Below are 69,552 nucleotides of genomic sequence, written 5' to 3'. Positions count from 1 at the left end.
TAATATTACTGTGGTACACTGCAGCAGGCTTGTGTACTCTGTGTGTGTGTGTTTGTTTTGTGTGTGTGTGTGACTAATTTAATTAAACTGAAGACAGTCAGACTGCAAAGTTTAAATCATCAAAGAGAGTTAAATATAAAAGCAGGCATTTTGTAATGCAAATGATTGAGCGCTAATGTTTGCATTTGTAGATAAGTTGAGAGGTTGTTTGAATTTCAAAGGGGGAATTAGAAGGTGCAAAGGAAAATGTTTACATCTTGCAGGAGTTCATAGGTCAACAAGCAGTGGGGATATCATGTTTTATTGACTCAAAAGCAAAGACAAGATAGAAACATGAAAAATCTTATATTTGGAAGAGTTTTAATTTCAAAGAAAGTTTAAAGCAATGGATTTGAAGATAAAAGAGGAAAAATATATTTAAGGAAAGATTGAAAACTGTATGAGGGAGTGGCCATGTAAGACCTTGAGATCTGTCCGAAGAAAGTAGCTTCTAGCCACCCCAGAGAAGTGCTTGCTTGTTCCAGAAAGCAAACTTTTCTTTTACAGTGTCACAGTATCTTTATAGTGCAGAAGGTGGCCATTCTGCCCAATAGAGTCTGCACTGGCTCTTGAAAGAGCATTCCACCTAGTCCCACTCACCTATCTTATCCCCATAACCTTACAATTCTTTCTTTTTAGGTAGCAATCCAATTCCCTTTTGAATACCTCGTTCGGACCTGCCTCCACCACCCTTTCAGGAAGTTTGTTCTAGACTCCACCAACCCGCTGGATGCAAAAAAGTCCTCACATCACATTTTTTCCTTTTGCCAGTTATTTTGAATCTGTGCCCTTTAGTTCTTGATGTTCTCTTGAGTGGGAACAGTTTCTCACTATTTACCCTGTCCATAACCCTCAGGATCTTGAATACATCTATCAAGTCTCCTCTCAGCCTTCTTTTCTCCAAGGAAAACAGTCCAAACCTCTCCAATCTATCCTCATAGTGACAGTTCTTCATCCCTGGAATCATTCTGTGAATCTCCTCTGTACTCTCTCCAATGCCTTCAAATCCTTCCTCAAGTACGGCACCCAGAACTGGATGCAGTTCTCCAGATGAGGCCTAAATTAGTGTCTTATGCAAGTTCAACATGACCTCCTTACTCTTGTACTCAATACCTCTATTAATAAAGCCTAAGATAATATATGCTTTATTAACTGCTCTCTCAACATGCCCTGTCAACTTCAATGACCAATGTACATATACGCCGAGGTACCTCTGTTCCTGCACATCCTTTAGAGGCTCCCCCTTTATTTTATACTGTCTCACCATATTTTTCCTTCCAAAATGAATTACCACACACTTCTTTGCATTGACCTTCATCTGCCACTTGTCTGCCCAATCCACCAACATATCTATGTCCTGCTGAAGTTCAAAACTATCCCCATCACAGTTGGCAACATTTCCAATCTTTGTAGCATCTGCAAATTTTGAAATTATGTCCTGCACACCAGGGTCTAGGTCATTAATGTGTATCAGGCAGAGCAAGGATCCAACAATGACCCTTGAGGAATTCCAATTCAAGCCTTCCTCCAATCTGAAAAACAACCATTTATCACAACTTTCTGTTTCTTGTCACTCAGCCAATTTCCTATCCAAGTCCCTAGTTTCCCTTTTATTCCATGACCTAGAATTTTGCTCAAAAGCCTGTTGTGTGGCACTGTATCAAATGCCTTTTGAAAATCCATATTCACCACATCAACAGCGTTTCCCTTTTTCATCTTCTCTGTTACCTCCTCAAAGAATTCCAGCAAGTTAGTTAAATATGATTTTCACTTAATGAATCCATGGTGGCTTTCGTTAATTACCCTGCAGTTCTCTAAGTGACTATTGATATATCCCTTACTATAGTTTCCAGAAGTTTTTTTTAGCCTTGGATTTCCATTGTTGAGTTGAGAGGGATAGGGAAACCATGTGAAATAACTCCCTTGTCTCATTCTTCTAAACTCCAATGAGTACAGGCCCAACCTACTCAACCTCTCCTCATAAGAAAATCCCCCCATACCGGGATCAACCTAGTGAACCTTCTCCAACTGCCTCCAATGCCGGTACATCTTTCCTTAGATATGGGGACCAAAAATGTTCACCGTATTCTAAGTGTGGTCTAACGAGTGCCTTGTATTGTTTTAGCAAGACTTCCCTATTTTTATACTCCATTCCCTTTGAAATAAAGGCCAACATTCCATTTGGCTTTCCTATTACCTGCTGAACTTGTATGCTAGCTTTTTGGGATTCATGCACGAGGACCCCCAAATCTCTCTGTGCTGCAGCTTTCCTCAGTCTTTCTCCATTTAAGCAATATTCAGTTCCTCTATACTTCCTGCCAAAACGCATAACCTCACATTTTCCCACATTATATTCCATCTGCCAAGTTTTTGCCCACTCACTTAACCTGTCTATATCCCTCTCTAGGCTCTTTGTGTCATCTTCATTACTTGCCCTCCCACCTATTTCTGTGTCATCCGCAAACTTGGCGATAGCGCATTCATTTCCCTCATCAAAGTCATTAATATATATTGTAAATAATTGTGGCCCTAGCACTGATCCCTGTGACACTCCACTAGTTACGTGTTGCCATCCTGAAAATGCCCCCTGTATCCCAACTCTCTGTTAGTTAATCAATCCTCTATCCATGTTAATATACTAATCCTAACAGCATGGGCTCTTATCTTAGTAAGTAGCCTTATGCGCAATACCTTATTGAACGCCTTTTGGAAATCCAAATATATTACATCTACCGGTTCCTCTTTATCTATCCTGCTTGTTACCTCCTCAAATAATTCTAATAAATTTTTCAGGCATGATTTCCCCTTCATGAAGCCATGCTGACATTGCTTGATTATATTATGCATTTCTAAATGTTCCATTATTACATCCTTTATAATAGACTCTAACATTTTCCCCATGGCAGATGTTAAGCTAACTGGCCTATAGTTAGCTGTTTTTTGCCTCCCTCCCTTTTTGAATAAGGGTGTTACATTGGCAGTTTTCCAATCCTTTGGGAATTTTCCAGAATCTAAGGATTCTTGAAAGATTACTACCAGTGCATCCATTATCTCTGCAGCTATTTCCTTTAATATCCTAGGATGCAACCCATCAGGTCCAGGTGACTTATCGGCCTTTAGCCCCATTAGTTTCCCTAGTATTTTTATCCCTAGCGATAGTTATTGTGTTTATTTCCTCCCCCAATTTTGCCCCTTGATTATTTCATATTTTTAGTATGCTATTAGTGTCTTCTACCATGAAGACTGATGCAAAACATTTATTCAACTCCTCTGCCATTTCCTGGTTCCCCATTATTATTTCCCCAGCCTCATTCTGTAAGGGGGCTATGTTCACTTTGGCCTCTCTCTTCCTTTTTATATATTTAAAGAAGCTCTTACTGTCCTTTTTTATATTACTTGCTAGTTTACCCTCAAAGTTTATTTTCTCCCTCTTTATTATTTTTGGTCATCTTCTGTTGGTTTTTAAAACTTTCCCAGTCCTCTGGCTTACCACTAATCTTTGCCACATTGTATGTTTCCTCTTTCAATTTGATACTATCCTTAACTTCTTTGGTTAATTATGGTTGGCTTATTCCCTTCCTACAATCCTTCTTCCTCATTGGGATATATGTTTGTGTGAGTCATGAACTATTTTCTTCAACGTCTACCATTGTTCATCAACGTCTTTTCTGCCAAACTCCTTTCCCAGTCCACTCCAGCCAACTCTGCCCTCATTCCTTTGTAATTATCCTTATTTAAGTTTAGCACAGTTGTTTCCGACCCAAGTTTCTCACTCTCAAACTGAATGCTAAATTCCACCATGTTAAGGTCACTGTTTCCTAGGGGATCTTTTACTCTGAGATTATTTATTAAACCTGCCTTATTACACATTACCAGATCCAAAATAGCATGATCCCTGGTTGGATCCACAACATATTGTTCTCAGAAACTGTCCTGAATACACTCTATGAATTCTTGCTCATGGCTACCTCTCCCAACTTGATTTTCCCAATCTACATGAAGATTAAAGTCACCCATGATTAATATATTGCCTTTTTTTACATGCCCTCATTATCTCCTGACTTACTTTCTTTCGTACAGCGTAGCTACTGTTAGGGGGCCTATAGACAGTGGATGTTGACAGATTTTAAAATGGTTAGACTGCAAAAATGGCTTTAGCAATTGCTAAGACTTTTCTGGGAGTAAAAGATGTAACCCTGATTGGTTTACAAAAAGTAACCAAGGCTCAATTAACAGAATTAGCAGGTAAGTTGCAGTTAGGGTTAACCGTCGGGGTGAAAAATGCAGACATACTTGAAGTGATAGTGCAGCATTTGAAATTGGAAAGGATACTCGAGGGACGACGTTCTCCAAAGGGTGAGTCATCTGAATTGGCTAAGATTCAGTTGCAAATGAAAAAACTTGAATTAGAGGCAAAAGAAAAAGAAAGAGAATGAGCATTTCAAAGGTAGAAAGCAGAAAGGCAGGAGAGAGAAAGAAGGCAGGAAAGGGAATTGGAAATGGAGAAGTTAGCAATGGAGGAAAGAGAAAAGGAGAGAGAAAGAGAATACTGGCTTAAAAAGCTGGGTATTAAAAAAGAGACCTCAGAGGAAGGTTCTGAAGTTGAAAAAACCACCTTCAACCCAAAACACTGTGGGGAGATGTTTAAATTTGAAGAGGCTCTTCCAAAGTTTGAGGAAAGGAATGTAGAGAATGTTTTGTTTGAGAAGATGGCTAAGTGAATGAAATGGCTACAAGATATCTGGACATTGCTTTTACAGTCTAGGTTGGTAGGTAGAGCTCATGAGTTGTATGCATCACTGTCAGAAGAAGTATCTGGGGAATATGTTGCAGTAAAAAAGGCTGTTCTGAGTGCCTTTGAGTTGGTACCTGAGGCGTACAGGCAGAAATTTCGGAATGTAAGGAAACAGCCTGGACAGACTTATACTGAATTTGAGAAAGTAAAACAAAGTAATTTTGACCATTGGATATGGGCATTAAAGGTACAGACAAGATATGCACCTCTTAGAGAAGTAATTATTTTGGAAGAATTTTAAGATTCACTTCCTTTGGTAGTTAGAACCAATTGGAAGAACAGAGGGTTAAAACGGTTAGGCAAGCAGCAGAAATAGCTGCTGTTTATGAGCTGGTCCATAGATCAAAACCTTTTTTCTGTCATCCTTTAAATTCGAGAAGGATAGGAAGTGGGAAGGTGAAAGGAAGACAGGTAGTCAGGGAAGAGAAGGCAAAGCTGGGAATTCTCAGGAAATTTCTCCTCAGACCAGAAAGGAAGGTGCCGAGGGTAGAAGTGACACTCAAAGGCTAAAATGTTTCCATTGTAATAAGTTTGGGCATACAAAGCCAACATATTGGAGGTTACATGAAAAACCTATTGCAGTGATTGGAGCTCAGAAAAGTTCTGGAAATAAGAGTACTGTGGGTTCTGGGATCCAGAGGCAAGAAAAACCAATGGTTTGTGTACAGGTGTAGCAGGAAGAACTAGTGGTAGCTAAAGAAGTGGGAATATATTCACAGTTTGCCCAAGGGAGTTCTGAAGGGCAGGTTACAGAAATGTTTAAAGATTTTATGTGTGAAGGGAAAGTATTTCCATGTGTACAGGGTGGAGCAGGCAAAGATATCAAAATTTTAAGGGACGTGAGGGGCTAGTTAGTCCTTAATGCTTTGGGATAGTGCTATTTGTTGTCCAGAGGAGCTTTGCAGGAAAGAGTATTAATAAGTGGAATTCATCAAGATACTAAACATATTCCATTGTGTGAGGTAAATTTAGAAAGCAAGTTGGAAACAAGTGAGCTCATTGTTGGGGTTATGGAAAAATTGCCCATTGCAGGGTTTCAATTTATCCTAGGAAATGATATGGCTGGGTCACAGATGTTGGTGATATCTACGGTAGACTCCGCAGCAGCTTGTGGAGATGCAATCAACAGAGGTGTTGCAGAAAGAGCATCCTGGATTGTTTTCAGATTGTGTGGTAACGAGATCACAAGCTCACAGGTTGGAACAGGAAGAAGAAGAATCTAAAAGACAGGGGAAGGATGCAGTTAGCTGGATCTGCCTTTGAAAAGATTGTTCAGGAAAAGAAGGTGGGGGAGAGTAAGGCTGAGGTGTTTAGCTCAGTGAAATTAGTAGAGCTACAGCAGAAAGATCCACAAATAAAGCAGTTATACCAGACAGCTTATTCATTAACAGAGGCAGAACGTATTTCAGAGTGTTATTACCTTAAAAATAATGTGTTAATGAGAAAATGGAGACCATCTCATATTCTGGCAGATGAATAGGGGCAGTAGTACATCAAATAATAATACCATCTGGATACAAAAATGAAATATTAAGAGTGGCTCATTAAATTCCAATAGCTGGACATTTAGGAATTAGGAAAACTCAGGCTAAAATACAAAAACATTTCTATTGGCCTGGATGCATAAAGATGTAGTCAAATTCTGTCAAACATGTCACACATGTCAGGTGACAGGAAAACCTCAAGCAGTGATTAAACCTGCACCTTTAATTCTGATTCCAGCATTTGAGGAACCTTTCACCAGAGTCCTGATTGATTATGCAGGGCTCTTCCCTAAGGCCAACAGTGGAAATCAGTACTGACAATCATGGATGTATCTACAAGATTTCCAGAAGTGATACCTTTACGAAATATTACAGCAAAGAGGGTCATAGAGGACTTGACCAAATTCTTTACAAGATATGAGTTACCAAAAAATACAGTTGGATCAGGGTTCAAATTTCATGTCATAGCTGCTTAAGGAAGTAATGAACAGCCTAGAAATAAAGCAGTTTAAGTCATCAGCTTATCTTCCTGAATCACAAGGTGCTTTAGAGACATGGCATTATAGAAAACTATGATGACGGCATATAGTCAAAACTACCTACCCACAGGACCGAGTTTGAGATATTCCATTCTTGTTATTTGCTATTAGAAATGACCCTAGCAAATCGATAGGGTTTAGTCCTTTTGAATTAGTCTATGGTCATGAAGTAAGGCAACCACTTAAGTTGATTCAAGAGAAACTAATGGGTCAAAGTTCAGAAACTTCTCTCCTGGATTATGTGACAAAATTCAGAGAAAGATTGAACAGAGCAGGTGAGTTAGCTAAGGAACATTTAAAGATATCACAGCAGGTAATTAAGACAAGTGCAGTTAAGAGGGCAAAAGCTCATAGTTTTGTTGCTGGAGAGAAGGCGATAGTTTGTTGCCAATTTCAGGCAAGCCATTAAAGGAAAGGTTTCGTGGGCCTTACCAGATTGAAAAGAGACTGAGTGATGTAAATTATTTAATAAATACCCCAGGTAGAAGAACCAGAGGATGTGTCATGTAAATATGCTTAAAAAGTACTTTGACAGGGAAGAGAACCAAAAGGAGGAATTAGTAATGGTAGATTAGGAAAAGGATGTAGAAATGAAGGATTCTGAAATTGATTTTGCTCCAATTAAATTGGACAATGAAGGAGTACTTAAAAATTTAAATGTAATATTGAGTTACCTTCCAGACAAGTGTCAAAGTGATTTGGAAAAGCTATTGCAGTCACACAAAACTATTTGTGGGGGATAAGTTGGGGAAAACAATTTGGCTATGCATGATGTAGATGTGGGAGATTCAGTTTCAATAAGGCAACACCTTTATAGATTAAATCCAGTAAATTCAGCTCAAGTGCAAACAGAAGTTGAATTCATGCTTCAGAATGACAGAAGAGTCTAGTTGCAGTAACTGAAGTTCACTCATTGTAGTGGTGCTGAAACCGGATGGAACACAAAGACTGTGTGAATTTTTGAAAAGTAAATGCAGTGACAAAAGTGGATTCATATCCTATACCATGGTTGTCAGAATATATTGAGAAAGTGGGACAATCAGAGTTTATCACAAAGATTGACTTGCTACGAGGATATTGGCAAGTACCCTTATCAGAAAGAGCGAAAGAGATATCAGCTTTTGTAACACCAGATGGACTGTATCAATTTAAAGTTATGCCATTTGGTATGAAGAATGCACTAACAACATTTCAAAGACAAAAACAAAGTCTGAGCAATTGTGCTGTTTATATTGCCGACTTGGTAGTTTTCATTCAAATGTGGAAGCAACATTTACAAAATCTGAAAGAATTGTTTGATCAGCTGCAAGAAGCTAATTTGGTGGTGAATTTGGCTCAGAGTGAATTTGTGAAAGCGCAAGTTACATATTCAGGCCATACCACTGGACATGGTCACATGGCCCCACAAGATGGGAAAGTAAAAGCCACAGTGAATTTCCCAGTCCCTACAACAAAATGGGAAGTTTTTAGATTTTCAGGCATGAGTGGATTTTATTGGAAGCTTATACCAAATTGTATCAGTGTGGTTGCTCCATTGACAGAACTACTAAAAAAGAACAAGAAGTTTCAATTGACACAAGAGTGTCAGAATGCATTTGACAGTTTAAAAACTGTGTTGACTACTACACCAGTTTTGGGAGTACCTAATTATACCAAGCAATTTAAGTTGCCGATTGAGGCAAGTGATCTGGGTATTGGTGCTGTGTTGTTACAAGGAGATGAAACAGGAATTGAAATGCCAGTAGGATATTTTTCATAGAAGTTGAATGTACATCAGAAAAGATACTCAACCATCGAAAAAGAGATTCTAGGTCTGGTGTTAGCATTGCTACATTTTGAGGTTTATGTTGAAAGCAATTCTTCAGAAACAATTGTTTATACAGACCTTTAACATTTTTGGAAAAATTTCAAAACTGGAGTGCCAGACTGTTCAGATGGAGTTTATTGCTGCAACCATTTAATTTACAGATTATACATGTGGCTGGATGAGAAAATTTAATTGCAGATGCATTGTCAAGAGTTTAAAGTTCAAAGTAAATTGGACATTTGAAATATGGACAATGGACCGAAATGACCCCTGTTGATACAAAGTCTTTGTGTGTGTTGTCATGTTAATGCATGTACCTGGTAGTGTAATAGTTTTGTGTAAAGAGATAAGTATAGCAACTGATGCAAAATGGGTTGAGAAAATGAAATTTTCTTTTAGAATTATGACGGTTCATTTTTCCATAAGGATGGATATGTAAAGGAAATATCATTATTTTTCTCATATTACTGTGGGATACTGAAGTGGGGGCTGTGTTTGTGTGTGTGTGACTAATTAAACTGAAGGCAGTCAGACTGCATGGTTTAAATAATCAAAGGAAGTTAGATATAAATGCAGGCATTTTGAAATGCAAATGGGCAAGCTAACATTTGCATTTGTAGATTAGTTGAGAGTTTGTTTGAATTTCAAAGGGGAATTAGAAGGTGACAAGGAAAATGTTTGCATCTTGCATGAGTTCATAGGTAAACAAGAAGCGGGGATATCATGTTTTATTGACCCTAAAGCGAAGGCAAGATGGAAACATGAAAGATCTTACATTTGGAAAAGTTAGGGTTAGGGTTTCAAAGAAAGTTTAAAAACTGATTTAAAGATAAAAGAGGAAAAATACATTTAAGAAAAGATTGAAAACTGTATAAGGGAATGGTCATTTGAAACCTTGAAAAGTGGACTGTGCGAAGACAGACTTGTGAAAATGTAGCTTCAAGCTACCCCAGAGAAGTGCTTGCTTGTTCCAGAAAGCAAGGTTTTGTTTTTTAGCTTCGGATTTCCATTGTTGAGTGAGAGGGAGTGGGAACCCCTGTGAAATACCTCCCTTATAGCAACAGTGGGTGCCTTGCTGTAATACTACTGGATGTTTTATAGATTAAGAATCTATTTGGACTGTTGCCTGGAAAAGAGTGTTTATTTGGGAGTATAGCTAGGTAGAAATCTTTTGGGAAATTTTGTAAAACTAAATTTAACTGTAACTGTAATTGTGTGCGTTTAAGTTTTCTTTTCTTAATAATGTTTTAATTTAATATTTTAAATCTCCAAAAGTGGTAGTGGACTCTTTACTTCTGACTTCAGTGCACATACCTTCTCTTAATAAAAATTCAAACTGCAAATCATTGTGATAGCTAGGCGAAGTTTCCCTTTGGGATTTGGCCAGCCCGGCAATTACCATCTGTCATGTCATAACAAAATCAACAACATGGTCCTACATGACCCGAACACGCTAGATAAATGCATGAAGCATTTATTGCAAGGAACTTAGATACTATTTAAACCACATTTTCTGGGAAGGTGATCAGCCTAATGGTTGGTTAATTGGAATTGAGGCCTATCCCCGGCTGTCATAGCTGATGACACCATATGGAGCACCACATACTGAGGAGGTGTAATGTAATGAATGAGGGCCATGTCTTCATCAGGCAAGTCGCGGAGAAAGACTTTGGGGTCCTTAAGAGTACTTGGACAGATCTGGGGCGGGGTGTTGGGGAGGTGGAGGGAGGGGGTGTTGGGGAGGTGGAGGGAGGGTGTGCTGCTGTATTTCCCAGTGACCATGATTACTTGAAGCTGCTGTGCCTTGCATGTTAGCATTCTGAGAGGAGCAGGTCAAGCCAAGGTACCTTGGGAAGCGGACAGAGGGGCAGTGAGCCCGCACAGGAGGCAATCTTTGACAGAAAACACTTGTCAGAGAGCTCAGCACCCCCAGTGTAACCTCACGCAACGAGCCTCACAAGATGCTCCCCTCCTGTCTGCTGAGAATGAAAGCCTCAGAGCCTGTTACTTTAAAATGCTGTGGACAGCTTGCTCGCCCGCCCATAAAGCCGCCTTTATTTTTATCGATAATATCTCATGTTACATTTTAACCCTGAATGGGAGATTGACATTGGCATTGTCTACAACTCTGGCATTCAAGACTGAATCTAGCCCCGGAGCGCTTAGACATCAAAAGCAAACGCACTGCAGCGAAGCGTCACCGAGCTACATTTTGATGGCAGTCCAGGCACAGCCCTTTTGCCAGGACTGGCTCCGCTTTCTATTTGTCTTCAAGATGGCGCCGGTGCCTGCGACGTCACGTCCGGCTCGGAGTCTGCGCTTCCTATCCCGTCACCATGGTGCTCTGAGCCTCAGCTGATTGCCTGTAGTGAGTATCTGTCAGAATATAAAATATCATATCAATTTGGACCATATGATGTATCTTTATAATGTATGTGCCATTTCACCAACGGAAAGTATGATGAACGGAAAATAAAGGTGGGAGCAGTGTTTTGTGCCATGAGCAAGGTTTGGGTTGCAGATGGATGCTGCGGATAAAATCTCCTGGGATAAAGCTGCTGTTATCTGATGCAGATATTAGGAATTAACAGAGTAAGAACAACACAAACAATGCATCTTTCATATGTTATATTGTCTCATTGGAAATGTGAAAGGAAAATGAATTTTCCTCTCCGGTGAAAGTGAAACTTGCATTGCTCAACGAATTTCCAGCGTCCGTCGCTTGTGCCGTTCGTTGTTTTACAAATTTTGCGTCGCGCGTACACAGAGGAAAAACGCGAAGGGTCTAGTTTTATCGGTGCTTCTAATTAAATCCAGGGCAGCAATTTGAGGCATAGGATGTTGATGCACTCAATGCCATGTTACTTCGGACTCTCTAGCCTAGCTTTGTTATCCACAATTGATATTTAAACAAAAAGTTGATAAACGTTAGTGAGTGGTACACACCAAAAAACATCAAAGCCACCTTACTTCACGCTTCTTAATTTTACTTAGATAGACAACTAGTTGGTAAGTGCAGCATCAAGCTGCTTGAGTCAGTATCAAGATCAATACAGTCGAAATGGGTGGAGCTTTCTAGCTGCATCAGCATCTTGCTTGAGTAGCACATTCCTGGACAAATATATGAGCTGTTTTGAAGCTGTTTATTTACAATGACTTAAAGTCAGTTATGTTAGTTAAGTTGGCACGGCACGGGTTTTTTAAATGGAAGTTTCATTCATTGCAAAATTAGCAGTGAAAAGAGTTATTTATATAAATTTCAACTAGACTTTATTAATTGCCCTTTTTTGGTATATTACCATAGTGTGGAATGGTTCATTTGTAAGACAATTGGTAATTGGGGAAAATATTATTTTCAATTGTGTCATTCTGATGGCAATATTGTCACGACTCACTGGGGATAGTGCGCTGTAACATCAAGCCCCACTGTTCCCCAAGCTGCGACAAATGTGAAAAGCTTGACCAAACTACCAGACTGCCCCAATTCTACCTAACTGTTAAATTTAGGTTAACAGAATAAGAGCACCAGCTTTGTAAACTTAATAAATAAATGTTTATTGAACAAATTGCCTTTAACTAGTAGAAAAAGAAAGAAATATGAATTGCTAACTTCTAACATTATAACTTAAACTCTACCCTCTTCTTAAATCCCTATACACGCACACACAAGACATGGATTTTAAGGGCGGGATAAAACAGTTCAATAGCACCAATCCAGAGTACAGGATTCAATGGGTTGATTTTAATCAATATCTTCCAAATTCCTTTAAGTTCTTTGTTGCTGACATGAGCTGGTCTTCCAGCACTTTCAGTCTGTAGTTCACTGCTTGAGTACTTGCCTTTCAATGCCTCTAACAGTGATTTTCCCCTTTTGCCTTTTGACAGGGGTTTTCAGAGAGAGCAGGCTATAGAGATATAAGGAGAAAAAGCCAGCTAGCTATTCTTGTGGAATTACTGGAATCTTCCACACACAGGAGAAGAGGTTTTAGATCTTGTTCCTCTGCTATTGCACTGCCCTCACACAAAACCTGATCAGGAGCCAATTAAAATGTTGTTGCCAGGCAGCTCCCTTGGTCCAAGATTCCTTTCTGGTGCCATCCTGTCTTCCTTGGCACGCTCTGTTCCAGGACTGCAACATTGTGTATATTGTATAAGCTTAGAGGGAGCGTTGGTCAGCCAATGGTGTTTTTAGTATGTTCCAAAATATCTAGATGATTGAACCTTTTACTTTACAGGAAAACACTGCGTGATACTAACATATTTTTACATATTTCTATGGATCACTACATGCATCAAAATTCATATTCATAATATGTAGAATACTTTTTTAATTATTTTTTTATTTTTCCTTTTAGATTCACCAAGGGCTAAGCTTCTACTCTTTCCAGATCTCTCCTTGAGGTACAGAGATGTGAGTGGTCCAAAAGCACTTAATCCTCAACTGCTCTTTCCCTTTAGGGTGTGCTAGCATTTGGCATTTATTTAGTAGCTGACTCTTAGCATATTTAGAGCTAAAAACACTCCATGTGGAGAAAAAGTTATCATTGTATGCCAGACACAATTAACTAAAAAAGAAAGTTATAATTTTCAAGTGTTATGATCCCTGTAGAGACTGATCACTTTTAAAAAGAAATTTGAATTTCCAATTAATAGCTGAACAGGTGACAACAAAATTTCACTTTTAAGCATTTACTGTAACAAAGACTAAAAGCATTATTGACTAAACACTATTTTTGTAGGCAACTTATTTTTTTAAACTACAGAACAGAACTTTTAACATAACCAAGAAAAACCCGCTATCAGATATGGGTTACACTGTCCTTTAAGTATACATTCAGTTCTCCCATAATCAGTCCAAAATGATTATTAGCTCTCGAGGTTTGACTCTGAGGGTTTATTTCTGATTCCTTCCTTTCCCAGCCTGGAAACTTTTAACTTCAGAACGGCCTTTTGTAGTGCGGGTTTTCCTGGAGACTTCTCCCTCTAGCTAATGCTAGGCAAATATTCCAGCCTCATTTTAACTCCCCACGAATTTGGTCTTTCCAATCCGAGCGCAAGCTTCCACCCGCATACCACGCAGTGAACCATAGAGACCTTCGGCCTCTTGCTGCTCTCTCTCTCCCAGATCCTGGCAGACTAACCTATCTGTGATATAAAGCAATATTTTTGGAAGGCCTGTAACCCACTTCCTTGTTACCATTCCTATCTCAAAGCTCATCACTCTGGCAATGTGAATCACATGGGCTTTGTACCTAGGTAGAGATGCTGATTAGTTATGCTGAAAGTCCCTCTCTCATCTTGGAACTTAATGGACAGTTTAAAGCACAACTGTTTACAACCTGACCTTCTCAACACTTTTCTGGGACTTTGGAGAACCGTAGTCTATCCACTGTTAGCACAGACGCTGCTGCCATTGCCTCCAAGTGTAGATACTTTGCACCTTCTTCCCAGTAAAACAATCTGGGACTCCTTTAATCTCTAACAATCAAATATCCCAGGCTTTGCTGTCAAGCAGACTTCATAAAAGGTCACATGACCCCCTTCATTTTTTTATCTTAAGTTAAAGACACAGTCCCAAAACACAACAACATTATAAACCTCATAATTGTAACACTTCTCCCCTAAAGAATGAAAAGGCATCACCATATTGATGAGTTTTCATAAACACTATCCAAAATATAAAAATTTATAGCATTCTATATACTTTAACAACTAACTTATTACATACAGTACAAGTACAAGTAATAATCTCCCCCCGCCACCCTATACTGACATATTTCCCGCCCATCTCAGCAGCATTACCCCAAATACATGTAACAGTTAAGAATTCAAGTCCACTTTATATCAGTTCTTTCTCTCATATAGATGAGAATTTGTTTCGCTGCTTGTGACTTCACCTTCCCAGATGTGTCATAGTAAACCTCCTTTCTCATGATTAAAGTTCCCATTATTTCCAAATCCTAGGTTAGGCAATTGTATCCTTGGTCTGGTTTGGTTAGCCCTATCAAGAACATTGCTGACTTCTGACAGTCCCTCTGGCTTTTGCACGTGTAAATTGTAGACGCAGAAGAAATTCTCTGGCATAATGCTTTTTACCCCCGGATTCAGAATTTCCTTTGTTTTCCTTTGTTATAATCAATCTGTGAACCACTTGGTCTGAGTTCTAACGTTTGGTCTCCATTTTCTTTCATGGCTGCAGGTTTTTAAATATCTAAATCCGTTAAAATTGTCTCAGCTAGCCAACCATCCATCCCAGTCATCTTTCTCATGTTTAAGCACAGGATTATGGTTCCCTTTTGAAGCATTAAGAATTTTGTTGAGGTTTTGCTGATGTTACGATTAAAAAATCCTTGCATTCTTTTCAGCTCTAGCATTCTTTTATATCCTTTCAGTTTCTTGTTTACCCACTCAGCACAAGCTTTGCCCTATTCCTTCCAAGCAGGAGCCACAGCTTCATTTTGAAGTTGTATTTTCCGCTCTAGGATTCAAATCTGTCTTTGTAGTTCCACAGTAACAACATCAGTTAGAGCCAAGTCATTTTAGTTTAAAGCACTGTCTCGCGTTGTTTGTCCATTAGCCTGGGGTTCTGCTGCTGAATTCTCTTTTGACACCTGTGGCTCAGCACATGCAGGCAAGCTCAACTCCTTTACCAGTTGGTTTTAACTCTTTACTGTCAACCTGAGGCTTCAGTATCTTTTCAATTTCAGAAGTTTGATTTTCTGATTATTTGGACAGCCTTTGAGTCAAATCATTGTCTTTTGGTTGATACATCCTTATCTTTAGCCACTTCAACGGATTTTGTGGAAACGTCCGGAGGCAGGACATGGTCTCCAGCTAGATCGTTCCCCAAGATAAGATCAACATTATTAATAGGCAGTTTGGACACCGGTCCTACAATAACAGTCCCACTGACTAAAGCACAATTTAAATTCATTCTACACAATTGACCAGGTAATCAATTTCCATCAATACCCTGTACCAATACACTTTTATTTGGCGAACTATGTCTTTTGCTAACATCAAGCTTTGATCTGATCTTGTATCCCTAAGCATAACTATATTTTGATCCAATTATCAGACAAAAATGTACACCCTCAAAGATAAAATACTCATAAGCTTTTATGCTCTGATTTGCAGCCCCTGTAAATACATTAATTAGTATTGGTTTGTCACAAGCTTCACTCACTGGTGCAGCATTTTCTGGAAAAACACTAGACATGCTCATAAAAACTACTGTCAGGATTTTCAGCTTCCAGCAGTTGGCTTTCACATGCCCCATTTTATGGCAAAAGTAACATGTTGTTCTCCTTGAATCATATTTATCTCCCACGCTGACTTTTTCACTATTCTGAGAAGCATCTGTCTTTTCATTTCTGCTATCTCCCTCATTGTAATAGTGTTTTGCTCATTATCACTTCATTTCTCTCTCCAGCTTCTCTGTGGTTTGCATATAAAGATTTGTGGCTCTCTATGTGATTGTGGGATAGTTCCTAACTATCATCCAAAACTGCAGCTTCTCTTATTTCAGAAACTTTACAGTCTTCTAGGTCAGACTTGATTCCTAAAGGAATATTAATTTTTAAATTCCTCCATTAACAACACCTAAGATTTTCAAAATTTTGTTCAAACTTCATCACCCTACATCATCGATCAAATGCCATTTCACTTTTGTCCAGCAACTTTCACAAAAACCTGATTCTGTCTCTTCATCAGATTTCTAAATTTTTGCCTGTAAGCTTCTGGGACTAACTCAAACACATTAAGCGCAGCAATTTTAACCATACATAATCTGCAGATTGTTCATCAGAAAGAATCAAATAAACCTCCAACAATTTCCCTACTAAAACACTCGGTAATAAATTCATCCAAATTTCTTTTGGTCATTGTAACTTGTAGCATTTTCCTCAAATGAGACAGAATACATTTCAACTCGTTCCCTATTGAACCTAGGCAAATTCCTTGTCAAATCAAATCCAAGAGTTAAATCTGATTCATTGTCTCCGCTAGCTAAAGTCAGGCAAATCTTCCAGCCTTATTTGAACTCCTCACAAATTTGGTCTTTCCAATCTGAGCATGAGCTTCCACATGCATTCTGGCACAGTGAGCCATGGAGACTTTCGGTCTCTTGTTGCTCTCTCTCTCTCCTGGACCCTGGCAGACTAACCTGCCTGTGATATACAGTGATATTTTAGGAAAGCCTGTAACCCAATATCACAATGGATTCCTCTTTACTTTTCCCATCACCATGGCAATGTGAATCACACAGGTATTATATCCAGATAGAGATGCTGATTTATGTAGCTTGAGAATCCAACTCTCTTTCATCTTGGAACTAAATGGACAGTTTACAACCTGACATTCTCAACAATTTTCTGGGACTTTGGAGACTCACCATCTATCCATTGCTAGCACACAGGCTGCTGTCATTGTTTCCAAACATAAATGCCTTCCACCTTCTTCCGAGTAAAATTCTCTAACAATCAAACGACCCAGGCCTGCTGTCAGGCAGGCTTTATAATGGGTCACATGACCCCCCTTCATTTTACCTTAAAGACACAGTCCCAAAACACAACAACCTTATAAACCTCATGATTGTAACACTCCCCCCGCCCTGCCAAAAGAATGAAAAGTCAGCACATAGTGATGAGTTTCCATAAACACTATACAAAATATAACAACTTACAATATTCTATACACTTAAACAACTAACTTACTACATTTAGTTCAAGTAATAATCACCCCCCCTCGTGCTGTCACGTAACCACCTTATAAACCTCATAATTGTAACATAAGTCAAACTAAATCAAAAGACAAATCAGTAAACTCTCCACTAATTATCCTTAAAACATATACTTATACAAAATCTAGATAACTTAAGTAAAACAGCTCTATTTTGATAACTCAAAATTTTTTTAGCTATATCTATGTTTGAAAGTAGGTAAGAGATTAATTTCTTGGAAGTGTGTTTGTGACAAACATGTACAGAATATTTTATCTTTGCAGATTTGAGACGTGAAACCAATTCAGTCATGGATTCAGCTTCTAGGGCTGCTTGCAATGGAGTGACTGAAAGGAGAACAGTTTCTCTGGTTGCTGAGGCACATGGCAAGCAGGTTTTGAATGTACTTCAGAACTTCCGGGAACAAAACATATTCTTTGACTTCACTATATTTGTCAAAGGAGTAAACTTTCCATGTCATAGGTGTATTCTGGCTGCATGCAGTGATTTCTTCAGGTACTGTAAATTAAAAGCATATCTTTTGGATATCGTTTGTTTTGTCAACTGTAATGTAGTATGCATCTTTGCATCCCTTTGGTTCAACAGTTATACAGCAAATACTGTAAGTGAACATGTTTTTGTGATCTGGTGCATAACCTATGGGCTAACCTGTAGTTGCTGTAACTTGCTAACTGGAGTGGTGCTACGCTGTAATTTCAAACCTGTAAAGGAGCTTGTACAGAACGAAATATTTAAGCAACAGAGTTCAACATTACTAAAACAGTACAATAATCAGATGTAGGGATCATGAACAATTGAATTTACCTGCGTTCATTGACTGCTTCACATTGGAAATACTTTTTAAAATATCAATCTAGACCAGGCTAATTCTGCCTCATTTTGCACCCTCTGAGGGTTTGGATGATGCTTGGATTTACATGGTTCCTCTCATTTGACAGTGGTTTCCATAAGTACACCTTGTCCCAAATGATCCAGAAGTTGCACCTTTTCTGCAATCTGCCTTTGTAAAATTGCATTCCCTAAGGACTGCCAGTTATCCTGTTGCAGAGATTGTCCAATAAACCAATGTTGTCTCGCACTCCACTATCTAATTGCCTTCAAAATGATGGATATTAAACATAGATCTAGTTTTATAGATATATATTTATGAAGCATGAAAGTCTACCAAATGCTGAAAGTACAATATAAAACATTCAGAAAAGGAAGTTTGTTATTGGTCAGTTATCTTTTGTAAGAGCATCCAAATGGGAAAAATCTTGCTTTGCCTTGGAATAAAGTCTGGCTCTGTGATAAATTCAGTTTCCACACAATCTGGTTCTACTTTCAACTTCAGCTGTTGTTTTAAATCATTTTCTAACGTCATATAATAGATTGCAAACCACATGTAGAAAGAAACTGAATAGTTTGTCTGACCTCTATCAGAGCTCCAATGAAGCCTTAAACTGTTTGAAATGGCAGCTTCCAATCTTGCTTATTCTTTTTGAATTTTTAATATTAACAAAATTGCTTTCAAATATATAATTGATGGTGTGATTATGTGATAATTGTGATTATGCAAGTCCAAAGCTAGGTAGGATTCAAGTCATTTTCAAAAGGAAAGTCTGTAGGGTACCAAAGACCACAAACAAATTCCTCCTCAGTCAGTCATTCAATAAAATGAATCACTTACGTTTTTGGATGAACAGCATTTTGTGTTATTTAATTGAAAATGCAAAAAAATAATTAATATCTGTGATTCTAAGTTTAAAAAAAATGAAACAAATGAAAATTTAAAAATTAAAAAAACAAATTAAAAAATGAAGTTTTGATTCAACATATTATTGTCGACTAGAGTAAAGTTCAGACATTGTGAATTGTACTAAACTGAAAGGTAAGTCAAGAATGGAGTTTTTAATGCAACATTAACGAATAGTGGCATTTAAGTGTAACTAAATGCATATAAAACAATGAGAAAGAATGATAGAATGTTACAGCACTAAAACTGATCATACGGCCCATCAAGTTTGCGCTGATGTTTCTCTCCACAAGCCAACCTAGTTCATTTTAACCTTACAGCTTGATTCTTACCCTTTAATAATCTCTCTAATTCCCTTTTAAGAAATAAATGGTCCCTGCAGCAACAAAGGTTTTCAGCAGAGAATTCCAAATTCTAATCGCCCTGTGTATAAAGAAATTTACTTTTAAATCCCCTTTATGTGGCTATCTTAAATTTAAGTCCTCTAGTTCCCATCCCTCTAACCTGTGGAAACAATTTAATACTGCTTGTATCATAACCCATAACCTTCTTAACTTAGTGATATTTACATAATGATGTTCCTACTGCCTGCTGCTGGGTCTTCCTTTGATGACCCTATTAGATCTGCTTCTGGTGCCTAACCCATTACAACATCTAAGTGCTCCTTGATTGGGAAGAGAAAGTGTGGCGATATTCTGTTCTTGGTTATCCGTATGGATATAGGTTTGCCATGGATAACTCCTTGGATTCAGTGGGGTCAGTCAGTCTCAGAAACATTCTGGTTATCTGCTTTTTTTCAGATGTTGATTATCACTGCTAGCATGATGGTGGGACCCATGAATGTAACACTGAACTTCCCTTTTTATCTTCTCTGGTTCATTATTCTTAAGCAGGCATATTCCTTAACCTCTCTGAAGGTGAACCAAGTTAACACTATGTGAGGTCTTTTTTCCACAGTAGACAAAACAGACAGATGTCATTAACTTCATAAAATCAGAACAGTTTATGTTTGTGAACTGTTACAAAAATATGTGAGCACACATTTCACAAGCCCACTTTAGGATATCTTATCTTAATGTGAGAAGATAGCCTTTCTGTTACCAAAGTGCTTCTCCACTGCAGCCTTACTTCTACCTTCACTGACCTTGGGTGTCTTATGTCAGTTTTTATAAAGATTCTCTTTAAAGACAAGCAGAAGTAAGAGATTTATCATCATCAATGTGCCAGATGTTGCTGGAATGAGCAGATAATGCTAAAAAATGGACCATTGTTTGGGAACTCTTCAAAACAATGGCCCATCCCACATTTAAAACACCTCTTGACACCATTGGATCGACAACACAGTGGGACTGAGGCCTAGCAAAGCACTTTTCAGCAATATTCTGCTCATTTTCAGATTTAGAACAGGTATAAGAGCTGCGACAGCACATTCAACTCTGTTATACTTGCAGCAGACTGCCCAATTTGTCTAGGTTAGAGTATGTACATGCAATGAATTGAGGGATTATTAATTCCTCTTGTACAAGGTTGATAGGGTCAGGGCTATTTTTGTACCCAGTATTTGTTTAATTACAAGAGGGGCAGGATTGGTCTATCTGCGTGGAAATGCCTTGTGTGAGGGACATGTTCAGTTTGTAGCCTGAAAGTTGGTCGAACTCCTTGATCACTTGGAAGATGACAAGTAGTGAATTAGTAGGGCTGCTTGCATATATTGTCAACAGTGTTATTTTGTTAACAGTCCCAAAAATCTACGTTCCGTGGATAGATTAATTTGCCCTAATGGCTGTTGTCAATAGTTTTTTTTAAACCAATTCAAAAAGGAGGGAGAGAGGGCTCCCCATGTGATCCCATAATGGAAAGGAAATGCAAGGGAGGCATATATGTTAGAATATGCTGTAGAATTCATATGGGAACAGATGTATCAATCCAAATGTCATTCTGTCAAGCTTTTGGAGTGTAAAGTCGCATTACACTTGATAGTAAGCCTTCTGCACGCCCATTGAGAGAAGCAAGGGCTTTTGCATTGGTAATTATGTTACAAATTCCCTGGTATTCTCCTAGTGCCCCATATAAAACTTGTTTGTTCTCAGTGGGCTGTTTTAAAAGCTGTCATGTACATTCTCAAGGGCAAGAATATTAGTTGGTATTAATAGTCTTTATTGATCAGCAATATGGACCTTGCCTGTAGGATGTGCATAAAGTGGAATTTTGGGCTTTCTTGTGAGTAAGTGTGATTATTACTTCCCTGAGTGAGCCTAATGGATGCTTATGTCTGGTATGTGCTGGGATAATTTCCATTGCTATTATAGCTAGTATTGCTTTAGTAGAACTTTATCGAATTTAATAGGGAACCTATTCTTAACAGTGCACTTAGAAAATGAGAGAATGATCAGAGTCAAGATAGTTTACGAAAGGAAAATCATGTTTGATAAACTTATTAGAATTGTTTGAGGATGTAACTAATAAGGCAGAGAAAGCTCCTGTGAAACACCTTGGGATATTTTATTACATTAAAGACACTATATAAATGCAAGCTGTTGATATTAAAGGAGTGGAAAGGTGAAGTATAAATTTTCTAGGATCTTATAGTTGTAAAGAGAAACTTCAGTAAAAGGTACTTTTAACTAGACCTAAAAAGATTATAATAAGAGTTTTACAGGATTATGAAGGGTTATGATAAGGTAGGTTGTTTCCACTAGATGACAAGAAGAGAACAAGAGTGTATAAAAACAAGAATGTATAATAGATTCATAGAATGGTTACATTACAGAAGGAAGCCATTTGGCCCGACGAGCCTTTGCCTACTTTCTGCAAAAAAAAATTTAGTCAGATCTACTCCCTCACCCTTTCCCCATAACAGTGAAAGTTTTTTTTCCCTTCAGGCGCTTATCCAACTCAATTTTGAAAGCCACAATTGAATTTGCCTCCATTGCCATTTCAGATCATAACCACTTGCTGCATAAAATTTTTTTCCTTATGTTGCCTTTGCTTCTTTTGCCAATCATATTAAATCTATGTCCTCTGGTTCTCTATTCTTCTGCCAATGGGTGCACTTTCTCTCTATCTATGCTGTCTAGACCTGTCATGATTTTGAACACCTCTATCAAATCTCCTCTCAACCTTCTCTTCTTCGAGGAGAATATTCCCAGCATCTCCAACCTATCCACATAACAGAAATCCCTTATCACTGGAGCCAATCTCAAAAATATTTTCAGCACCCTCTCTCAGACCTTCACCACCTTCCTAAAGTGGAATGCCCAGAATTGGACATAATACCCCATTTGAGGCTGAATCATCAGTATTTTGCTTTATTTCTCTATTTATAAAACCCAGGATCCCCTGTGCCTCTGACTACTTTCTCAACCTGCCCTGCCACCCTCAATGATTTGGGCACATATACTCACAAGGTCTTTCTGTTCCTATACCCCTTCAGAATTGTACAGAAAGCATTAAAGCGGATATTTGAAAAAACTTTTACACAGATGGTTTGAACGCGGATTTCTCTGCCATGGATCATTATTGAACCGAAGGCCATAATTATTTTAAAATGGATTTGGATAGTTGTTGGAAAAGAAGTATGAATGGGTATGGGGTTGGCGGGGTGGGGAGGCGGTGGGGTGAACCAGGTGCTATGAAATTAGATGGCTTATGTGGAGAAAACATTCAGTGGAAGGATCAAATTCTGTGCTGTGATATTATATAATTCTATCTTGTTTTTAATACTCAGTGACCTATGTATGAAACCCAGAATCCCATTTGCCTTTCTGTGGTCTTTCCCACTTGCATTTACACCTTTAAAAGGCCTGTGTAACTGCTGCCTTAGACCTCTGTTCCACCAGTTTTAAGAATCTTACGATCTATGTCACGACTCACTGGGGATAGTGTGCTGTAATACCAAGCCCCACTGTTCCCTGAGCTGCGACAAATGTGAAAAGTTTGATCAAACCACCAAATTGCCCCAATTCTACCAACTGTTTAATTTAGGTTAACAGAATACAAGCACCAGGTTTGTAAACTTAATAAGTAAATAACTGTTTATTGAACAAATTGTCTTTAACCAGTGGCAAAAGAAAGAAATATGAACTGCTAATTTCTAACTCTACAACTTAAACTCTATCCCTTCTTAAATCCCTATATACACACATACAAGACACATAAGACACACAAAAACATGGATTTTAAGGGTGGGATAAAATAGTTCAATAGCACCAATTCCGGAGTACAGGATTTGATGGGTTGATTTTGATCGATGTCTTCCAAATTCCTTTCAGTTTTTTGTTGATGACACGAGGTGGTCTTCCAGCACTTTCAGTCTTTAGTTCACTGGTTGAGCACTTGCCTTTCAATGTCTTTAACAGTGATTTTCCCCTTTTTCTCTTGACAGGGGTTTTCAGAGAAAAAGCAGGTTATAAAGATATGAGGGAAAAAAACAGCTAGCTATTATTGTAGAATTACTAGAATCTTACACACACCGAAGAAAGAGGTCTTAGGTCTTCTCTTTTCAGGCTAGGAGCTATTCTGCTGCACTGCTCTCACACAAACCCTGGTCACCTGGTCAGGAGCAAATTAAAACGTTGTTGCCAGGCAGTTCCCCATTAGACCAGACTCCTCCTCGGCACCATCCTGTCTTTAATGCACACTCTGTTCCAGGACAGCAACATTGTATATATCCCTCACACTATTCCGGTAGAAATGTCTTTCAAACTGCAGCCATTGTAATTTTAATCCACAGTCCAACAGAAATAAAAAATGCAAGTTCTTTACATGCCTCCATCAATAAAAGAGATGAAACACCATTCCAAAAATGCGTTTCATCACAAGGTATGTGACACAATGGACTTACTTCGATTCGTCCTTCCTCCCCCGTATACAATCTTATACAATCTTCAACATTTCTTACCCCTTTAACTTATTTCAGTATTTTACACCTGGGACAATGCATCCGTGATCACATTATCTTTGCCGGCAACGCGAACAAGCTTCACATTAAATGGTTGAAACAATAGACTCCATCTAAACAATCTCGCATTTCATGTTTTAACCTTTCAGTGAATGCCAGCGAATTATGGTCAGTGTAGATTAGTGTTTCTTTGTTATCGTGTCAGACATAAACTTCAAAGTGTTGAAGAGAGAACAACAATGCTACAATTTATTTTTCTACTGTAGAGTACTTCCTCTGATATTGATTTAGTTTCTTGGAAAAGTACCCCACTGGCTTCTCTATCCCTAATTTATTACCTTGTAATGGGACTGTACCTACTTCCAGGTCACTAGCATCAATTGCCATTTTAAAAGGTTTGGTAAAGTCAGGGGTGGCCAACACTGGTTCATTTATTAAGATTGCCTTCAGTATTTCAAAGGCTGCTTGGCATTCTGCTGACCACTATTGCCTGTTTTCTTGTTGGTGAGAGGTATAGCTATCGTGCTGAAGTTAGTCACACACTTCCGATAAAACCTACACATTCCCAAAAATCTCATGATTTCTCGTGCTACTTTTCATGCTCCTGTGAGTCTTGCTAGAAACATGGACATGTAATCCAACATGGAAGATTCACCTTTCTGCTTTAGGAACTTTTCCTTAATCACTTTTAATGGATCTCTTATTTCATGACCATAGATCAATTCAAATGGACTAAATCCAGTAGATTCATTTGGTAGCGTATAGTAAGAAATCTAAACCTTTGCCCCAATCCTTTGGGTATTGATGACAATAGGTCTTAATCATGGTTTTGAAAGTCTGATGGTGTCTCTGTAAAGCTCCCTGTTTCTGTGGATGATAGACGGTAGACTTTAGTTGTTTGATACCCAAGCTACTGATTATGTCCTGGAAAATGTTAAACATGAATTTAGAACCTTGGTCAGATTATATTTCAATTGGTAGGCCATAATGAGTGAAAAAATTGAACTAACTTTTCCACTACCATGTTAGCTGCAATTGTCCTTAAAGGAATAGCTTCTGGAAATCGGGCTGACATACCCGTGATTGTAAGGATATGCTGATGTCCTGCTTTCGTTTTGGGCAATGGTCCTCCATAATCTACTAATACCCGACTGAATGGTTCTTCAAAAACTGGTATGGGTGTTAAAGGTGCTGGTTTGATTACATCTTGACTACCCGACATGTATGACACATTTTACAAAATTGCATTACATCCTTATGAAGTCTTGGCCAGGTAAAATACCTGTTTATTGATGCTTGGGTTTCCTGTATTCCTACATGTCCTGCCATAGGAATTTCTTATGCTACTCGCAATATCTCCTTACGATATTTGGGCGGTACCACTATCTGATGACCAACCGTCCATTCTCATTTGCAGGTCTGTGAGGGTGTCTCCACTTCCTCATCAGAACTCTGTTTTTAATGTAATAGCACTCTGGAACTCCTTCGGCCTCAGCTTCGGTTTGAGCTGACTGTGCTAGCTTGTTTAACTCTGGATCTGCTTTCTGAGCCTCAATTAATGAAGACATGCCAAACACTTCCTTTGAGTTCTCCTCATCCTTAAAGAAAGTTTTGGCTACTCTAACATCTGCTTGTGGTATTACTTTGACCTCTGGTGATGGACTTTGTTTAGTCATTGCTCTCGTCACTACACACGGTCGAAAAATACCAGGAACTTGTTCTTGTAGCTGCTCTGTCTCTTTAGCCTCTCTTGGACTTTCCGTAATTATGGGTAAAGCTATAACCTTCATTCTTGCCAAATCACTCCCCATCCATGGGTAATTTCTTAATCACACCTACAACCACTGATCCAGACAACAAATCGCACTCCAATTACACTTTGTACAATGGAACCGGGATATACTCTCCACTTATCCCGTTTACCTATACTTTATCTTTCATTGAACTCTCTGGACAGAAAACTAGGTCCTTCTCCAGTAAAAAAGTTTGACTAGCTCCTGTGTCCTTAATATAGTTATGGGTTTAGCTGCATCATTTGATGAAAAAGGGATTATCTCCCCTTTAGACAAAAACCCTTTATATCTCTCATCTACCTAATTCACTTCATCTGCATATACAGCAGTGTTTACCTCCAGTCCCTTATTTGTAGTTAAAGCTGCAATTTGATCCGTGGCATTTTCTTTTTGAGATCCCTTTTCGGACTCTCTCTTACAAACTCCAATAAGTCCCAGGGGCTTCCCTCGCAACTTCCAGCATTCTGAATGAATGTGTCCCACTATATTACAATGGAAACACTTAGGCCAGTATATTGTCATCGATGTGCGTGGCCAGGCCCGACACGCCGATGTGCGAAATGATGCGCGGTGATGTCAGGCATGCGTCCCGACATCATCACGCGTCATTTAAATATTCCATTCGGCAGGCGCGCGCCAAACTGTCAACAGCCCATTAAGGCCATGAAACGAAATGTAGTTAGCAATGCTGCCTGTCCAACCTTAAGGTTGGCGGGCAGGCGAAGAGCCCAAGCGGCCTTTACGTTTTTCAGGAAACCTCATCCACGGGTGGGATGAGGTTTCCTGAAGGTTTTATAAAATTATTAACTAATTTTTGCACAATTCACAAACATGTCCCAGCTCATGTGACACTGTCACATGAGTGGACATGTTTAAATAATTTTTAGTTTTATTATTTAAAAACTTTTATTATGTACTTAATCCCCCGAAGCAGCACCCGTGCCTCAGTGAGATCGCTGTGCTCTTTCACGCACATGCGTGAAAGAGCGCAGGCCCCGACTCTCCCTCCTCCCGCATAGGTAGCACTGAGCGCTATCAGCCAGGCGTCATGCTGGGTGGGCCTTAATTGGCCCGCCCACATAAAATGGTGGCTCACAGCTGATCGCGGGCGGCGATTGGCTCCGCGCCCACACCCACCCAGCCCACCTGACATAGGCAAGTTTCTGGCCTTAGGCCTTCAAGTTTCACCTACACCCTCAGTACCTTCCTTCCTGATCTGGAGAGGGGATCTCAAGGCATTCCCAGCTATCCATTCTTTACCCTGGCTACTTGCCTTCCTTTCACTCTCCCACTTTCTATCCTTTTCAAATTTATGGGGGTGATGGAAAAAAGGTTTAGTTTTATGGATCAGCTCATTACTGCTGCCTGTCTAGCAGTTGCAACCCTTTGGTCTTCAACATGGGTCCTTATTACAGAAGTTAGAGAATTTTAAAATTTTTCCATGAGAACAGTCTCCCTGAGAACTTCATAGGTAGTTTCAACTCCTAATGCTCATATCTACCTGTCAAAACTACTTTGCTTAACCTTTTCAAATTCAATGTAAGTTTGCCCAGGCTGTTTCCTTAAATTTTGAAACTTTCATCTGTATGCTTCAGGGACCAACTTATACTCACTCAAAATGGCCTTTTTCACCACATCATAATCCCTAGAAACCTCCTCTGACAGTGAAGCATAAATCTCCTGTGCTCTACCTGTCAATTTGCTCTGCATGGGCAATGTTCAGTTTTCCTTTGGCCAATTCATCTGTTTAGCTATCTTCTCAAATGAAATAAAGAATGCTTCAACATCCCTTTCCTCAAACTTGGGAAGAGCTTGTACAAGTTTAAACATCTCCCCACTGGGTTCTGATCTAGAGATAAGTCCTGCCTTTTTTTTAACTGCCAGCATTTTAAGCTGGAATTCTCCCTCTCTTTTCTTCTCTTTCCTCCTTTTCTAACTTCGCCATTTATAATTCACTTTTTTGTTTTCTTTCTCTCTCCTGTCTTTCTGCCTGTTCCCTTCAGAACGTCCTTTCTCTTTCCTTTGCAATGCATCTTTCTCTTCTTTTCTGTTGCCTCTAGTTCCAATTTTTTCTTTATTTGCAACTGAATTTGAGCCCATTCCAATGAACCACGCCTTGGAGAACGTGATCTCTCAGATATTCCTTCCAGTTTGAAATGCTGTGCCATCTCTTCGATTACCTCTGCCTTTCTAGCTTTGGCAGGCAACCCTACTCTTAGGGCAGGATTTTCCCGTCGGGGAGCGGGGCCTGCTCGCCAACGCATAAAATGACGCGCGGAACTCCCGACGCCACCGCGCCCCATTTAAATTTTCAGGTAGGCGGGGGCTCAGCAAAATCAGCTGTGCGCCCGCCGACCTGGCAATGACCAATTGAAGCCATTGACAGAGTCATTAAACTAATTAATGGACCTGCCCATCCAACCTTAAGGTTGGCGGGCTTTAGAAAAAGCATGAAACCTCATCCACGGGCAGGATGAGGTTTCATGTAGGTTTTTAAACATTTAATTAAAGCTTTTTAAAAAGTTATGGACATGTCCCAACTCACCATGAGGGGACATGTCAGGGAATTTTTTTAAAAAATAAATTATACATTAGAGCCGATCTCCCTGAGGCAGCACTTAGCCTCAGGGAGATGAGTGTTCTGTTTCATGCGCATGCGCGAAAGAGCGCACTCTCAGGTTTAGGGATTCCCCCTCGCCCGCATAGGGAGCGCATAGCGCTTCCGTGCGGACGTCACGCTGGGCGGGCCTTAATTGGCCCGCCCACGCAAATTGGCAGCTTGCCCTCAATCGGGGGTGCCGATTGGAGGTGCGTCTCTGTGTGCCCACACTTCAACATCCCCCCCGATGGGGGGGGAAATCATGCCCTTAATGTACTTGCCAATTCGATTAACCTGGCTTTTGGGAGCCCTTGTAAAATCGTCAGAAACATCTCTTCCACTTGCAGGAAAGTTATAGCAGTTTCCAGTGCCATCTTATTTTTGATAGTATAAACCTGGTGTTTCCTTAGAGCTTTTACTACTTACTAAATCTGCACCCAAATTGCCGTTGTCTTTTGTTCCAAAATATCCCGGACCCGAGCCCCCAAATTTTGTCACAACTCACTGGGGATAGTGCGTTGTAATATCAAGCCCCACTGTTCCCTGAGCTGGGACAAATGTGAAAAGTTTGACCAAACCACCAGATTGCCCCAATTCTACCTAATTGTATAAATTAGGTTAACAGAATAAGGGCACCAGGTTTGTAAACTTAATAAATAAATAACTGTTAATTGAACAAATTGTCTTTAGCCAGTGGCAAAAGAAAGACATATGAACTGTTAATTTCTAATTCTATGACCTAAACTCTAGCCCCTTCTTAATTCCCTATACACACACGTACAAGACACATAAGACACACAAAAGCATGGATTTTAAGGGTGGGACAAAATAATTCAATAGCACCAATTGCGGTGTACAGGATTCAGTGGGGTTGATTTTGATCAATGTCTTCCAAATTCCTTTCAGTTCCTTGTTGATGACACAAGGTGGTCTTCCAGCACTTTCAGTCTTTAGTTCACTGGTTGAGCACTTGCCTTTCAATGTCTCTAATGGTGATTTTCCCCTTTTTCTATTGACGGGTTTTCAGAGAAAGAGAGAGGGAGCAGGTTATAGAGATATGAGGGGAAAAAACAGCTAACTATTATTGTAGAATTACTGGAATCGTATATACACAGGAGAAAGAGGTTTTACGTCTTTTCTCTTTTCAGGCTAGGAGCTATTCTGCTGCACTGCTCTCACACAAACCCTGGTCATCTGGTCAAGAGCCAATTAAAACATTGATGCCAGGCAGTCCCCCATTAGACCAGACTCCTCCTCAGCACCATCCTGTCTTTCATGGTGCAGTCTGTTCCAGGACAGCAACATTATATATATCCCTCAACTGTTCCAATAGACATATCTTTCAAACTGCAGCCATTGTAATTTTAATCCACAGTCCAACAGAAATAAAAATATATGTTCTTTACATTTAGAGTATATTTATTTATAATATCCTTGGCAGAAACTTGGGACCCAGAGTAGACATCATTCTCAAATCGAGGGACAGCTGACGACGACTTATTTACATAGTTCATTTACCCAAAATATTCTAGTTCACATTTCTCTGCATTAAAGTGCATGTCATCTGCCTGTCCACTCCCTACTAACTTGTCCATGTCCTGCTGTATTTTTATTCCAAGGTCCCTAATCAGCAAATTCAAATTTATTCCTCTTATTCCAAAGCATAAATATAAATTAAAAACAAATGGGATTCCAGCAGAAATTTCTCGGTGACACGACTATCCACATGTCATCCATTTACTCCTAACCTTTCACTTTCATTGTACTAACTACTTCTCTATGAATGTTACAATCTCTTTAATACCTACACCTTAATTTTCATAAGTCACTTAACCTTATCAGACACACAAAAGCTGAAATATACAACATTCAATGTATTCCCTTTATATAATGTAATTTCCCCCCAAAAAATCAATTCAGTTCGTCAAACATAACCTGCTGATTGTTTCTCATTAGCCTATGCCTTTGAATATTTTTCTCCAGCTATAAATGGAGCAGTTCAGATTTTTTGGAGGCTGTTAAAGCAATGCTCCTCTATTGTTATCTATTCTTGGAATTTATGTATAACCTGTGTTATATGTCTCTAACCTCATTACTGCTTTAGATATTTTGGATTAATGCTCATAGTTTTTTTGTAACTTCCATCATTGATATATTTCAGTCATATTAAGGTGCTACAGCACACACACACACATTTTTGTCTGTGCCAGCACTTTGCTAGAGCTGTCCAAAACTAACTTCCTTTTTTCTGCTGACTTGCCATAACCCAGAACTTCTTCTGCTTCAGATATACTTGAATGGGCTGTCATTTTAATTTTCTGGATATGAATTAGAAAAATGGTATGTTTAAATCAGTTCTGAATTTTTAGAAAAAAAAATTCATGTTTGTGTACTACCATAAAACTTGCTCAAAAAGTAACTTGAAAAATTGTAATCTGGACTATGTTATTTATTAAGCATTGTTCAAACTGCAAATCATGTAAGAAATATTTAAGATTCGCAATTTCTGTAATGTCCTGGTAAAGACAGTAGTTATATTACTGTTTCCCTTGCAGAGCCATGTTTGAAGTTCACATGAGGGAAAGAGATGATGGAAGTGTAAAAATCACTAATTTATCTCCGGAAGCTGTGAGGGCATTCCTGGATTTTGCTTACACAGGGCATGCAGAGATATCAGAGACCAATGTTGAAATGTTCTTTCAGATGTCTTCATTTCTTCAAGTGTCCCTGCTAGCTAAAGCCTGCAGTGATTTTCTGATCAAAACCCTTGATCTCACCAACTGCTTACAACTTTTGTCTCTCTCTGAGGGTTATGGTTCTACTACTTTGTACAATCATGCTTTGCTATTTGTAGTGCAGCACTTCTCTCTTCTGTTAAAATCAAATGATTTCTTAGAAATGAATGCTGGATTACTAGAAAAATGCCTTGAAGCTGATGCATTGAACGTCCCTGATGAGGACACTGTTTTGAATGCTGTTCTTCAGTGGACTCAATATGATGTTGACACGAGAGAAAAGCATTTGCCTCACTTGATTAATCTTGTGAGATTGCATCAGCTATCTAAAGAAACTCTGGAGGATTTTATGAGGTCAGAAAGTTTACTAGCAAATAATCCTGAATGCATGGAATCCATTCATAATGTTCTCGATAAACTTGAAGAGCTTAATGGGCTCTTTCCTGATGCAAGACCATCCACAACAGAAAAATACATATTTGTTCACAAAACTGAAGAAAATGGTGTGATTAAGCATACATTTTGCTATAACATTGAAAGTGATACCTGGAAGGAATTGCCTGCTACAAATATTATTGATTTTCCAGGGTCAAGTTTGGTTACCTTTGGAGAAAAAATATTTATTACTGGAGGATGTAAGATCAGCTGCAGTAAATCTATACGATTGCACATTGCAGAAAGATGTCATGATGCAACTGACCAGACATGGTGCTATTGTCCAAAGACAAACAATTTCACTTCTGTTTCATCAATGAAAAACTCTCGGACCATGCACACATCGGTTATTGCAATGGATCAGCTTTTTGTAGTAGGTGGGAAAACCAGAGGAGCACAAGAAATCCGGAGTCTTCTAAATGTTGAATCCTACAACCCTCTTACCAAAGAATGGAGATCAGTGAGCCATTTGCCGAGAGGAATTTATTATCCAGAAGCAAGTGCTTGCAATGACATTATCTATGTTCTTGGATCTGAAGTGGAAATAGCTGATATCTTCAATCCGTCATTAGATTGTTTTTTCAAATACAATGTGTCCTCTGATCAGTGGTCAGAACTTGTTGCAGAATTTGGCCAGTTTTTTCACGCTACTCTTGTGAAAGCTGTCCCAGTGAATTGCACGTTGTATATTTGTGACCTTTCTACTTACAAAGTCTACAGTTTTTGTCCAGAAACCTGCGTTTGGAAAGGCGAGGGCTCATTTGAGTGTGCAGGCTTCAATGCAGGGGCTATTGGGATTTCAGACAAGATTTACATTTTGGGTGGGGATTATGCTCCTGATGAAATCACAGATGAGGTACAGGTGTACCACAGTAGCAGATCTGAATGGGAGGAAGTATCACCAATGCCCAGGCCTTTAACAGAGTTTCATTGTCATGTAATTCAGTTTAACAGATATAGGGATCCCTGGAAAAGTCAATTGTAATGGCCATTTTTATTTGGTGATAAATAGCTTTCAATTTAGTCCCAGCTACTTATTTATATTTGTTTTTAATTCAAATAATTATTCATTTTCAAGCTAATCCTTTTCCCCCAAAAATAATGTAACCTTTCTTTTCTCCAAAGGCAGGAATATTGATCCACATACTCAGTAGCTGTGTACTTCCTCGTCCAATGATTATTTCTCATCTTGAGTTCTAGATGATGATTGCTGGCAAACTATTTGACAGCACTACCATCACAGCCAAGCTTAATCCTTTTGTCACTTACTATAATACAATCAGAGTTAACATGGTTTCATGAAAGGGAAATCGTGTTTGACAAATTTATTAGATTTCCTTAAGGATGTAACAAGCAGGGTGGATAAAGGGGAACCAGCAGATGTGTATTTGAATTTCCAAAAGGCATTTGATATGATGCCACATAAAAGGTTACTGCAGAGTTAGGGGTAATATATTAACATGGATAAAGATTTGGCTAACTGACAGGAAACAGAGAATCAGGATAAATGTGTTATTTTGAGGCTGGCAAACTGTAATTAGTGGGGTGCCACAGGGATCAGTGCCGGAGCCTCAACTATTTACGATCTATATTAATGACTTGGTTAAGGGGACAGAATGTATTATAACCAAATTTGCAGATGACACAAAAATAGGTATGTAAGCAAATTGTGAGGAGGACACAGCCTACAAAGGGATATAGATGGGGTAAGTGAGTGGACAAAAAATTGGGAGATGGAATACAATATGGGAAAATGTGAGGTTATCCACTTCAGCAGGAAGACTAGAGGAGCAGAATATTATTTAAACGGAGAGAGACTGCAGAATGTTGCGGGTCAGGGAGATCTGAGTGCTGTTGTACATAAATAACAAAATGTCAGCGTGCAGGTACAGCAAGTCATTAAGAAGACAAATGAAATTTTGACCTTTATTGCTAGGAGGATGGAGTATAAAAATAGGGAAGTCTTGTTACAACTGTCAGGGCAGTGGTGAAGCCACACCTAGAGTACTGTGTACAGTTTTGGTCTCCTTCTTTAAGGAGGCATATACTTGCATTGAAAGCAGTTCAGAGAAGGTTCGTTAGGATGATTCCTGGGATAAAGAGGTTAGTCTTTGAGGAAACGTTCAACAGGTTGGGCCTATATTCATTGGAATTTAGAAGAATGAGAGATAATCTTATTGAAACGAATAATATTCTGAGGGAGCTTGACAGGGTAGATGCTGAAAGGACATTTCCCATTGTGGGGAAATCTAAAACTCAGGGGCACAGTTTCAGAATAAGGGGTCTCCTATTTAAGACGGAGATGAGAAGGAATTTCTTTTCTCAGATTGTCATTAATCTTTGGAATTCTCCACCTCAGAGAGCATTAGAAGCTGGTTCCATAGAACCATAGAAAAGTTACAGCACAGAAGGAGGCCATTCGGCCCATCTTGTCCGTGCCAGCCCGAGGACACCCAGGTGCCCTTTCTAATCCTACCTTCCTGCACCCGGCCTATAGCCCTGCAGCTTACAGCACTTAAGGTGCAGATCCAGGTACTTTTTAAAAGAGTTTAGAGTTTCTGCCTCTACCACCAACTTGGGCAGCGAATTCCAGACACCCACCACCCTCTGCGTAAAAAAGTTCTTCCTCATGTCCCCCCTAAACCTTCTGCCACTTATCTTGAATCTATGTCCCCTGGTTCTAGAATTCTCCACCAAGGGAAACAATTTTATCCTGTCCACTCTATCTATTCCCCTCATAATTTTGTACACCTCAATCAAGTCACCTCTCAGCCTTCTTTGTTCTAAGGAAAATAACCCCAACCTATCCAATCTCTCCTCGTAGCTACACTTTTCTAACCCAGGCAGCATTCTTGTAAACCTCCTATGCACTCTCTCCAGAGCTATTACGTCCTTCTTGTAATGTGACCAGAACTGCACACAATACTCCAGTTGTGGCTTCACCAGTGTTTTCTACAATTCCAACATTATATCCTTACTTTATATTCTATACCTCTGCCAATGAAGGAGAGCATTCTATATGCCTTCTTTTCAACCTTGTCTACTTGAACTGCTGCCTTCAGAGACCTGTGTTCTTGTACACCAAGATCTCTCACTTCATCTACCCCTCTTAATATATTCCCATTTATTGTGTAATCCCTGTAACTGTTTGACCTCCCTAAATGTATGACCTCACACTTATCTATGTTAAGATCCATCTGCCATTTATCCGCCCACTCCATCAATCCATCTATATCGTTTTGGAGATTATGGCTATCCTCTACACTATCCACTACTCGGCCAATCTTTGTGTCATCTGCAAATTTCCCAATCATGCCCCCCACGTTCACGTCCAAATCGTTAATATATAACACAAACAGCTAGGGTCCCAACACCGAGCCCTGTGGAACACCACTTGAGACAACTTTCCATTCGCAAGGGCATCCATCAACCATTACCCTTTGTTTCCTGTTACAAAGCCAACCTTTTATCCAGTTTGCCGCATTACCCTGAATCCCATTGGCTTTTACTTTCCTGACCAGTCTGCCATGTGGGACCTTGTCAAATGCCTTGCTAAAATCCATGTACACAACATCCACTGCTCTACCTTCATCAACCCTTCTTGTCACTTCCTCAAAGAATTCAATCAAATTTGTGAGGCAAGACCTTCCTTTAACAAATCCATGCTGACCATCCCCGACTAGTCCATACCTTTCCACATGACAGTTAATCCTATCTCTCAGGATTGATTCTACTAATTTGCTCACCACCGATGTAAGACTAACTGGCCTATAATTGTTTGGCATTTCCTTTGATCCCTTTTTAAACAATGGAACTACGTTTGCATTTGTCCAGTCCTCCGGTACCTCCCCTGTATCTAGTGAAGATTGGAAAATCATCCTCAGGGCATCTGCTATCTCCTCCCTGACTTCCTTCTGCAGCCTCGGAAACAATCCATCTGGCCCTGGTGACTATCAACTTTCAAGGATTATAACCCTTCGAGTACTTCCTCTCTCTTTATGACTATCCCGTCCAATATCTCACAGTGTTCCTCCTGGACTACTATATCTACATCCTCCCTTTACTTTGTAAACACGGAGACAAAATATTCATTCAAAACCCTTCCCACAGCCTCTGCATCTACACACAAGTTTCCATCTTCATCTCTGATAGGTCCCACTTTTCCCTTAACTAACCTTTCAGCATTAATGTATTGGTAAAACATCTTTGGTTTATCTTTAACTTTACTTGCTAATCTTTTTTCATGCCCTCTCTTTGATTTCCTTATTTCCTTTTTTACTTCGTCCCTGCACTTCCTATATTCGTCTAGGCTATCTGCGGTGCTTAGTTCTTTGTGCCTATCGTACGCTTTCTTTTTCTGTTTGATCTTCCCCTGTATCCCTCTAGTCAACCAGGGGGGTCTAGATTTGGCAGTACCACGCTTATTTTTGTAGGGGACATGTTTACTTTGTACAATTAGGATCTCGCTTTTTAGTGCTTCCCACTGGTTTTCCACTGTTTTATCCTCCAGCAGTGCTGTCCAGTCCACCTCAGCCAAGTCCCTTCTCATTTCTCCAAAATTTGCCTTCCCCCAGTTCAAGACTTTTACTCCTGCCTTATCTCTGTCCTTTTCCATGGTAATGCTAAATCTAACTGAATTGTGATCACTGTCCCTGATATGGTCGCCAACTGTCACTTCACCCATTTGCCCTTCTTCGTTCCCCAAGACTAGGTCTAGAATTGCATCTCCTCTTGTTGGGTTTGTCACTAATTAGTTGAAAAAATTTTCCTGGACACGCTGCATGAATTTTTCTCCCTCAGTGCCCCTTGTATTGTTTGAATCCCAGTTGATATTAGGATAGTTGAAGTCTTCTACTATTATTGCCCTCTTGTTCTTACAAGCAGAAATTTACCTACATATTTGTTCTTCTATCTCCCTTTCACTATTTGGAGGGTCTGTAGTATACTTCCAGTAGTGTGACTGCCCCTTTTTTATTTCTAAGCTCAATCCATAAAGCCTCGTTTGTTGACCCATTTAGTATATTATCCCTTCTCACAACTGGAATTGATTCTTTAAGCATTAGTGCTATCCCCTCCTTTTTTATCTCCTACTCTATCGTATCTGAAGACTCTATAACCAGGGATATTAAGCTGCCAGTTTTGTCCCTCCTTTAGCCAGGTCTCCGTTATAGCAATGACATCCTGCTGCCTTAACTCATCTACCTTGTTTGTAATACTCCTTGCACTGAAGTATAACAGTTTAACCCCGTCAATTTCCCTTGCTGGACACTTTTTAAACTTTGCTTCTCCTGTAACTCCATGTCTATCACAACGTCCCTAGCTAATGTTCTACCTCCATTTTTCTGATCTGAATGTGACCTATCTGATCCTACTCCTGGGATCCCATCCCCCTGCCACACTAGTTTAAATAATTCCCAACAGAACTAGCAAAAGCCCCCGCAAGGACACTGGTCCCAGCTCTGCCTGGGTGCAGCCCGCCCGGTTTGTACAGGTCCCATCTTCCCCAGAATCTGTCCCAGTGCCTCAAGAATCTGAATCCCTCCCGGCTACACCATCTCTCCAGCCATGTGTTCATTTGGTCTGTTCTCTTATTCCTGCTCTCGCTAGCACGTGGAACTGGGAGTAATCCTGAGATTACTACATTTGAGGTCCTGCATTTTAATTTATCACCTAACTTCCTGCACTGAGCTTGCAGGTCCTCATCCCTTAGTTTACCTATGTCGTTGGTACCGATGTGTACCACGACCACTGGCTGTTTATCTTCCCTCCGCAGAATGTCCTGCAGCCGCTCCGTGACATCCTGGACCCTGGCACCAGGGAGGCAACATACCATCCTTGATTCATGTTTGCAGCCACAGAAGCGTCTGTCTGTGCCCCTAACTATTGAATCCCCTATCACTATAGCCCTGCCACTTGTTTTCCTCCCACCCCTCTGAGCAGCAGAGGCACCCACGGCGCCGTGAACTTGGCTGTTGCTGCTGTCTCCTGAGAGGCCATCACCCCCAACAGTATTCAAAGCGGTATATCTGTTAGAGAGGGGGATGACCACAGGGGACTTCTGCACTACCTTCCTGAGTCTTTTCCTGTTCCTGATGGTCACCCATTCCCTTTCTGCCTGTGTAATCTTCACCTGCGGTGTGACCACCTCGCTAAACGTGCTATCCACGACTTGCTCAGCATCGCGGATGCTCCACAATGAATCCACCCGCAGCTCCAGCTCCGAAATCTGGTTAGCTAGAAACTGCATTTGGACACACCTTCCGCACACATGGTCACCAGGGACGCTGGAAGCATCCCTCATTTCCCACATCCTGCAGGAGGAGCATATCACGGGTCTGAGTTCTCCTGCCGTCCCTCTCGATTAAGCTAGCTACTCCCTTAAAAAATATGCTAGCTCGGGGCCTTATTTATGTTAGCTAGGAACCTTGTTTCTTGACTAATTATACTTGTACAGTACTACTCTATACTTTTTTTTTAGCTCCTACCTCAGTATTAAGCAATGAATTACATGAATAGATTTTTTAAAAAACTCATCAGGATTTACTCACCAATCAGCTGCTTTTTTAAAAAATCCACTTTCAGAAGAGTGTCCCTCGCAGGCCTGGTGTACTCCTGAAGGTACTGCCTCTCCCTCTCACTCTCTTTTTGGTTTGAGGAGGCGGGAGGGATAGAAACACTACAGTGATGTAATGTTTGGGGCTATTCCGTTCTTTGACAGTGGGTCCTCCTCGATCTCCTTCTGAGTTGCGGTGACTGTGCTGACTTCTCCCAGAATGCTTCTCAGTCACTTCTCGCTACCGCCCTCTGTTGGGTTAGACAAATTTTTGATTTACAGGGGAGGCAAGGGTTATAGGGCACACGCAGGAGAATGGAGTTGAACCCACAATCAGGTTAGCCATGATCTTATTGAATGGTGAAGCAGGCTCAGGGACCCCAATGGCCCACTCCTGCTCCTGTTTCTTATGATCCTATATTCTTACAAGCTATGCATGCAGTTCACAGTGCAGATCACTGGATAGTATTCAAGGCTCATTGTAGATATTTGGCCTCCTTAGCCCTATAAAAAGAGACATTGAGTACAAAAGCAAGGAGTTGTGGTGAACCTTTAGCAAACACTGATTCGGTCTCAATTGGAATATTATGTCCAATTATAGGCAACGCACTTTCGGAAGGATGTGAAAATATTAAAGAGGGTGCAGAAAAGATTTCAAGAATAGTTCCAGGAATTAGGGACTTCAGTAAGGGGGTTGATTGGAGAAGCTGGCACTGATCTCCTTAGAAAAGAGAAGGGCCAGAGGAGAAGGTGTTCAAAATCATGAGAGGTCTAGACAGAATAGATAGGGGGAAACTGTTCCATTGTCAGAAGGATTGAGAACCGGAGGACATTGATTTAAGGCTATTGGTAAACTTTTTTTATACTAAGCGGTTAAGACCTGGAATACACTGCCTGAGAGAGCGATGAAGACAGATTCAATCATGGCTTTCAAAAGGGTATTGAATATCTGAAGAGAAAAAATTTGCAGGGCTATGGGGAAAAGGCAGGATAGTAGGAGTATCTGAGTTGCTCTTGCAGAGAACTGGCATGGACATGTTGGGTCAAATGGCCTCCTGTTCTGTAACTATTCTATGATTCCAGCCTGGGAACACTAGGGAGTTATTTTTCACCGCAGATTTCCAGTGATTGGTGTGCATAGTGATTGGTCCAGTTGCCTGATTGACAGAAAGCCTGGCCAATTTTGATGGTCCGGCCTCATTTACATGTAATTGGTGGGCTAGTCACATATTAGTAGCTCTTCCATGGTTATGCAAGCAAGTATTTCAAAGAGTAAATATACCTTATAAAGGGAATGTCCTTTCACCCAGAAGAAATAGTGGCTGGTTCTGTGAATTTTTAAAGGCTGAATAAGGTGTCTAAGTCATGATTCCCTTGTTGAGTGACACAGGGGTGGTCATCCTGTTGGAGCAACTGAAGCTATGGAGACAAGTTTTCTTCACTTCAAATAGCTTCAAGCTTCTTAAACCGAACAAGAAGCCCTCAATGACACGGCAGAAGTTGTCAAATGCCTGTAGCATCATCTTAAGGATATGGGTTCAGTAAGAGGTTCAATGACACGACAAGAACCCCAAGGGTGAGATTGATGTTGTTCCATCTTTCTGCATTTGACCTTGCAACATTACTTTTTCTTGTATCTGTCATTAGCACTCCAAACTGTTCTTTTCCCCACTCCATTTCCTCCTCCTCCAATCACAGCAGGTCAGTGTATCAATCCCACTTCCTGTTGCTGCTGCCGTCCCAATAGGCATAGGCATAAAACAGCCGTCTTTGTTCACCTGGTCTCAATCTGCCAATTGCTTACACGCTTCTCACTCCAACCACTCTCGTGCAAATGAACACCTCCATCCTTCTTGCTACATCTCTCTCCCTCAACAGACATAGTAGTTGAAGATGCATTTAAATGCCTCTCTTCACATGAACCACACACTAACATACTCCAAATCATTTTGTAGGAGAAAATAGAGCACAAGGGGAAAATAACCTCAAACATTGGAGAGAATGTCTGCCTCCATACAGGCCATCATACAGGTGGAGAAAGCCATACTAATCTTTGGTGAATCATAGAACCATAGAAAAGTTACAGCACAGAAAGAGGCCGTTCAGCCATCAAGGCAGCTTGATGCTCACTCAGCAAAATGTTTGCCTGTTTTCCCTCTCGCAGTCAACATGGTATCCTGGTGCTGCCTAGCACTGTCAGTCATCTGCTACATAACCTGTTAGACCATGCTGACCTTTTTTCCCTCTCTTTAGATCTTCCCATCATTCAGATCCTAGGAGAAAAGACAAAGAGGGCAAAAGCCCTCCAAAAGAAGCAGTCTATCCCTCCCCAGCGCCAACATGGATATCAGCAGACTAATTGGGATAGATAGTGAGCGAGAAGACTATGCGCAAGGTGACTTATAGAGCAGCTGAGGAAGAGCAGGAGCTAATGAAAAGAGCTCAGGAGATGGCACACCATAGAGCATGACCAAGTCCTTGTTCTAATGTGAAGGATAAAGATGCTGACTTCAAAGGCTTAGACAACAAAAGAAAACTGCTTGTTATGCACCAGCAATTACTGGTAGCATGGGGCAGCTTGCCTCGGCATGTCTGAGTTTGGAGGAATACAAATACATCATGCATTAACAGTAGTACTCTGCTGGTTTCCATGGAGCATGTGGTCACCTCTATGGCTGCTGCAGTCAGGGCTTCTACATAGCTCTCACAGCTTTGATTGGCACTAGTTTGACTTTCATTCAGTCCCTGGGCTTAGGATTTCCAACCCTACAGGATTGGCCCGAAGCCTCCAGGAATTGAAGACCCATCTCCAGGACACTACTGTGTACAATCCTGGAGAAAAATCATCAGCACACTAAAAATCGTTTTGTTGTCACTTTCTTTGAACATTTTTCTTTACCAGATATAAAACTACTGAAAATGGGTGGGGGGAGATGGAAGGGGAAAAGGCTGTTTGGCTGACAGACAAGCATCATCCAATTGGGTAATTAGTCTTGTTGCTTTTCAATTGGCATAGGAAGGCAGTACGTCACAAGGATGGATGTATTGGCTGATGAATGGCTGGAGCATGGGACAAGTCATGTGATGAAACCTCCAGGAATACAGTTGTCAACCCTACCTGGGCTCTATTATCTCTGTCAGCTTCAAAATCCTGATGTTAGCAAACCAAAACTTGGGCCAGGATTTTCCTGTCCCAAAATGGGACGGAATGGAGGTGGGCCTTTTAACCTGCCTGCTCTGGAATCGGCCTGCCTCCGCTCCCACCTCGGGTCTGCTTGATTGGGTGACAAACCCATCTCCAAGTCAATTAAAGCTCCAAGTCCTGGAAAATCTTGCTTCCCAGCAGACTGGTGAAGGAGGCAAATTCCCAACCCGGAATTGAACCAACCCATCTCCTGATTCCCGTCTCTGAGTAGAAAATTTGGCCTTTGTTCTGTGCTGTGTGCACAGCATTGATAGGTGGCATCAGTGTCAATGGTTGGAGTTTTTTTTTATTTCAGAGTAGGTAGATTTGTTCAAATAGTGTAGATGACTGTTAATGTGAGATTGGGCATTTGAATGGATATATAGTACATTTCAGCTGAAACATAGCTCTATTAGCTGCTAGTGTGGAGGAGCCTTCCTCTTACTTCATCGCACTCCTTGCTGACCTTGGGCCCTTATTGAATGATGAAAAGATCTTTGTCTGTATTGGCTCCATTTCCTATCCCTGTTGAACTGCTAAAGTTGTGCAGGCCACCTGGCACCATAGCAATGTAAGACACTCTTTCTGGCCTCAAGAGAAGAAATTTCCCTTGATTTTGTCCAGACACTGAAAGCGTTTCTTGAGCATGGCAATTTTCTGCTTTATTTTTGCTGTAGCGCTGCATGAATTACTGTGTCTTTGTTCACCTGGGGCAAAAAGTTCCACCGTGTATCAGAAAGTTTTATATAAATGGTCCCCTTTGCTCCCCAGTTGTCAGCCTGTGATCTACACCCTGTTTGCTATAGCTTCTAGGGAACTAGACACATACTGATATGATTTCCCGGTGGTAACTGCACATCGGTTGCACTTTAAGGAAGCGGTACCTGTTCCTATTAAGAAATGGCACCAGCTCCTGTTGTCCTTTGATGGTCATGATGTGTTATCAGTGGCAGCCTATACTCAGGAAACCCTGCAACTGCTGCAAACCCTACAGCACTTGCCTGTTGGCTTGGGGGGAACTTGATGTACTCATTAGTCTGGATGAAAAATATATCCATCACCTGTTTACTTACAGGCATGTATTGCTGATTGGCTGATGTGAGCCATGTTCCTGACTGCAGTGTGAATGGAGCCTGAGACAGGAAAATCTAGGGGCAGAAATTACCTTTACTGCCACAACCAAAGGATGGATAGCTGGTCATGTCCTTCAGGAGGCTACTCAGTTCTGCCCTTGCCTGTGCTGTAATTACTTGTCCACATCAGGTTCCTCTTGCTGCTGCCCCTCCTCTTCTTCTCCTCTTTCTTCATCCACAAAGTCCTTTGAACTTGCCAGACCCTCCTCTCTGAAAATGAAATGATTAAAATATAGAATAAAGTAGTATAAAAACCTACAAAGCCCCAAGAATGTAAGCAAACCATTTTCATGCAGGTTCATGACAAATGAAGGTTTGTAAGTGAACCTTTAAATAGCCCTCCAAATTGTCATTTCTATCTTGTACCAGCTAATATTGAATAGGCCCATTATTCAGCACAACTTATGGCATAATTAGCCAAAATGGCACTTAAATATCTAAATGAGCCTGCCTTCTTCTTCAGGCAGTGCCTGAATTTACTGCCAAATAATAAGTTTTTTTCTCAAAACCTTGATCTCACCATTTGCTTGATACAATCTGAGAGTTGTAATTCTACAATTTCCTATGAAATTGTAATGCATTACTTCTTTGCAAGCTACAACAACAGTTTGCATTTATACAGCATCTTTAACATAGTAAAACGTCCCAAAGTGCAACGTCCCAAAGTGCTTCACAGGAATGTTATCAAATAAAATTTGACACCAAGCCACATAAGAAGATATTCAGACACGTGACCAAAAACTTGATAAAAGAGGTAACTTTTAAGCACCATCTTAAAGGTGTAGTGAGAGGCAGAATGTCCAGGGAGGTAATTTCAGAGCTTAGGGCTTATACATCTGAAGTCACAGCTGTCAGTGGTGGAGCAATGACAATCAAATATGTGTATGAGGCCAGAATTGGAGGAACCAGAGACCTCGGGGGACTGTAGGACTGGAGCAAGTCACAGAGATGGAGAGGGATAAGGCCATGGAGTGATTTGAAAAGCAGTATGACAGTTTCTAAACCAAGGATTTGCCCCTCAAGTATCGAAGACAGCTAGCACAGGGTGACAGGTGAAGGAAACTTGGAGTTAGGATAATGCCAGCAAAATTTTGGATGAGCTCAAGTTTGGAGTTAACTTGTACTTCTGGCACATTATTTTCAGCCAGCCATTTTCTTCAAGGGATAGGAGAATTCGGTGGGGGGCATTTGAAGTGGTGGTTGGGGGGGTGCGTGAGAGGGATGGTTTGATGTTGCAGAGGGCAGAGATGGTATATAACAAGTGGCTACCGTTAGCTTCCCCTCCCCCTGTCAAAAGTGAAGCTTACCCCCATTGTATACTTGGTTGAAACTGTGCTTGAAATTTCCATGGGGATTTTTCTACCTTCACGTAGTTTCATTGAATCCCACAATAACTGTAAATGACCATTTATGCCATCTCTTCAGATTTTCCTCAAATCTGCAGTGGTAAATCAGGGACTCCAGTGGAAATTCTAGCTGCATAGCTCTAAATGGAACTGGATGAAAGTCACAGTTTCAGAGTGATTTTGAAACAGTGTTGTGACTTTTCTGTGGTGATTGGACATATGTATGAATTCCATTTAACAAAATGCAAATGTCATGAGTTATCATGTCGTGTATATTCTTTAAAGAGTGCAGGAGGAGGAGCTGAAGATTACGTCAAGGGAAATATTGTTTTGTACTCCGTAGACAGCAACATTTGGCTATAAAGTGAAGTGCACTTTAGTTTTTCCATGTTCAAGGTAAGGGAATTTTGAGACGTTCCTCCTCCAATGTGGTCAAACATTCACAATAGTCGTCACCTTGAAGGACTGGTAAATTTCAATGATTATCAGCATTTGGAATTGAACCTTGACCAGAAGGGACACGAAGAAAACATTTTAACTGTTACACGACAATTCAACAAAATTAGTTATTCTGGTATTATCATACAGTGAAGCACTGAATCAATGACTGTGAAAAGATAACGATTCCAAGTATTGTTAACGTTTCATTTTGATTTATTTTGTGCTTATTAAATGTCTGTAAAATGGAAGTTAATCTTTTCTGTTCCAATGTAATATGCCAGTTTATAAAATAAATTTCATTTGCTTAATTCTGAAGAAAATTGCAGTAATAACGCATATGAGGGTTGAAAGCTGGTGAACATTCTCCTTTCAAATTTATGAATGCAGTAGTTCTCTAGATATGTTAGGTATTTACAACAGCAATAGGCAACAATTTTATAAATTGTTGAAGTTGAAAATGTAAAGCTCAGGTTTATGCTTGGTTCAGAAATGTAGAAAGATTAATCAGAGTTTAAAGTGAATACTTGGTAAAATTATATTCATATATGTTTGTTTTTAGCAACAACGATACATAGCATTTGAATGCAATGACAAGCATGGAACTGTTTATCTTCTTTAACCCACTCTAAACTTAGTGTTTGCAGCAGAGTACAAGGGTTATGCTACTGCCCTTCTTATTGTGACTTTTAGCAATGAAGCTTGCAGGTCCAATATTTAATATACTGAATACATATATTTTTAACCCAATTTTGGAAGATAATATGCTGCAGTGTAGCCACCTCCAGGTCAATCTATACTTATCATTTATAATGAATGTTCCTGCAAATATCGTCTGAAATAAATGTACAATGACTCAAAATGATGTGTAAAGCAATGTAAATTATTTCTGGTTACGGCCTCTGGGAAGTCCCTTGTGATTGTAACATGATGCATCTGTTTTTAAGCCGTGTAATTTTTGATAAAATAGTGAAGCTGAATATGTTGCAAAACCTATTTCCTGCATATAGGTAGCACTAATTTGTTTAAAAATATTGTGCAGAGAGCATTTTCAAAGTGCTGTAAAGGTACCCAGTGATAATTAAAACCTACAGCATAAAATTTTAAAATCTAAAATTTTAAAAACATTTAAATAGTAACGACTAGTATCATCTGGTCCATTATAGCTACAGTCTCTTGTAGCTAATTACCTAAATATGTTTGTATGTTCATATTGTTCCTCCCTTCTTCCATCATGACACCCAATATTCTCTAGGACTTTAATTTGCACGACTCCACTCAGAAGTCTGTTTCAAGTGTTAATCATTCTCTGCTTATATAAGTTCCTGACATCAGTGCCAAACTTGGCTTGCATCTGTTTGAACCTGTATTCCATTGTCATTATTGAATGGCACACTTTGAAGATGTTGACTGGATTTACCTTTTCTGTATCATTTCCTATTTTTGATATTTTAAAAGTCCTTTCTATCATGCCCTTTCATGGATTAAGGAGCCCAAGTTTCTCCAGTCATTCCTCATATTCCAGTCACCTGAAACTTAGGAACCTGGTGGTTTCCTTTGTATCATCTCCAAGGCTTAAATGCATTGTATCCCTTGTGCCTCTGTGACTAAAACTGGACTTGCAGTATGTTTTGACCAGACTTCACAGCCTTATCAATTATATTGTACTAATTTAGTAATGCAACATTTTGTTTGTAATTAAGCTGCAGCTAGTGCTCATTTTTCAGAAGGGACAGAGAGATGGAAGGGAGGAATTATGTTTCATATAAAGGATTACATTAAAGGTACAGGAAAGGCAGAACATGAGAGTGAATGTTTCTGTACAGTTAAATGAAGGAAACAGTTGGTGTGATTTTGTGGCAGACTAATACTGAATGCTATTTCACACAGAAGGAAAGAGTACACCTAGGAAGAGTAACATTTTAATAATTACTAGATATTAAATGGAGTTTGGGTAGTGCTAATGCTAGGAGCAAAATAATCAGAAATGTATAGATCGGGTAAGACATTGTTACATGGAATAAAATATTATAGCAGAGATTATAAATGAAAATGTGTTTGGTCTAATGTTTTATGTGAAATTCTTAATTGATATAAGCAACAACAATTTGCATTTATTTAGCGCCTTTCAGAACCACAGGATGTCCCAAAGCACTTTACATTGTAGTCACTATTGCAATGCAGGAAGTGTGGCAGCCAATATGTGCACAGTAAGCTCCTACAAACAGTAATGTGATAATGACCCGATAATCTGTTTTTATGATGATGATTTAGGGTAAATATTGCCCAGGACACCATGATATCTCCTCTGCTCTTCTTTGAAATGGTGCCAAGGGATTTTTTTACCTGAGAGGGCAGGTTTAAAGTCTCATCCAAAAGATGACATTTTTGACAGTGCAGTAGTCCCTTCGCACAGGAGTGGCAGCTTTGAATTTTTGTGTTCAAATTCACCAAACTCAAACGTGAGAGTGCTACCACCTCACTCATGGCTGAGACTAAGGTTGAAAAACCTAAAACATTCAACAAGAGCCTTATCAATGAAATTTTGACACAGAGCCACAGAAGGAGATCAGGACAGATGACCAAAAGCTTGATCAAAGGGAAAAGCGAAGTTAAGAGGCAGAGAGATTTAGGGAGGGAATTCCAGAGCTTAGTGCCTAAGTAGTTGGGTGCATGGCTATCATTGCTAGAGATTAAAATCGAGAATGTGCAAGATGCCAAAATTGAAAGAGAACAGTGATCTTGAGGGCTTAGAATGCTGGAGGAGGTTCCAGAGATAGGGGGACAGTCATACAGAGATTTAAAAACAAAGATGTGAATTTTAAAATTGAGGCATTACCTGACTGGGAGCCACTGTAGGTCATCAACCACATAGAAAATTTCTGGCCGGGGTTTGGTGCGTGTTAAGCTACGAACAGCAGTGTTTTGGATGAGCACAAATTCATGGGTAGGATTTTACTCATCGGCGAGTGGGGGCGGGGCCTGCTCGCCGCCCCGTAAAATGACGCGCGGTGACGTCAGGGGGAACTCCTGATGTCATCGCACCCCATTTAAATTTTCAGGAAGGCGGGAGCGCAGCAAAATCAGCTGCACACCCGCTGACCTGTCAATGGCCAATTGAGGTCATTGACAAGGTCAATTAAGTAATTAAAGGACCTGCTCGTCCAACCTTAAGGTTGGGAAGCAGGCCAGGAGCCCCGGCAGGAACTAGAAAAAACATGAAACCTCATCCACGGGCAGGATGAGGTTTCATATAGGCTTTAAAAAATTTTAATAAAGGTTTTGTAAAAATTATGGACATGTCCCAACTCATGTGACATTGTCACATGAGGGGACATGTTAGGGAAATATTATTTTTCTATTTTTATCTTTTTTACATTTACAGCCGATCTCCCTGAGGCTGCACTTAGTCTCAGGGAGATGAGTGTGCTCTTTTGAGCGCATGTGCGAAAGAGCGCACTCTCGATTTTAGGATTTCCCCCCCTGCCCCACACACACACAGGGAGCGCATAGCGCTTCCGTGCGGACGTCACACTAGGCGGGCCTTAATTAGCCCGCCCACGTAAAATGGTGGTGTGCCTCCGATCGGTGGCGCCGATCGGAAGCGTGCTGTACGCGTCCGCCCTTCAACTTCCCCCCCGACGGGGGGAATATTCAGCCCCATGTAAGGAAAAGATGGGAGGTCAGTCTGGAGTGCATTGGTATAGTCAAGTCTCGAGGTAATAAAAGCATAAATGAGGCTATCAGCACAAAATGAGCTGAGGCAGCGGCAAAGTCAAGTCCTGTTACAGAGGTGAATGTAGCCAGTCTTGGTAATGGAGCAGATATGTGGTTGAAAGTTCTCAGGGTCAAACACAACACCAGGGTTCCAAAGGGCCTGATCTAGCTTCAGATAGTTGCTAGGGAGATGGATGGAATCAGTGATCAGGGAATTGAGTTTATGTTGGGAACCAGGATAGTGGCATCCCGTGTCTTAAGTTGCAGGAAGTGCTATTCCTTTATCATCCCCGCATTTGCTGACTTACATTGGCTCCAGGTCAAGCAAAGTCTTGATTTTAAAATTCTTATCCTTATTTTCAAATCCCCCCATGGCCTTGCCCCTCCCTATCTTTGTAATCTCCTCTAGCCCTGCAACCCTCTGAGCTATCTGCACCCCTCTAATTCTTGCCTCTTGAGCATCCCTAATTTTAATTGCTCCACCATTGGTGGACGTGCCTTCAATTGCCTAGGCGCCAAGCTCTGGAATTCCCTCCCGACACCTCTCTTCCTCACTTTCTTCCTTTAAGACATCCTTAAAACATACCTCTTTGACCAAAAATTTGGTCATCTGCCCTAATATCTCCTTATGTGTCTTGGTGTAATACTTTGTTTTATAGTGCTCCTATAAAGTGCCTTTGGACATTGCATTATGTTAAAGGAGCTATATAAATAGTTGTCCCAATATTTGGTTGGAGGAAATTTCTGCTTATCCAATACTGGATGTCAGACAAGCAGTGTTAAAGCATATGTTACAGCCTGTGGAAAGGACCCTATCAAAGGCTTTCTGAAAATCTGGGTACACCATATTTTAAAGCTTTTCAAATTCTATCTGGGATGTCAATTTCTCAAAAAAAAAGTTGAGGAGATTAATCAGGCAGGATCTTTGCCTTATGAAGCCTTGTTAGATTATGTTTACTAGTTAGTTGCATTAGTCTTCCAGACCAGCAGCATAATGTGGTCTTGCATTAGATATCTCTATGGGTAGTGTTAGAGTTTTTCCTCTCCTAACCCATCAAAAGGTGCGGTGGAATGATTTGGGAAGTGGGTTTGATCTCCACAGAGTTCATTTCAGTTAGGCATCACTGTATAGATATTTTAGGAAGGATAGGAAATAGTAAATGTTGACAGGTGCGTAAATGGGTATATCTCTAACATAACACGCCTGCCGACTCAGAAGGTTGAGTAATTGATGTAAAAACAACAAAAATTATGCAAAATATTATTCAATCATTGTTGTAATGCTGTTTTTATATATATGATTTTTTTTCTTTTATTGTGGTTAATAAAGTTAATGAATGCACTATGCTTTGTCTTCTTAAATTTGCCACATTTCTGACTTTGAAGTGTAGGGCAATAAAATAAAACTTAGCTACGGTGGGACAGTGAAGCTTAAGTTTTCAGTTGTCTGCTTCTATACTAACTCCCCCATTTGTGTCTGTGGTGATTTATTTGAAAATGAAATCCCTCTCCTATAACAGACCAGCGGGCTCCTCCAGCAGACGTTCCAATGCCTTGACAGATCTGCATGTGTACTTCAATAAAGCCCAAACGAGTGCCAAACTTTGTAATCGTGTGCTGTATCATGCAATAACTTTGCCTTGGAAAGGAGTCAAATGTTGAGAGCTGAAAGAGGAGGAACAAGAAGAAGGGGATGAATAAGTTTAGGCTGCAGAGAATGAGCAAGGCCCAGCAGTTCTGTCAGCTGCCAGAGCTCTCAAGCTCATTGATGACAAATCCCATGCTTCTTTCCCTTCTCCAATGCAGTCTCTTTATCTATCTAAACCAGTCCTCACACAACTGCATCTAAATGCAATCACACAGTTCAACTTCATAGGTGTTGCCCTTGCATTACTATAAAGAATCCATGATAAAAGTGCTGGACAAATTACCACCTCCTCCTCCTCCTCTAGCGCTATCCCTTCTAGAGTTTCAGGATCTGAATTGGAAGATGGGAAAGGGTTAGCAATTAGTTGCAAGGGTAAACAGAGACAGAAGAGCGACTGATGAAAGCAGAACCCCATTGCATGCATAGTATGAGTGTGAAATTTCAATGAGAAGGGAAAGAGGTTGAGTGGGGAAAAATAAAATAAAGGTCTACTCCAGAAGCCACAGTCTTAGCACACATTCTCAGTGTGGAAATAGCAGCAGAAGAAAGTGGAATGAAGTGTGCTGGAGTGATTGAAGGAGAGTGCAGGAAAGTGGGGCAGGTGTGACTGCTGAGACAGACCCAGGCTCCTGGAATCACCTGAACCTGATGGAAGCATCATGTGATTAAACTTTCCACTTTTATTTTACATATTTTATTATTTATAGTGCTAAGCATAACATAATAAAATGTATGAATTAAGAATCGTACCTTTGTAACCCTTGGCAGGTCCTTGAACTTTTGTCTGCATTGTGGTACTGATCTGGCTCTTTTACCTCTGTCAGCTGTTGCCTGCTGGCCGGAAGATCTTCTCGCCACTGGGTGGAAAAAGGAGGTCCATCCTCATGCCAACCTCCTGCAACACCTCCTCCTCCAAAGCTACTGTCTACCATTTCAGTGGTGCCCAAATTGAAACTTACCGCAGTCATTGTGTACCTCACTTTTAAGAGGTGCTGGCTGGCTGGCTGCCTTTAACTGATGATAGTTTCATGCACACTGTTCCACCCTCCCCATAAAGCAATCTGGCAATGATGAGCACAAGTAGGGCTGAAGGCTCCCTCACATCATGGTATCCAGGCATGGGGCCTAATTTAGTACAGTCCCTGAGTCCATGCAAACAGGCATCTGGTCAGAGCACATAAACCATTTTGGCGCTGTTGCAAATTTAGGCCTAAGAGTTTATATGACTTGTAATGTTATACACGTCATATGCCTCAGCTTGCCAATATTTTGTCATATTTATAAATTATCTTTAGGTTGAAATTTTCAATAGTATCTATTTTCAATGATTGAAGAGTGAAAATCAAAGATCAAGTCACTTACAGCTGTCTCAGAAGTCTGAGCTCTACAGCATTGGGCAGAAATTTACGCTGTGTGGACGGACGCGCGCCCAACCTGCTGAAGAGTAAAATGACACGTAATGACATCGGGCGAGCGTCCCAACGTGATCGTGCACTTGCACGATATTTCGATCAGTGAGCACATGTGGGAGATGGCAGCATGCCCGCCGACAATTAAGGCCATTAAAGTTAAAATTGAATGAAATTTTTCATTGCCCGTTCAACCTTACGGTGGCCTTTGGATTTTTTAGGAAACCTCATCCATGGGTGGGATGAGGTTTCCAACGGTAATTAGAAGTTAAATAAAAAATTTTAAATTTCATTTATAACATGTCCCTGCTCAAGTGACAGAGTCATGAGGGCACATGTTTTTAACATTGCTAAGTTTTTAATTTCTGATTTTTAAAATCTTCAGCTTTCATTGCACACACTTGTGCACATGCGTTAACTTCCACGCTCGACCTCCTCCCCCCCACACCCCCCTCCCAGTGGTGCTCAGCATTGTAGCACATGTTTCACGCTGGCTGGTTGTTAAATGGCCACCCAGCGTGAAATTGATGTCGGGGCCTGATCGCGGTTCGCAGTCGGCTTTGCAGTTGCTGCCGGGCCAGCCCGCCGCACCCGGCCGACGAGGGGAAAATCCTGCCATTGGTACTGTAGGTGTCTGCGGCCCATGGTGGTTGCCTGATTTCTCACTAGGAAATATAGCTTAGATTTTGCGGTTAGTGGCAAAACAACAAAGTGCACTGCTGATCTTATAGAAAGCTTCGCACAAAAATCCAGTGATCTCTGTGGCATGGATTTCCCCTTTCCAAGTGCCAGTTTGACTGTGGCATCAAGTCAAGGGGATCTGCAGGCATCCAGCAACAGTAATGTCATCATGCAGGGTAAGCAGCCAATTGCATTGAAGTATTCACATAGACAGCAACCCAAGAAGTAAAATGTACTGAACTTTTCACTTTACAAATTTTACAGACAGGAAAAGGAATGATGGGTCATATGCAGGGGATTAAGATAGAAGCTGAAATATCATAAAATGTAAAAAATTGAAAATATGTGAATTTTTTTATTATAATGGAGAAAATACAAATATAAAACCAGGTTTTCAGGGGCAGTGAGGCTGTTCAGCAATGACTACAAACTTAGTATGTTAAAAATCCAGGCACACCTCATTCAACAAGATGTAACTTTTACAAGGGTTTTTATAGTGATATAAATAGGGTAAAGGGCAGGTTTTCATCAGTTTGGTGAGTTCAACTTGATTGGAGTATGGGGGGACTTCATCAACGCACCCTATGGGGAAGCGCAATACAAACGACAGCTACTTCTGTGTTTAACTGCGCATGTACAGACTCCAGCAGTTGCTGTCAGTTTCAGAGGAGTAATGCCAATGAGCACAGACAGCTCTGCTGCCATTACTATTGTAAAATTCAGAGAATCAATTTAAAAAAACAAGTTTGGTTTCAACCTTTTCAACAGGGCCAGGGCATAAATTTCAAGAAACATAAACCTGAAAGCAGAGAATTGACTGGTTAATTAGACCTTAAAATCTAGCTACAAAATTCGGGTACAAATGAAAAAAGTTCCATCTAGTCCTACCAGGCTTTGAGTGATCTAACCAACAGTCTTTAAAGGGATCACCGGAGGTTGCTCATAAATGACCACAAAACCTTGTCAAAGTTATAATTTTGTGGAGCCAGAAGAAGCTGTAGTGTTGCTCCGGGCTGTGCAAAATTATTATGGCCAGAATATTGCCGCCTACGTGCAAAATAACGTTGGGCGTGCAGCCCAATGACATCACGAGTGATTTCGATATTGTGTTCGGTGGACGCACACCGGAGGCGGCTGCATGCCCGCCGAACTGTCAAAGGCCAATTAAGACATTAAGAAAGTCATTAACATCATTAACACCACTGCCCATCCAACCTTAAGGTTGGCGGGCAGGCGAAGAGCCCAAGCAGCCTTCGCGTTTTCCAGGAAACCTCATTCACAGGCGGGATGAGGTTTCCTGAAGGTTTTATAAAATTAATAAATAAATTTGGTTAACTTGACAACCGTCCCAGCTCATGTGACACTGTCACATGAGGGGACATATTTACATAATTTTTTACTTAAATTTTTACAAACTTTTATTGCCCATTCAATCTCCCTGAGGCAGCTCCTTGCCGACTCTCTCTCCTCCCCCCGCCTGCACAGGTAGCGCTGAGTGCTACGTAATGCACATTACGCTGGGTGGTCCTTACTTGGCCTGCCCACATAAAATGGCAGCGCGCAGCTGATCGCGGGCAGCGATCGGCTCCACGCCCGCCCTCGCCCAGCCTGCCTGACATAGGTAAGATTCAGCCCCATGTGCTGCTGCTAACCTGAACACATACACTGCCCCCCACCAGGACCTATCTGCAGGCCAGCTGACAGGAATAGGAATAGATTATTTAGCCCTTGAGCCTGTTAAGCCATTCAGTGAGATCATGGTTGATCTGTGACCTAACTTCATATACAGGCTTTGCCCCATATCCCATAATAACTTTTGTTAAAAAAAATCTACCAATCTCACTTTTAAACTTATCCATGATCTACCATGCATTGCCATTTCTGGAAGAGAATCCCAAACTTGTACCACACCGGGTGAAGAATGAGGAGGTTCATGGAAATGCACCATGGAGTGGCCATGGGTTCTTAATTTCACTCCTGAAAGGTCTGGGTCTAATATTTCGTCAAGACCATAAGATGTAGGAGCAGAAGTAGGCCATTCAGCCCATCGAGTCTGCTCCATCATTCAGTGAGATCATGGCTAATCTAATAATCCTCAACTCCACTTTCCTGCATTTTCCCCATAACCTTTGAATCCCTTACTGATTAAAAATCTGTCCATCTCAGCCTTGAATATACTTAACGACCCAGCCTCTACAGCCCTCTGTGGTAAAGAATTCCACAAATTAATTACCCTCTGAGAGAAGAAATGCCTCCTCATCTCTGTCTTAAATGGGTGCCCCCTTACTCTGAGATTATGCCCTCTGACCCTAGACTCTCCCACAAGAGAAAGCAACCTCTCAGCATCTACCCTGTCAAGCCCCCTAAGAATCTTACATGTTTCAATAAGGTCGCCTCTCATTCTTCTATACTCCAGTGAGTACAGACCCAACCTACTCAACCTCTCCTCATAAGAAAATCCTTCCATCCCCGGGACCAACCTAGTGAACCTTCTCTGGGCTGCCTCCAATGCCAGTATATCTTTCCTTAGATAAGGGGACCAAAACTGTTCACAGTATTCTAGGTGTGGTCTAACTAGTGCCTTGTTTAGTTTTAGCAAGACTTTCCTATTTTTATACTTCACTCCCTTTGAAATAAAGGCCAACATTCCATTTGCCTTCCCTATTATCTGTTGAACTTGTATGCTAGCTTTTTGGGATTCATGCACGAAGACCCCCAAATCCCTCCGTGCTGGTGCTGTCTCTATTTGAATAATATTCAGCTCTTCTACTCTTCCTTTCAAAGTGCATAACCTTGCATTTTCCCACATTATATTCCACCTGCCAAGTTTTTGCTCACTCACTTAACCTGTCTATATCCCTCTCTAGACTCTTTGGGCAGAATTTTACCATCAGCAACCAGGGGGCAGGACCTGCTCGCCGGCGCGCAAAATGACGCAGGATGACGTCGGGCGGAACCCCCGACGTCATCCCGCCCCATTTAAATTTTCAGGAAGTCGGGGGCACAGCAAAACCAGCTGTGCGCTTGCCGACCTGTCAATGGCCAATTGTGGCCATTGACAGGATCATTTAAACAATTAAAGGACCTGCCCGTCCAACCTTAAGGTTGGTGGGCAGGCCAGGAGCCCCAGCGGCAAATAGAAAAAACATGAAATCTCATCCACCGGCGGGATGAGGTTTCATGCAGGGTTCTAAAAAGTTTAATAAAGTTTTACTGTAATTTATGAACGTGTCCCATCTCATGTGACATTGTCACATGAGGGGGACATGTTAGGGATTTTTTGTTTCTATTTTTAATCTTTTTAAAAGTATAAGCGATCTCCCAGAGGCAGTACTTAGCCTCAGGGAGATGTGTGCTCTTTCATGCGCATGCGTGAAAGAACGCACTCTCGCTTTTGGGGAATCCCCCCCACCTGCACAGGGAGCGTATAGCGCTTCCCGCCGGACGTCATGCTGGGTGGACCTTAATTGGCCCGCCCATGTAAAATGGCGGCACGGCCCACTTCTCCGGCGGGGATCGGCTCCCGGCCCGCCGGAGATTGAGTCAGGCCCAACCGCCCGCCCGACAGGCAGAAAATTCTGCCCTTTGTGTCATCCTCACCACTTGCCTTTCCACCTATTTTTGTGTCATTCACAAACTTGGCAATAGTACATTCATTTCCCTCATCCAAGTCATTAATATATATTGTAAATAATTGTGGCCCCAGCACTGATCCCTGTGGCACTCCACTAGTTATAGGTTGCCATCCTGAAAATGCCCCCCTTATCCCAACTTTCCGTTTTCTATTAGTTAGCCAATCCTCTTTCCACGCTAATATACTACCCCCAACACCATGGGTTCTTATTTTATTAAGTAGCCTTTCGATAACCTTATTGAAAGCCTTTTGGAAATCCAAATATATTACATCTACTGGTTCCCCTTTATCTAACCTGCTTGTTACTTCCTCAAAGAATTCTAATAGATTTGTCAGGCATAATTTCCCCTTTATGAAGCTATGCTGACTCTGCTTGATTAGATTATGCATTTTTAAATGCTCCGTTATTATATCCTTTATAATAGGCTCTAACATTTTCGCAATGACGGATGTTAAGCTAACTGGCCTATAGTTACCTGTTTTTTGTTTCCCTCCCTTTTTGAATAAGGGTGTAACATTGGCAGTTTTCCAATCCTCTGGGACTTTTCCAGAATCTAAAGTTTCTTGGAAGATTATTACCATTGCATCCACTATCTCTGCAGCTACTTCCTTTAATGTCTTAGGATGCAACTCATTAGGTCCAGGGGACTTATCGGCCTTTAGCCCCATTAGTTTCCCGAGTATTTTTTCTCTAGTGATAGTCATTGTATTTATTTCCTCCCCACTTTTGCCCCTTGATTATTTAGTATTTTTGGAATGCTATTAGTGTCTTCTACCTTGAAGACTGATGCAAAACATTTATTCAACTCCTCTGCCATTTCCTGGTTCCCCATTATTATTTCCCCAGCCTCATTCTGTAAGGGGCCTATGTTCACTTTGGCCTCTCTCTTCCTTTTTATATTTTTAAAGAAGTTCTTACTGTTCGTTTTTATATTACTTGCTAGTTTACCCTCAAAGTTTATTTTCTCTCTCTTTATTTTTATTTTTTGGTCATCTTCTGTTGGTTTTTAAAACTTTCCCAATCCTCTGGCTTACCACTAATCTTTGCCACATTGTATGTTTTTTCTTTCGATTTGATACACAAAAGCCCAGCAGGTGCCTGGAGGCAACTTTCTGACAGCAGGCCTGAAGGGCCCGCAATGTCTCCCTGCTCTTATACCCCCAATGGAGGCACAGGGATCAGTGGGCTGCTGTTGCAGCCACAGGCCATCCTGGGAAGGATATCCCCTAGCGGAGCTTCACAAAGGTATCCTGGCAACTGTGGCCACAGATTATTTTGTTAAAAATTGAGACATCTTCAGAGGGCGCCTCAAGATGAAGGCACCCTTGTATTCCCCCTCCCACAGTGGCAACGTGCACCTCTGTTGTGAGGCTACCATACTTCCAAGGCTGCAGGCCCTTTGATTGGGCCTGCAGCCTCAAGGACCTGTCCTCCATCCTCTTAATTGGTCACTTCTGGGAAGATCTCACAGGTTGGTGTGTTGCCATCGTGCGGGGTTGGGACCCAGAAATGGTCTTAAAGGAGACAAGATTTCATCCACAACTCCATGTCTCACCTTTCTTAAAATGCAAGTGGCTTGCACAATTTTCCAGTCTAAAGGAATGGTTCTTGAATCAGGAGAATTTTGGAAAACTATAATTAAAGCATCTGCAATATTCTTACCTAAATCTTTTAAAACCCTGGATGGAAACTATTTGGTCTGAGGATTTTGTTGTTGTTTCACGCCATTAATTTCTTCATTACTGTTTTCCTGCTTATGTTAATTTTATTGACTCCATGATTCAATAATAGTTTCTTTGGGATATCTGGACTGCTGACCTCTTCCTCTACTGTGGATACTGCTACAAAGTAATCATTTACCATGTCCCCCATTTTTTTATTTTCAGTGACAACGTTCCTATTATCAGTTTTCAAGAGGCCCACAATTGCTTCTGACCAGCTCTTTCTCCTAATGTAATTGTAAAAGTTTTTGAGATCATTTTTATATCACTTGCAAGTTTCTTTTCATACTCTGTCTTTGGAGCTCTTTCTATCTGCTTTGTCACCCTTTGATGCTCTATGATGGACTGGCCATTCCGAATGGCCTAAAACCATCTCCCCAACCAGGCCTTGTTCTCTCAACTTTCAAATGGCCATGGTTCTGGGAAGGACAAAGAAAACCCTTCAAAGACGTTCTGAAGCTCACCTTGAAACATGGCGGCATTGACTTTCATGATGAAAGGAGTTTGCTACCAATTGTTCAGAATAGTGACATCGTGTTCATCAAGCTGCATCATGCTTTGAGTCTCTATGCTTTAATGATTGAGGCAGAGCAGCAGCAGAGAAGGAAATAAATGGAAGTATACCCTGCAATATGGATCCTACTACCTCATGGGACATACTGCTCAATGTGCCTTAAGATCAGCAGGTCAAGAATTGGCCTGCTCAGTCACATGAAGACCCATGGAAGAAAATTGTGACCCTGAGTAGATGTCTTCTTCAAATTGAGGGACAGCTGACTATGATCCTTCCTATTCACCAGGATCTGTGCTATATTTGACATTTTTATATGCTTTATCTTTTATTTTTATGTTGTCTCTTACCTCTTTAGTTGTCCATGATTGCTTTTCTGGTAAATTGAATTCTTGCCCTTTAGCAGCATAAACTGGTTCTGTATCACACTGAATTCTTATTTGAAGGTTTCTCACTGATCATCATTCATTTTGCACATTAACAGATTTGCCCAGTTTACTGTTGGCCGTCTCTGTCTAATCCCATTGAAGTCAATCTTAGCTAAATCTAGAATATTCTCCCTTTCAAACACTACATTAACCTCAATCATGTTATTATTGCTATTAGATAAATGTTCTTGCATCGTTAGGCTTTTAACTAAATCTTGTTCATTACTCGTTACTAAATCTAAAATGACCTGCCCCCCCGAAGTTTAGTTCAACATTGAAGCCTTATGATATTTGCCAGGCACCAACTAGCCAGTTGCCTGCAACCTGCCACTCCCGTTCAAATGAGGCCTGATGCCAATCCAGGCTGGCATACAGTGCAATTAATTGCCAACATGTATTCCATTTGAAGTACAAACTGAATTCCTCCCCAATTCCTTCCAATGTACTCATTTGTTCTTCTAGTGGTAATCCTAAATCAATGCTTCCTTAATTATTAATTCATCAACCAGTGAAAATAATCTTTCAGTTATTACTTGTCAATTTTTTTCCATACCAGTGATATTGCAGCAGGTCGCAAATACAAACTTTAATTTGCATCTATAACTATAGTCAAACTGAAATTTTAAAGAGGCTTCAAACAGCAAGTCCTTCTAACTCCACCTAACTTCATGATGCAAGCTCACATACTGAATGGCACTTGTGTGCCATTGTGTAGGTACTCTTTAAATTTAGGATTTCTTCAGTACTTGCAAGACAATGTGGCAGGTGACAGAAAGGATAATAATTATGAAACATTAAACTACCTTTTTGTAGTTTGGCACCTCTGAAATCTATACTTACCTCCCTCTTCCTCATCAACATGCTGCCCCTTGGCAATACCATCTGCAAGCTTTGGGATTAGTTTCCACATGTACACTGAACACACCCAGTTCTATCTTTCCACCACTTCTCTTGACTGCTGCTCCATCTGTTGCTATCAGATAGCTTTGTCAGCATCCAGTTTTGCTTGAGCCACAGTTTCTTCCAGCTAAACACCATCTAAGCAACCACCTTCTTTTGTGCTATGTATGACTCCAACCAGTAGAGAGTTTTCCCCCTGATTCCCCTAGCAAAATTGCAGTCAGGTGGAAAACTCTCCACTGGGTGATGTCATTCCTAGCACAAATGAAGGTGGTCTTAATTATCCACCACCATTCATGACTGAAGGTGGCAGGACTGTAAAGCTTAGATCTGACCTGTTGGTTGTGGGATTGCTTAGCTCTGTCTATCGTTTGCTGCTTCAGCTGTTTGGCATGCTAGTCCTGTGTTGGAGCTTCACCAGGTTGACACCTCATTTTTAGGTATGCTTGATGCTGCTCCTGGCATGCCCTCCTGCCCTCTTCATTGAACCAGGGTTGATCCCCTGGCTTGATGGTAATGATAGAGTGGGGGATATTTCAGGCCATGAGGTTACAAATTGCGGTTATATACAATTCTGCTGCTGCTGATTGCCCACAGCATCTCATGGATGCCTAGTTTTGAGTTGTTAGATATGTTCGAAATCTATCCCGTTTAGCACGGTAGTAGTGCCATACAACATAATGGAGGGTATCCTCAATAGGAAGATGGGACTTTGTCTCCATAAGTACTGGTCACTTCTACTCATACTGTCGTGGACAGATGCATCTGCAGCAGGTAAATTGGTGAGGACGAAGACAAGTAGGTTTTTCCCCTCATGTTGGTTCCCTCACCACCTGCTGAAGACCCAGTCTAGCAGCTATGTCCTTTAGGACTCAGCCAACTCAGTCAGTAGTGGTGTCACCAAGCCACTTTTGATGATGGGCATTGAAGTCACCCACCCAGAGTATGTTCTGTGTCCTTGCTACCCCAAGTGCTCCTTCCAATTTGTGTTCAACGTGGAGGAGCACTGATTCTTTAGCTGAGGCGGGGTGGGGGGGGGGGGGGGGGTGGGGGGTGGTAGGGGGTAACCAGCAGGAGGTTCCCTTGTCCATGTTTGACCTGATGCCATGAGGATTTCATGGGGCCCAGAGTCGATGTTGAGGACTCCCAGGGCCACTCCCTCCTGACTGTATACTGCTGTGCTGCCACCTCTGCTGGGTCTGTCCTGTCGGTGGGACAGGACGTATCCAAGGATGGTGATGATGGTATCTGGGACATTGTAAGGTTTGTTTCCATGCATATGACTATGTCAGGCTGTTGCTTGTCTACTCTGTGTGAGAGCTCTGCCAATTTTGGCACAAGCCCCCAGATGTTAGTGAGGAGGACTTTGCAGCATCGACAGATCTGAGCTTGCTGTTGTCATTTCTGGCGGTGGTCCATCTGGTTTGATTCCTTTTAGACTTTGTAGCCATTTAATACAACTGAGTGGCTTGCTAGGCCATTTCAGAGGGTCTGGAGCCAGACCAGGTAAGGATGGCAGATTTTCTTTCCTCAAAGACGTTAGTACACCAGATGTGTTTTTATAATAATAGTTGACTAGCTTTATATTCCAGATTTATTAATTGAATTTAAATTCCACCAGCTGCCATGGTGGAATTTAACCCATGTCCCCAGAGCATTAGCCTGGATCTTTGGATTGCTAGTCCAGTGACATTACCAGTTTACCACCACCTTTTCCCTGCTCTTCTTTGAAATAGCACCAAGGGATTTTTTGCATCCACCTGAATATAAGTTGGGGCCTTGGTTTAATATCTCATCCAAAAGTGCAATGCTCCCTTGGAGGGTTAGCCTTGATTTTTGTGCTCAGGCCCTGGAGTGGGACTTGAACCCAGAACCTCATGAATTAGAAGCAAGTGTGCTACCAACTGAGCCATAGCTGACACTATTATTGACTCCTTCCACAACCTTACTAATTAATTGGGAAAAGGCTGATAGAGCACAAATTAACCTGATTAGATTAATACTGTTTTTTGTGGTTCAGTCATGCTAGCTTAATCTTCCACATTGTTAGGTAGATGCCAGTGTCATCGCTGTCCTGGGAGAACTTTGACTTTGGAAATGGTTAATTTTGGTGCATGGTCTTCATCCAGGACATTACCAAGACCTGTAGCCTTTGCTTATGTACTTCTTAATATAAATGAAGTCAACCAATTTGGCTGGACAGTGGCATCTATTATGGTGGAAATGTTAGGGGATGGCTGAATAGGATCATTTACTTGACACTTTTGTTTGAAGACAGTTGCAAACACTTCAGGCTTGTCTTTTGTACTGACGTGCTTGGCTTTACCATGCTTGAGGATGGAAATGTTCATTCAGCCACCAATTCCTGTTAATTACCTTGCTGTCCATCACCATTCTCAACTGGATGTTGTGGGATTACAGAGCTTTGCTCTAACCTATTAATTATGGAATAAGTTAGCTCTGGCTATAGCCCAATGATTGTTGAAATAGCATAATATAGCATGACTGATGTGCATGTAGCCCTGTGTGCTGACTTCATTAGGTTGGTGTCTCATTCTAAGGTATGCTGCTCCTGATATAACTTTCTAAACTCAGTATTGAACCAGAGTTGGTCTCTTGGCTTGATCATGATCGAGAAGTGACAGATGTGTTGCTCATGTGTTATAGATGGTGGTGATATACACTTATGCTTCTGCTAATAGCCCATGGCCCAGTTTTAGGCTGTCAAGCCTGTCCCATGTGGTGCTTATGCAAATGCCACATTACATGATGGGGATGCCCTCGTGGTGGGGACACGAGCAATGAGTATTTCTCCTAATGCTATCAAGGTCTGCAATTAATCTATTGGTAGGGATAAGAATATTTATTTATATTAATTTGCTCATCACCTGATGCCTGCAGAGTCTGGCAGCTCTAAGCTACAGTCAGCTTGGTCAGCAGTGATGCTACCGAGCTAAGATATTGAAATGTCCCACCTAGAGACCATTTTGTACCTTTTATTCCCTTATGGCATCCTCCAATGTTCAAGATGGAAGAGTGCTGATTCATTATTTGAGGGGAGTGATCAACAGGAATTTTTCTTCATCATGTTTGACCTGAGAATCCAGAATTAGTTTGGAGACAGAAAGTGGTAGTATTATGGTTGAAAGGGCAGATGTTTCTTTAGTTTTATTTTGATTCCTGAGTTGCTTCTTCCTAAAATTTTTTGGTGATTGTTCACTTCTGCATGATTCAAAACTAGTTCATCTCACAAATCATTAAGAGTCAGCCACATAATGTTAAGCTGGATTCATATGTAGGCCAGATTTGATAGGGATGTTGGATTTTGTTCCCTGAAGGACATTAGTAAACTAGTTAAGCTATAACAACAATCCAAAAGCTTCCATGGCTGTTTTGCCATAAATTATCAGATTGATTGAATTCAGTTTCACAACTTACCATGGTAGGATTTGACTGTATGAGCTTGGATTGCTAGTTCAGTATCATAACCACTATACTAATTCTAGCCATTATTATGTACCTTCAAAAGCTGATGAATATTTGTAAAAACCTTTAATATGATGTCATAAACAACTTCATGATATCATCAGCAGCATATGTTATGGCATCATCTTGGAACTAATATGCTAAGCAACAAATGTAACATTATTACTGTTATCCTTAGTTGCACAACAACATTTTGTGTGAACAGCAGACTGATTCTCATATTTATCCCAATTTGAGGTAAAGTTTTATGTGCTTACTAATACTTTTAACATTATTAATACTTAGTTTTGACTTTTGCAAATACTTCTATTACCAATTTTCTTTGAGGTAAAATTTTAGTATGAATGTTGTTTTAAAATTTCCATCTTTATTCCTGTTCTGTCCTGGAGGCTTCAATGTCACTCCAAAACCCCTGTTGATATTTACTCTTTTGATCTAGTCAACTCATTCTGGAGGCAAAATGGGATAGTCCCTGAAAATGGGCATGGGGATCACAATACGTGATTAACCCGTAATTGTTCATGCCGATGCAGGCGACACTTTGTGCTGCCTCCTCATTTACATGATTGCAGCATGCAGCCTGTGCTTATGAGTGTCTCACAGCAATCTAACATATTACTAGGATGGCTGAGTTGTCACCCCTGATGGAGTGGCAGTGTCTCCATGGAGCACAAGCCTGCTGTCCTCTCTCAGGATAACAGCATACATGCTCCACCACTCCCCTCGCTATGTCTGACAGCTACCTAAGCCAGACCATCTCTAGCCCATGCCGAGGTGGTGGTCTAAAGCCGAGCCTTCTTTCCTTTTTCTATTAATTCCTGGAATGTGGGCATCGCTGGAAAGGCTAGCATTTATGCCCATCTCTAAATGTCCTTGAGTAGGTGTAGGGAGCAACTTTCTTGAACTGCCGCAGTCCATGTGGTTTAGGTGAACCCATTGTGCTGTTAGCAAAGTTCTAGGATTTTATCCCAGCGACGGTGAAGGAATACCAATATAGTTTCAAGTCAGGATGGTGTGTAGTTTGGAGGGGAACTTGCAGGTGGTAGTGTTCCCGTGCATCTGATGCCCTTGTTATTCTGGATGGTAGAAGTCATGGATTTGGAAGGTGCTGCAGTGCATCCTGGTGGTGAAGGGTGGTATATGGGTTGCTGATCAAATAGATTGCTTTGTATTGGATGGTGGTGTCAGCTTCTTGAATGTTGTTTGAGCTGCACTCATCTTGATTTTCTGGGCTCAGGGCTGTGTGAAGTCATCCAGCAAGGACTTTGCAGTCTCCATTAGAAGTCAGCAGCCTTCTTCCAACCACTGGGTAACACTGTGTAGGAGCACTAGGTCAGGCAAAGGCAGTTCGTAGGCAGACATTAAGGGAACGTACAATCTTGCAAAATTCTCTTGATTTGGGAATCATTCCTTTAGATTGGAAAATTACATGTGCCATCTGTTATTTAAGAAAGTTGAGGGAGGGATTTCATGGAATTCAGAGCAGTTAGCTTAACATCTGTTGTTGGGAAATTGCTGGACTCTGTAATTAAGGATAATCAAGAACATTTTGAAATTTTCAGCTGATCAAAGAGAACCAGTGTGGATTGTAGAGGGTAGGTCATGCCTGATGAATCTGATTGAATTTTTTGAAGAGGTAACTGAAGTAATGGACAAGGGAATGCCGATGGATGTAATTTATATGGACTTCCAGAAGGCATTTGATAAAGTCCCTCCTGATGAGAGACTGTTAAGAGTAGGGATAATGGGGAGGTATTCTAATTTGTATGATGTGACTTGTGGTGATCCGCAAGGATCTGTTTGAGGGCCTCAACTATACGCCGTATTTATTGGCAATTTAGATGACGGGATAGAAAATTACATATTCAAAATACCCGATGAAACAAAAATAGATGGCATTGTAAGCAGTGGAGATTGAAGTGTAACATTACAAAGATCTATTGATAGATTGTGAATGGGCAAATGGATTTCAATGCAGCCAAATGTGAGGTCAGCCACTTGGACCCAAAAAGGTCTAGAATAAGGTACCTTCTAAATGGTCAAATCCTGAAACAGTGGAGAAAATAATCAAAGAGGCTAATGGCCTTTATATTTAGAGGACTAGAAAGCAAGAGGGTAAAACAAGCTATACAAAGCCCTGGTCAGATCACACCTAGACTATTTTGAGCAGTTCTGGGCACCATGCCTTCAGAAGGATAAATTGACCTTGGACGGAGTGTAGCCAACTCGATTTACCAGAATGGTACAAGGAGAGATTACACAAACCAGGGTTATATTCCCTGGAATTTAGAAGTTTAAGCAGTGATTTGATTGAGGTTTTCAAGATATTAAGGGGAACGGATAGGGTACATAAGAACATAAGAACTAGGAGCAGGAGTAGGCAATTCAGCCCCTCGAGCCTGCCCTGCCATTCATTATGATCATGGCTGATCTCATTTCGGCCTCAACTCCAATTTCCTGCCCTCTCCCCATAACCTTTCAACCCATTACTAATTAAAAATCTGTCTATCTCCTCCTTAAATTTATTCAGCGTCCTGGCATCCACTGCACTCTGAGATAGTGAGTTCCAGAGATTCACGACCCTTTGGGAAAAGTAATTCCTCCTCATCTCTGATTTAAATCTACCACCCCTTAGCCTAAAACTATGGCCTCTCATTCTAGAATGCCCCACAAGGGGAAACATCCGCTCCACGTCTACTTTGTCTATCCCCTTTAGCATCTTATATACCTCAATTAGATCTCCTCTCATCCTTCTAAACTCTAGCGAGTATAGGCCTAAACTGCTCAATCTGTCCTCATAAGGCAAGCCCTGCATCTCTGGAATCAATCTAGTGAACCTCCTCTGAACCACCTCCAGTGCAACTACATCCTTCCTCAAGTAAGGGGACCAAAACTGTGCACAGTACTCCAGGTGCGGTCTCACCAATGCCTTGTACAGTTGCAATAACACTTCCCTATTTTTATACTCTATTCCTTTATCAATTAATGCCAAAATTCCATTTGCCTTCCTTATTACCTGCTGTACCTGCATACTAACTTTCAGCGATTCATGCATGAGGACACCTAGATCCCTCTGCACTGAAGCATTCTGAAGTTTCTCTCCATTTAAATAATAAGTCGCCTTTTTATTCTTCCGACCAAAATGGATAACCTTACACTTATCCACTTTAAACTCCATCTGCCAAATTTTGGCCCATTCACCTAACCCGTCCATATCCATTTGTAAATTTCTTATTTCTTCATTGCAACTTACTTTCCCTCCTATTTTAGATAGAAACTATTTCCGTCCGTTGGGAGACTGGGACAGTGCTTTCCAAACCTTTTCCCACTGTGACCCCATTTTAATGCCTTTAAATTGACATGACCCTTGAGTGAGAGCAGGGTGGAGAATGTGTTTAAGTTGTGAGAAAGGGGGCGTCTGTGCAACTAGCATTGCTGTCAGATTGGTTGTAAGTGATATGACCCAAGTCCTGTAAAGACATCATGTAATGTACTGTGCTGGTATCCAGGACTCTGAGGAACTAGATGCTTTGCTACACTACTTCTGTCTCTCCTAACTGTACTAACTTGGATATGATTGTCCTATCCCTAAAATGATGACCCTGTCAGCAGCCTAGCTGCAGTCGCACTCCTTACAGTAGGAACATTCATGCAATCACAATCTACATGCCATACATGAGGGCTGATATAAAGCAACAGCATTAAAATCATTTCTGTTGCAGTGGCACAGTAAGTTTTGCTTATTGAGCCATGGATTGGATATGTTTGACAAAGGACGATACCTCAGAGCACGTGTCACATATAAGTGCACAATAAGTTAAATAATGTACCCCCAGAGAACGGGCAGTTAAATTCAGGCTGCAATGTATGATGGAGGTACCTGTAACAGAAAATCGCTTTCCCACCCTGCCGCTCGGTGCTTTCCTCCCTGACACTGCCGCTCACTGCGTCCCTCCCGAGGGCAGCTGAGATTGATCGACCCTTGTTACGCAAAGGTTTAAAGGATGTGTGGGAAATGCAGATATATGATGTTCAGCTGCAGATCAGCCATAATCTCACTGAATAGAAGAACAGACATGAGGGGCTAAATGGCCTACTCTGCTTCTATGTTCCCCAAGGGTGAATAGTTGACATTTGTGTGGCATATTGGATCATTTGTTTGATAAAGTTGGTTTGGAATGCTTGTTTTGTGGTGGCTTTTACTTCAGCATTGTGGCCAAGAGGATGCTGTGATGGGCACTAACATAAGGAGAGGGGTAATGTTTGGCTGAATGGGGAATTAGGATTGCAGTATGGGGTTGCATTCACTGATACAACAGTCAGATGATTCGATCACTAACAGCCTGGCAGGAGAGTAGAGATGTGTTGTTTTCCTCCTCCTCAGCTGTTTGCCATTTACCTTGTGGCAAGGGCTGTGCCCTCATGAGGCAAGATTGTGCTGGATGCAGTAGACCATAATGATTTGTAACATGAGTTCTGGAGAGTACTGCAGGGTTCCTCCATAGCAGTGCAAGCAACAGAAACATTGCTTAAGCACCGCAATGTTCTGCTCAATGACATTTCATGTGACAACATGGATGTTTTTATTAGGATTCTGCCAAGATGAGGGTTAACACACCAGGGTCAGCAATTAGCTCTTTTTGCCCAGCAGTCACCCTCTGATTTGTCATGTTGGTTGAAATGCTGATGCTACAGCATACTGGCCGCAGAATAAAGGGATCATGATTGTTGCCAGGGTACCAGGCATTGACAAGCATGAGTATGATCACGTATCACTGGATCAAAATCATGGAATTCCCTGCTTCACAGCACTGTTGGTATATCAACACTTCAAGGACTGCAACAGTTCAAGAAAGCAGCTCTGCTACACCTTCTCAAGGGCAATTAGGGATGGGCAATAAATACTGGCCTTGCTAGCAATGCCCACATCTGACAACCAAATAAAAAAAAACACACCTGCTGGACATTGGGGGAGTGGAAATCTTTCCAGTTGTGGTACTTCTCTGAAATTACATGTGCCTGCAAAGCAATATGTGAAATCAATAGCACCCTGCATTATAGGGAAGCCAAATATCCTGGCAAAGCCCACCTGCATGCTTCACCTAATTCTCTCTGGAAAGACAGAATGCAATGTATTCCCCTCTCTTTGGGAATGAAATGCAGTTACCTCCCTTATACAACAGTGGATGGTGAACTGTGAGATTTTGGAGATGTTGCCTGCTCCTGCCTGGAAGGAGCCCAATGTGAAGAAGCTCATGGCCACAGTCATCTTTACAACCACCAGCAATGCCGTCCTGAATTTCCTGCTCTGAGGCTGCAGGTCTGCTTACAACAGGTGGCAAATTTCAGTGAGCATCATCTTAGTAAAATTGAGAGATTGCACACATTCTTTCTGTCTAGGGTTGAGGGAGGAGAATTGCTCCTGAAGACACTGGGTATATATGCTCTCCTGATGAGAGCCTTTATCCCCTTCTTCTCCTCCTTTAAGCAGTCTGTCTTCCTCTGTTCCACCATTCTTCATTCTCCCTGTTATGCTACAGACCAAGGAGGATGAAAACTACAGCATCCATGATTGGGAGCAAGTGGTCTGAACAGAATCCTTGAAATAAGAACTAAGGCATTCACCATTTGCCATACCACTCTCATTAGATTTCACCAACTTTAAATAGCAGTACAAACCTCTAAGCACTTTTACTAACTTAGCAATAGCCAGTACATAACAATCAACAACTAACCTGAAAATGATTGATGATCCCTTTAAATAGCAGATTCGAGGGTAGGGTCATGGCCCTTCTTGCTGCTGAACACATGTTCAGTTGTGCAAGGTTGAAAGAGGGCATTAGTTGGAGTGTTGAGGTTGAAAACAGCAGTTTCAGAATCCAGTTAACATTGCACATTGACAGACATCACAATCTGCCTATTGTGCATACTTACGGCACACACTCCCAGCGCCTGCATTAACAACCTACCTAAAATGATGCCAGCATGGCTCGCATTGGAATTGTGCATGTGTGGCGAGGACACCATTTGGAACCCAAAACTGCATCTGTTACACAATCAGATTTTGTGACATCTATCTCCATTGGTGATGGCCCTTAAATTCATGGAGAAATAACCAGGGAGGAAGTTGCATTATAAATAGCAACCATAACTGAAATGGAAAGCAAATGCTCCAGGGCACTAATATAGTGTGTCACTTGCAACATTTTTAATGGCTAGTTAAGAATGTAAGGAAATAAGAAATAGGAGCAGGATTAGGCCATTCAGCCCTTTGACTGCTTTTTTTACCTCTGTTATGCCATCCTGAATTATCCACATATCCTTTGATTCCCTAAAATCCATCAGCCTCTGTCTTGAAAATACTCAACATTGAGCATCCACAGCTCCCTAGGCTAAAGAATCCCAAAGATTCATAACTGTTTGGGAGAAGAAAAAAAACTCACCTCAGCCCTAAATGGTTGACTCTTAGTCCGAGACAGCGACCCCTAGCTCTAGACTGCCCAGCATCTACCCTGTCAAGTCACTTCAGAATTTTATATGTTTCATTGAGATCACCTCTCATTTTTCTAAATTCTGGGGAATATAGGCCTAGTTTATTCAATCGCTCTTCATAGGACAAGTTAAGTAGCTATTCTCTCATCCGCTTGACAGGGCAGACAATACCTTGGTTTAATGCCTAATATAAAAGACAGCACCTTTGACAATGCAACACTTCCTCAGTACTGCACTGGAATGTTGGCTTGATTTATTTTGCTGAAATCCTGGAGTGGGACTCAAACCCAGAACCTTATGACTCAGAGATGAGTGCTACCAACTGTGCCACAGCTGACAGAGCAAGAAAAGAGCAAAACAATTTATGCAAAGAAAAGATGCATTTTCACAAAACAGCTTTTACTCCTGTCACAAGCAATAATGTTTATATTTCCAGTAACACTTTTTTAAAAACAAAATCAAAGCAGAGCTAGCAACTCTCCACAGATCTGTCAGTCTCTCCCAGATATCAAAGTATTCAGTATAGGAGTTGGGATGTTATGGTGAGATAAAAACAAAAAGCTAAAAGCTACTGCGGATGCTGGAAATCCAAAACAAAAACAGAACTACCTGGAAAAACTCAGCAGGTCTGGCAGCATCGGTGGAGAAGAAATCAGTTGATGTTTCGAG

General features: G+C 40.9%; 1 protein-coding gene across 4 annotated transcripts; it reads left to right on the top strand.

Annotated features, from left to right (window-relative positions):
* Positions 1-10,903: 10,903 nt before the first annotated feature.
* kbtbd3 (kelch repeat and BTB (POZ) domain containing 3) lies at positions 10,904-32,586 on the top strand. Of its 4 annotated transcripts, none has more exons than XM_078545506.1 (4): positions 10,904-11,032; positions 13,020-13,075; positions 17,668-17,899; positions 30,987-32,586. In XM_078545506.1, exons 3-4 carry the CDS (start codon positions 17,694-17,696, stop codon positions 32,584-32,586), a joined length of 1,806 nt encoding a protein of 601 aa, XP_078401632.1. In that variant the 5' UTR covers positions 10,904-11,032; positions 13,020-13,075; positions 17,668-17,693. The 4 variants fall into 4 exon arrangements, with proteins under 4 accessions (XP_078401632.1, XP_078401631.1, XP_078401633.1 ...); XM_078545505.1 differs by having other exon boundaries at positions 10,984-11,032; positions 13,020-13,065; XM_078545507.1 differs by having other exon boundaries at positions 10,984-11,032; positions 17,650-17,899.
* The last annotated feature ends 36,966 nt before the right edge of the window (positions 32,587-69,552 follow it).

The sequence above is a fragment of the Cetorhinus maximus genome, chromosome 7 (assembly GCF_964194155.1).
Source record: "Cetorhinus maximus chromosome 7, sCetMax3.hap1.1, whole genome shotgun sequence".
Taxonomy (NCBI): Eukaryota; Metazoa; Chordata; class Chondrichthyes; order Lamniformes; family Cetorhinidae; genus Cetorhinus; species Cetorhinus maximus.
The sequence above is the reverse complement of the archived record's forward strand: the minus strand, read 5'-3'. Positions and strand labels throughout refer to the sequence as shown.

What these genes read in the sequence shown, in the direction of transcription:
- kbtbd3 (XM_078545506.1), top strand. Translation starts at nt 17,694, where the DNA reads ATGGATTCAGCTTCTAGGGCTGCTTGCAATGGAGTGACTGAAAGGAGA. An exon ending in GCATGCAGTGATTTCTTCAG is followed by an intron (nt 17,900 to 30,986) that starts GTACTGTAAATT and finishes TTTCCCTTGCAG; the next exon opens with AGCCATGTTTGAAGTTCACA.